The 60,948-nt window shown below is 37.1% G+C and overlaps 7 protein-coding genes across 12 annotated transcripts; 4 read left to right on the plus strand and 3 right to left on the minus strand.

Annotated features, from left to right (window-relative positions):
• Positions 1 to 5,050: 5,050 nt before the first annotated feature.
• Positions 5,051 to 8,183, plus strand: LOC119989065 (cysteine-rich receptor-like protein kinase 10). 2 transcript variants are annotated; one of them, XM_038834367.1, is made up of 8 exons: positions 5,051 to 5,953; positions 6,036 to 6,176; positions 6,478 to 6,599; positions 6,677 to 6,887; positions 6,971 to 7,024; positions 7,169 to 7,208; positions 7,284 to 7,434; positions 7,681 to 8,183. In XM_038834367.1, the coding sequence occupies exons 1-8, from the start codon at positions 5,191 to 5,193 to the stop codon at positions 8,008 to 8,010; spliced, it is 1,812 nt and encodes a 603-aa protein (XP_038690295.1). In that variant the 5' UTR covers positions 5,051 to 5,190; the 3' UTR covers positions 8,011 to 8,183. The 2 variants fall into 2 exon arrangements, with proteins under 2 accessions (XP_038690295.1, XP_038690294.1); XM_038834366.1 differs by having other exon boundaries at positions 5,052 to 5,953; positions 6,971 to 7,208.
• Positions 8,184 to 16,194: 8,011 nt separating this feature from the next.
• On the plus strand, positions 16,195 to 19,699 carry LOC119989066 (cysteine-rich receptor-like protein kinase 10). Its single transcript, XM_038834368.1, has 7 exons — positions 16,195 to 17,047; positions 17,659 to 17,802; positions 17,875 to 17,996; positions 18,105 to 18,315; positions 18,451 to 18,688; positions 18,987 to 19,137; positions 19,222 to 19,699. Exons 1-7 carry the CDS (start codon positions 16,258 to 16,260, stop codon positions 19,495 to 19,497), a joined length of 1,932 nt encoding a protein of 643 aa, XP_038690296.1. The 5' UTR covers positions 16,195 to 16,257; the 3' UTR covers positions 19,498 to 19,699.
• Positions 19,700 to 20,192: 493 nt separating this feature from the next.
• Positions 20,193 to 23,763, plus strand: LOC119989062 (putative receptor-like protein kinase At4g00960). The gene is made up of 7 exons (XM_038834363.1): positions 20,193 to 21,055; positions 21,432 to 21,602; positions 21,683 to 21,798; positions 21,925 to 22,135; positions 22,214 to 22,451; positions 22,699 to 22,849; positions 22,951 to 23,763. Exons 1-7 carry the CDS (start codon positions 20,281 to 20,283, stop codon positions 23,260 to 23,262), a joined length of 1,974 nt encoding a protein of 657 aa, XP_038690291.1. The 5' UTR covers positions 20,193 to 20,280; the 3' UTR covers positions 23,263 to 23,763.
• Positions 23,764 to 39,263: 15,500 nt separating this feature from the next.
• Positions 39,264 to 46,673, plus strand: LOC119989056 (cysteine-rich receptor-like protein kinase 10). Of its 5 annotated transcripts, XR_005465724.1 has the most exons (9): positions 39,265 to 40,161; positions 40,435 to 40,575; positions 40,678 to 40,799; positions 40,926 to 41,136; positions 41,217 to 41,454; positions 41,703 to 41,853; positions 41,955 to 42,720; positions 44,690 to 44,728; positions 46,110 to 46,673. XR_005465724.1 is itself a non-coding variant. In XM_038834356.1 (7 exons), exons 1-7 carry the CDS (start codon positions 39,309 to 39,311, stop codon positions 42,276 to 42,278), a joined length of 2,034 nt encoding a protein of 677 aa, XP_038690284.1. In that variant the 5' UTR covers positions 39,264 to 39,308; the 3' UTR covers positions 42,279 to 42,866. The 5 variants fall into 5 exon arrangements, 2 of the variants coding, with proteins under 2 accessions (XP_038690284.1, XP_038690283.1); XR_005465723.1 differs by lacking the exon at positions 46,110 to 46,673 and having other exon boundaries at positions 44,690 to 44,820; XR_005465722.1 differs by lacking the exons at positions 44,690 to 44,728; positions 46,110 to 46,673 and adding an exon at positions 43,169 to 43,735.
• LOC119987808 (putative cysteine-rich receptor-like protein kinase 35) lies at positions 43,867 to 51,779 on the minus strand. The gene is made up of 13 exons (XM_038832720.1): positions 49,943 to 51,779; positions 49,557 to 49,783; positions 49,262 to 49,472; positions 48,877 to 49,114; positions 48,653 to 48,803; positions 48,233 to 48,564; positions 46,307 to 46,468; positions 45,766 to 46,255; positions 45,394 to 45,705; positions 45,083 to 45,293; positions 44,568 to 44,805; positions 44,328 to 44,478; positions 43,867 to 44,223 (listed from the first exon to the last, which is right to left on the minus strand). Exons 1-13 carry the CDS (start codon positions 50,748 to 50,750, stop codon positions 43,882 to 43,884), a joined length of 3,873 nt encoding a protein of 1,290 aa, XP_038688648.1. The 5' UTR covers positions 50,751 to 51,779; the 3' UTR covers positions 43,867 to 43,881.
• On the minus strand, positions 45,669 to 46,087 carry LOC119989080 (putative cysteine-rich receptor-like protein kinase 30). The gene has a single exon (XM_038834387.1). The coding sequence runs from the start codon at positions 46,042 to 46,044 to the stop codon at positions 45,706 to 45,708; it is 339 nt and encodes a 112-aa protein (XP_038690315.1). The 5' UTR covers positions 46,045 to 46,087; the 3' UTR covers positions 45,669 to 45,705.
• Positions 51,780 to 53,240: 1,461 nt separating the features above from the next.
• Positions 53,241 to 56,855, minus strand: LOC119989057 (putative receptor-like protein kinase At4g00960). The gene is made up of 7 exons (XM_038834357.1): positions 55,946 to 56,855; positions 55,132 to 55,263; positions 54,934 to 55,055; positions 54,631 to 54,841; positions 54,109 to 54,346; positions 53,845 to 53,995; positions 53,241 to 53,760 (listed from the first exon to the last, which is right to left on the minus strand). Exons 1-7 carry the CDS (start codon positions 56,763 to 56,765, stop codon positions 53,431 to 53,433), a joined length of 2,004 nt encoding a protein of 667 aa, XP_038690285.1. The 5' UTR covers positions 56,766 to 56,855; the 3' UTR covers positions 53,241 to 53,430.
• Between the last annotated feature and the right edge of the window lie 4,093 nt (positions 56,856 to 60,948).

The following is a 60,948-nucleotide window of genomic DNA, read 5'->3' on the forward strand; positions in this document are numbered from 1 at the left end:
TGAATGTCAATGTAGACATGATTGGTTGAAATGGAAAGATGCAATCACAGCAAAATTAAATTTTCTAGTGAAAAGAAAAGTTTTTGGACCAATAGTCCGGACACCAAAAGATGTTCAACCCATTGGATATAAATGGATATTTGTGCGCAAAGGAAATGAAAAGAATGAAATCACAAGATATAAAGCAAGACTTGTGGCACAAGGTTTCTCGCAGAAGCCAGACATTGACTACGAAAAAACATATTCTCCTGTTATGGATGGAATCACCGTTTCAATTTCTAATTGGTTTAGCTATTACTAAACGATTAGATATACGACTAATGGACGTAGTCACAGCATATTTATATGGCTCGTTAGATGCTGAAATATATATGAAAATCCCTGATGGTTTTAAATTGCCAGAAACAAAATCAAAAGAGTTATATTCCATTAAACTTCAACGATCGCTATATGGATTAAAACAATCCGGACGTATGTGGTATAACAGACTCACAGAATATCTTGTTAAACAAGGATATGTACATGATTTAGTTTGTCCTTGTGTTTTTATCAAAAAGACAGAGTCTGGCTTTGCAATAATTGCTGTATACGTTGATGATCTTAATTTAATTGAGACTCCTGAAGAGCTCACTCACGCCGCTGATTACTTAAAAGCAGAATTTGAAATGAAAGATCTTGGAAAGACTAGATACTCTCTTGGTCTACAGATTGAGCATCTGTCTAATGGTGTTTTTATCCATCAATCAAATTATACCCAGAAGGTATTACGACAATTTTATATGGATAAAACTCACTCCTTGAGTTCTCCTATGGTGGTATGTTCACTTGATATTAACAAAGATCCATTCCGACCTGCAGATAAGGAGGAGCCATTACTTGGTCCAGAAGTACCCTATTTAAGTGCTATTGGTTCTTTGATGTATCTTGCTAACAATACACGTCCTGATATTTCATTCTTAGTTAATTTATTGGCAAGATATAGTTCTGCTCCTACTCGAAGACATTGAAATGGAATCAAGCATATTCTACGATATTTACAGGGAACTGTGGATTTAGGCTTATATTATTCCTTTGATTCTAAGCTTGAATTAATAGGATATGCTGATGCCGGATATCTATCTGATCCTCATAATGCGAAATCCCAAAATGGTTATATTTTCCTCTATGGAAACACAACTATTTCTTGGAAATCTATGAAACAGACGCTTACAACTACTTCTTCAAATCATGCTGAGATCATAGCTCTTTATGAAGCTGGTAGAGAAGCTATGTCACTACGACGAATGACTTGGTATATTCAGAAAAATTGTGGATTTCCATTGATCACAGATACTCCGACAGTAATATACGAAGATAATGCTGCTTGTATAGTACAACTCCAAGGTGGCTATATTAAAGGTAACAATATTAAGCACATTTCTCCAAAGTTTTTCTGTACCGATGATCTCCAGAAGAAAACAAGACAAGTAAATGTCCAACAGATCCGTTCTTGTAATAACCTAGCAGATTTATTCACTAAAGCCCTGCCATCAACAACATTCAAGAAGTTGACACATAATATTGGTATGCGCCAACTCAAAGAACTTTCCTGAAGAAAGTTACATATAAATCAGGGGGAGTAATCACAACATTATGGATAATACTCTTTTTCCTTTGCTCAACGTTTTTATCCCACAGAGTTTTTCGTTGACAAGGTTTTAATGAGGCTATTCTAGCCCACATGGATCCAAGTCAGACATAAGAAGGATGTACTCTTTTCCTTCACTAAGGTTTTTATCCCACTGGGTTTTTCCTTAGTAAGGTTTTTAACAAGGCATATTTACCTTGTGTTAATGATCATCCAAGGGGGAGTGTTGTGATATATATATCATAAAGTGGATGATAATTATCTATATACTATTCACTTTTGCACTTCATTGCCAAATATCAATATGATATACATGTGTAAGTAATTTATGAAGGTAAAAGATGTATATATATGGTAAAAAGCTATTTTGCATGGGATATGAATATATATATATATAAGAGAAAAACATATGCGTTGGTGAACACTTTTGATTGTATCTATATTTCATAATAGTTTTCACGATTTTGCTGTTCATTTTTTTTCAAAAGACTAAACTGCACTCTAGTTTTGTATATTTACAATTATGCCACAATCTATTTACAGCTTTACCCTTCTATTCAATTTACTATTCTTTTATGATCTATATTCATAACACTATATGACTCAATGGATGGTACTACTAAGGACACTTGTCCGTTTTAACGGACCCAAAAATACGAGTATTACAAAAATAGCTCAAGTCAATGGTGATTGAGAAACATGCCAAATTTTCATAGTTTAACAAGTCTAAATCCTAAATAAAGACAAGAAATATAAATCTAATAGACGTAAACTCCACTGCACTGTCACGCCTCCGACAATCGATCCTGAATATCCTCTTGACTTGAGTGGGATAGAAGGAAAAGAAAAGAAAGGGATGAGCGGAAGGCCCAGTAGGGAAATAAAATTAGAGCAATCAACAACGAGAAATAGAATTATAATACCAGAAGGAACCGTACTAGATTCAGGTCTCTATAAAGATTCACAGCACTCAAAGTGCCATAGAAAATAAACGTGACACATAAAAGTAAGAGTATGGATAAACAATTGCAAGGTACAATGACCAATATGCATCATGATATGAATGCAATTTACAATATATATACATTTAAATATTGTATATATTTAAAACAACAAGTTGAACAATTGAGGCACACCGAATGCCGAAGCACTCGTTGACCAAGTGTATACAAGTACACATAAGGTCACAATCACACACAATGGAGGATCCATTTAAGGAAAATGTACCCCAAACAAGAAGGATATCCGAACACCTAAACCGGTAGTGGGTTATACATCCCACACCAAACAATGTGATACAACAACACAACCAACAATTGCTCACAAAACTTGGCTCAATATATGTCATATTTACAATACAATTCAAAACATTTACATAAATTAATGACTTTGAATGAAATCACAAATTCCTCTTTAATGCATCAAAAGAAATTAATACAACTAAAATCCTTTATGCAATATTTTCATTACAAAAAATCATTGTAAAATATGATGAGTGCAAGATGGTCTAGAGGCACAATAACAGACTATGCCATAAGAACACATCCATGGAGGAAGACAAAGAATCATATATGCCAACAATTATCCATGGACAACAATCAAACAATTGTAGGAACAATGAAGTTTAAGAATTTTGGAGGGTCCTACAATGATTCAAACAAGGCATAAAAAGAAATTATCAAGAGGATAAAAGTTTTTCCTACAATTATTAAATAAAAGAAAAATAAAGAATTATCCGAGAAGGTGGTAGTTTCCCTACCTCTTATAGACACAAACTTCACAAGATTAAGCAATAATCTCCAAGTACTATCCAATGAACCAACCTAATGAAAAATAATATATCATAACTTAATTTATCAAACCTAGTATCAATTTGACAAAAGCCCCAAATTACTTCAAATACCCTAAAATTATAATCTAACAAATTTCTAATTAAACTTGTATCTAATGAGATCATAGTTCTTACCAACTTGTAGAGACCTTCAAAGATAGTTCCTAATAGAGAAAAAAAAAAAAGAAGAAAAGAGATTCAAGTGTTAAATTCTTCTTTGTTGTAAGACCCAAAAAGTTAAAGTCTCTTGGTTTAGAACCCATTGAAATAAATAAAAGTTGTGGTGGTTTCTTACCAAAATAAGGTGGTCAGCCGGTGATCGGAGGTGGCTGCAAGTGAAGTTGAGATGATGGTGGAGGAAGAGGGTACACGGTAGAGTGAGGAGAATAGGAGAAAAAAAATGTGTGATAGGGTTTAGTGTAGTATGTTCGTACACTTTAATATAGAATATATATATATATATATATATATATATATATATATATATTTTAATCTATATAGCTCTCTCACTATAACCCTGACTTCTCTGTCCGGCAAATATTTTTTTTTTTATCTGATTATCAAAAGGACAATCATGTCCTCAAGTTATAACAAAATTACAAACTGTCCCTTTCTCATATTTACTACTTTACCAATATTCCTATGATCAGAAATTCTCCTATGTGGATCAAAAGTGTGGACCAAGTTTGTGGACTTGTTTTTCAACCATAGATGTGATGGGTCCCATAATAAATGTGTAGCCCCCACTTATGTTGTGATTGATTACAACCATTGGATTTTGGTCCACAAACTTGGTCCACATTTTTTGGTCCACATAGGAGAATTGCTATTCCTATGATTTACTTCCATCAAATTTTAATATTTCTAAATTTATAATTATTATAACCTCTATAATACTATGTGACTCAATGGATATGACTACAAGGACATTTGTCGGTTTTAACAAACCTACAAAATACGAGATATTACACTGACCTTGCACAGTCATGGATAAACATCAGTTTTGCACGTCAACAATAATTCCTGCAGTAGTTAAGAATGACTGGCCTAGAATAAATATCAAGAATGATAAGTCAATACCTGAGAAAACAAAACAACAGCAATGATATTATATTCTGTCAAAATTATCTTTTAACTAGTTGCATATGAACCCAGCCAAATTCTGTCACCGTCAATGTCATTGATCATCTCATAGTTAGGGCAAATACAATGGTTTGTTATTTATTGACCCAACAAAAATATTGATCCGGTCCCATCTCTATTACACAAAAAATCAAGTTAAACACGTATTTCAATACAATCACATCAACAACCATATCAACAAAATACAAATTTCTATACAATTTCTCTTTCCACCCAACATGGAGGCTAACAACATTCCATTCCTTCATATTATCCACAACAAAACTATATCAAAACATCAAATATTAATACATCCACATTAAGAAAACACTAATCCCAATACAGCCACATAAACAAAACATATTTTACAATACAACCACATCAACAAAATACAACATCTTTGTTAGGCCAATAACACTTTACCATTGCATTTGTCCTAACCCAATGGGAATTTGGCTCATCTTCTATGTTGCTTTTCCGACCCGGAACCCAATTTGAGTTCTCTGTTTCACCAACATGCTTTCCATCTTCAATCTTCATCATTCGTTACCTTAAAAGAAACAAACTTTCCCTATAAACCATTCCCAACTCAAAAGATCCCGACTGTCCCATGACACTCGTGCTTCTCTCTCTGTTTGTTCTGCTTCATAGCCGTGCAACCGAAGCAGCACCGATTTACAGTGCTCACGATTGCGAAAACAATACTTTATTCACACCCAATAGCGCATACCAGACCAATCTCAATTCTGTTCTCGCTTCTCTTTCCAATAATGCAAGTACCAGTAATGGATTCTACAATACAACTGCTGGTCAATCCCCTCCTGATAGGGTATTTGGACTCTTCCTCTGCCGTGGAGATGTTAACGCAAGTACTTGTCAAGAATGTGTCACTACTGCATCCAGAGAGATACTTCAACGTTGCCCATCACAGAAAGAATCCTACATATGGTTCGACGAGTGCTTGCTTCGTTACTCTAACCGGTCCTTCTTTTCTATAGCGAGTCTTCTGCCGCAGTTTAATATATCTGATTCTGAGGATGTGGAGGACCCAGATCTCTTTAATCAGTTGTTGGCAACAGTCATGAATGACTTGGCTGCTGAAGTTGCAAGTGATAGTTCCGGGAAAAAGTTTGCGACTAATGAAAAGGAATTTACCAGTTCACAGACACTGTACAGCCTGGTTCAGTGCACGCCGGATATATCTGAGGCTGGTTGCAAAACATGTATGGAAATTGCAACTGGTTCTCTTCCATATTGTTGTACAGGAAAACAAGGTGGAAGGTTTTTGCTGCCGAGCTGCTATGCTAGATTTGGATTGTACCCATTTTACCAAGTTAATGCCACAGATCGGCCACCATCACCCAATTCGAAAGGTGAAGATTTTTATTTAATATCGGTTTGAAAAGTTTTAATCTTTTTCAATTCATGATATGTGGGTGCCAATACTTGTGTTAGGGAAAAGGAAGATCTCTTCACAGGTGATTATTGCCATTGTTGTTCCAATATTGGTCTCCATGGTGTTGGTCGTCGTGGGCATCGGTTTCATAAGAAGAAGAAAAGCAAGGAAGAACTACAATATTGCAGAAGAACGAAATGGTAATGACTAATGAATATGTCCATTTAATCCTTGTTTTAAGCTACTTTGATGTAGGACTAGTGGCAAAGCAATTACAAAGAAGCCGACTAGGTAGGATTGGAAAATGTTTTGTTGTTGTTGTCAGGACTTGTGCTACGCCATTAATCTCACCCTATTTTTTGCAAATTCCATTGTTTAGGTCAATTTTTTGGAATATTGATCGTAATTTTACTTTCCGCCTGTGTCATACTTGCATGATTTATCACTTTGGTTTTCTGGTGAACATCATTTCTGGGTCACTTTTACTCATTGGATCTACAGTTGGGGATGAAATGACACATATAGGGTCTCTGCAATTCGATTTCGACACAATTGAAGCTGCCACTAACTACTTCTCTGATGATAACAAGATAGGAAGGGGCGGATTTGGTGAGGTCTACAAGGTGAGAAATTACTGTCTCTCGCACAATTTACTGCAGAGAATATATGTATCAGTAGTATTGAATATGGTTTGTTACAGGGAAGGCTATTAAATGGACAAGAAATTGCAGTGAAAAGGCTATCTAAAAACTCGGGCCAAGGTGCAGAAGAATTTAAGAATGAAGTTGTATTGGTAGCCAAGCTTCAACACAGAAATCTAGTGAGGCTATTGGGTTTCTGCATGCGAGGAGAAGAGAAGATACTCATATATGAATATTTGCCCAACAAAAGTCTCGACAACTTTCTCTTCGGTATGTCTCCAGGATAAGGACTAGAAAGAAGAACAAAATTCTCATTTATGTTCTTTACACTAATATTGATGAATAATTTCCAGATCCTGAAAGGCAAGGGCGATTGGATTGGTCGAGACGTTACAAAATCATAGAAGGTATAGCAAGAGGAATTCTTTATCTTCATGAAGATTCTCGGCTACGAATCATACATCGTGATCTTAAAACGAGCAATATTTTGTTGGATGAAAATTTGGATGCGAAAATATCTGATTTTGGCATGGCAAGGATTTTTGGTGCAGAACAAACTCAAGGAACTACAAGAAGAATTGCAGGGACATTGTAAGCTTTGAATCCTTTTCTCAACATTACTGTCTGATCGAATGACCTTATTGCACTGATGGTTCTGGTATGTAGTGGTTATATGTCTCCAGAGTATGCAATGCACGGGCGATTCTCAGTGAAGTCGGATGTGTTCAGTTTTGGGGTTCTGATTCTAGAAATCATCAGCGGCAAGAAAAACAGTCGGTTCTTTCAATCTGACAGTGGTGATGACCTATTGAGCTATGTAAGTTTCAAGCCATTATTATTGATATCATTCTCGAACGTTGATAAGATCCTTCCATTTAGCAGCACCTTAGGATGGCATAGCCTTAAGTTAAGGGCGCCATGGATAAACATATAAATTTTTCTTTCTAATTGTAACTAAATCTTCGATGTTTTTTTCGAGAATGATTGAAGCATTCTTGCCAAGAACATTAATATGTCCCAATGAAAGAAACTTTTTACAGAGATTGGGTACTTAATGTGGCAGGCTTGGAAGCACTGGAGAAAGGGAACAACTTCAGAAATTCTGGATCCAACTTTAGAAGATTCATATTTGAAACCCAAATTCATTCGATGCATTCGGATTGCCTTATCATGTGTTCAAGAGGATCCAGCTGACAGACCCACGATGGTATCAGTAGTTCTCATGCTTAGCAGTTCTTCAATCACCATACCATTGCCTCATAAACCTGCATATTTTCCTGGTAACAGAAAAGAGATCAAAGACGCGACAACAGAGTCGTCTTATCAATCGACAAACAAGTCAATCCCATCCTCGACTAATGAAATATCATTGACTGAACCGCATCCACGATAGAGTCATAATTTTTTTGTTTTGCAGTTTATTTATCTCTTTAAGCATGCTTCAGTTCAGTTCGTACATGGTATTTAAGAATGCATTTGAACATTCTTTCATACTTAACCTATGTGGATTCTAATCACTTGAAGCACAATTCCTTGCAAATATGGTAGGTTGAAATACTGTTTGAATGTCATGCCTCTTTAGTTCTGTGGTAATGCATTTGAGTGAGTGACACAACCATGAAGATTGCAGATTTCTTATATAGGGAAACATGTGACAAACCAGATACAATCTCAATCTGTAAACCAGCTACAATCCTCATCGTCTCAGTCGTCGACGACGACCTCTATGGTGTAGGAGCAAATTTCTACAATCGTTGAAAGGTCAACTTCAATTTCTGTGGGGTCCATTTGTAACTTTGAATCCTGCAAATATCACAACAAGAAAGACCGTGAAAGGTCCTTAACCGGTTTGGGTGGTACCGGTCGTGGAGGCTCCGACGATCAAATTACTATTTGTCAGAGATGGAAGACCAGCTATGGTTTAAGTGTTTTGTCTGAGTGTGTTTTTTAGGTTCCGAAAATGCTCGATCCCCTGCATATGGAAAGAAGGGGGTATTTATAGAAGAATAAGGATCAACCTCGGGAATTGTGTGTACATTCCAGTTGTCTTATTGGACCAACTTGTGTAAAAGAGGTGTATGGAAAGTCTATTATTACGGTTGTGTCAGGGTTAACAGATAGATAAAAGGATAAAGTAGCAACATGAAATTATCAAAACAAGTGTCGATGAAAGTATGGGTAGAATTGTAGGCAGTATTTAATAAATAGATATTTATATGAAAGAACATCATACCTTGGGATGTGAGCTTGTCATATCCACAAATGTCGGCCGTAAACTAGATTAACAGACACTGCTTTATAGGTGGGATAGCCCATGAAGTGGCGCTCGTACGAGCTATCGCCATTACTACGTTGGCGTCTACACACGATCGCCAATTCATATAGTTGTCTTGAAACCTGGTTTCACTTTGCTTAAGGCCAAGTTACTGTAAATATAGTAAAGTAAACAGGCTATAAAACTCCTGCCAATAGTTGTCAGAACACGTGACAGTCCTAGTGTCAGACAACTGTTATATTGCTTAGTAATGATGTAAAGATTATATATGGGCCTCGAGATGGGCTTGTAGATTGGGCTTAACCGTGATGGTTTGGTTCGTGGATCCGGATAGTCCAACTAGTTTTGTCGTTATATGACCGTGTGGGGCCATACCATTTTTGGCACCTACATATGGGTCGTCGTTGAGGTTCAGAAATTCATTCGTGCAGTTCTGTTTTGGTTAGGGCTGTTATTGGTACGGTTACCGTTACCAAACACGGAATACCGTTACTATACCAATTCTTTCGGTAACTCAAAAAATGTTACCGTTACCGTTGCCGGAAGAGTCGGTATACCGATGGTCGATATAACGATCGATCGGTAATGGTAACTCGGTAATTGGTAAATTTACCAATTCTTAAAACCTATTTAAAAAAGAGAAGAAAAAAATGCATCAAGTAGCATTGTGCTTAATAGTCATTGTATGAGACTATAACACTTTCATCTTGCCTACAATACCAATAATAAAAATGCTAGATTAATGAGAAGGATCATAGTGCTACATGTGAATAAGAGAAAATATCTATCAATCGGAGAAAAAAAGAAAGGAGAATTCACATAACATTATTCCAACAATCTATAACAGAAAATCTTTCATTTCATTAATTTCCAATATTTTTAGCATCTGAAGTGTTTTAAACTCCATAGCAGGAAAGCTAAGAAACAAGATAAATAAAGATAAAACACCATAATGGAAAGGGAGAAGAAAAGCATGTAATCAATACCAACAAAGCATTTTGTTATGTAACAAACACTGCTTTAAAGTTAATGAAATTGCTACTAGTGATATATAAATGATAACCCTAAAAATAATCAATGGTCTAGATTAAATTAGATCAATCTAATGGTAATAATTAAATAAAACTAAAACTAAAAATAATATTAATATATATTTAATATATATGTCGGTAATCGGGAAATTTACCAATTTTGAACTTTGCTTACCGTTACCATTACCGAAATCATCGGTAAATTTACCGTACCGAACAATTGGTAATGGTATACCAATCTTTTGCTATTTTCGGTAACCAATTCGTCGGTAATGATATACCAATGGATAATTTATCATATCAGTAACAGCCCTAGTTTTGGTTCTCGTCTTGCTCTAGATGAGCCGCGACTGTGTATCGCAGATTTTGTTACCAATCTAAACTACAACTAAGGACTGACCATGGTTATGTTAGTCAAAGTTGATATTTGCAGTCAGCGTTCTAGAAGCTACACAAAGCGCAACGTTTCATTTTAATCATCCATATATTTTATACATTTTTACTGAGGTTATTCAATATAACCGTTGTCTCTAAGAGTAGATTGACCCTTGTCTCTAATGGTAAAACGATAGATTTCTGATACAAAAATAATATGTATCTCAACAAATTTTATCCCAGCAAACGTATCAGTCTATGTGACAAAGCTGATTAAATAGTCAACATAGCATTAATTAAAAACAAAATTCTTTTCATTATTTTCCTCTCATTCTCTCTTCTTTATCTCCTCCCTTCTCGCCGCACGCTTCACATCACGGCCAACTATGGCCTCTTTGCCGTCTAGCCATGGTTCGCGTCACCGCTAGTCTCAAACGAAACGACAAGCCAAAAGAAAGCTACCCCAGCCCTACACCTATAGCAATAACCAAGGATTTCGTCGTAAAAAACCTGCAAAGTCAGCCCTCCACTACTTCAAACAGCCAATTCAGTCACCTCCGATATTTCCTCTGCATGTTGTCACTAGCTTTGGACTCCTCGAGGTGAGGAGCAACCTAGCCCTAGCCCTCTGCCGATCGTAATAGCTACTAGAAGTAGACGACCCTTTTTTTTTTTTGGATATTATTGGTGGAAGAGTAAAAAAATAAAGAAAAAACATAAATTTAACTCGGTTGTAGTGGATCGAGGCAAGGTTGTCTCACTCTCCTCAAGGAGATTTGAGCCCTCTATAGTTCTTTTTTTTTTTTTTTTTTTTTCAGAATTAGTGCACCAGAATACTCTTGGCTTGACTCCTCTGGCATATAACAGCTCGAGTAGGTCGTATAGCTAACCAGGATCTACACTCAGTTGGTTAGCTCGAAATCCCACAAAGAACACCCTTTTTCTCTACCTAAAGAATTAGAGAGAGACTATTTTTGGAGGGCAAAAACATATTTTTCGTTCCTCAATTATGGGACGAGTTTCATCTTTGTCCCTAAACTTTTTTTTCCCCCATTTTCATCCCTCAACTATTAGAAAGTATCATTTTCGTCATTCAAGTGAGATTGAGGCCAGAAAATACTTGCGTGACACCTATGAGGCATGTTGGAGAAATATGATCTGGTGAACAATAGGATGTCACGTCTATTATGAGGACAAACGGGGTACTTTTCCATAGTTTGTGGACGAAAAAATGGAGGAAAAAAAAGCTAAGGGACGAAAATGAAACCCGACCAATAATTGAGGGATGAAAAATATCATTTTGCCATTTTTAGAGAGGAGAGCTTGTGAGAAGTGTGTGTTGAGTTCTTCTTTTCTTCAAAACCCAAGCACTAGAATACATTTCTCAGAACTTTTATCCTTGCTTTCTATATTTAAGTATTATGTACAAGGGTAAAATAGGTTTTTAGCTTATAAATAACTTAATTAGTCATACATTCCCTTCAAATGACTCTATTATGGGGAGGAAGAGTTTTGACATAAATTTAATGAAATCTTCCTCTCAAATCCTCTCAAAAGCATCCCCTAAATTTTTTTATAAACTATCCAAACAAGAGAATTGGAAAGAAGCTCCATTTATCTTGTCTTCCCTTCCATTCCCTTCAAATCCCTCAATCCAAACATACTCTAAGAGTATATTGACCGTTGTCTATAACAATAGAACAGTAGATTATTGTGCATTTGTTGGGATGAAAAGTTCTGAGATATGTATCACTATCGTTTTTGATATTTATTACACTTTTCTTGTACATTTGAATCACAATGAATTGAAAATCACTTGTTGGTCATCTGTTTTATCTATTCTTCCTCTTCCTTATCCTCACTTCATCTTCACCTTTATATTTGTTTTTCACTTGCAGCTACAATTCTCCTCTAAAACTATCTTAAATTATGAATTAAAATGTGTTTTTGAGTATTTTGGTGTTCATAATGTTGAAATATTGTAGATTTTGAAAAAAAAACCTAAATCTTAAACAGAAAAACTAAATTCTAAACTCTAAAGTTTTTTTGAAGTAAAAGGTGTTGGTATGATCGCACACCCTAAACACTAATTCTTTAACTTCTAAAGTCTAATATGTCATTTTTAAACAAAAAAATTATGATTTAATATGAATTTGGGGGAGAATTGTAGCAAAAAATGGAGCCCCTCCCTGCTCATATTCAATTTATCTTAAATTGATGAGGAAGATAACATAAAATTACTGCATCAAAATTTCTAATCTAAATCTTTACAGCATTAAAATATTAGGTTCTTCTTATTTTATTAATACCCAAGTAAAATTTAGAATGTTTAAGAAAAATATTCTAGTTATATATTAATTTTAGAAAATAATTAATATAAATTATAAGTAAAAATATATTAGTGAAAAAAAATTAATAATAAACTAAAGTATTTAGTAATTTATAATAAATTAAAAATAAATATTCTCAATAGCTATATTTTAAAAGCAAATATTCCCGACGACTATATTTGATTGTTGAAGATGAAGGACATTTACACGTCCAACGTGACATTGCAGACATATGATTAGATTGAAGATGGTTTTCCTACGTCAATATTGGGGCACTTACGAACTCGTGAATTTCGAGACTTTATTGACCAATACATCTGCATCCAGGACAGAAATACATGCTCAACTTCAAACTAACCTTGTGGAGCATTTGTGGAATATTCATAACAATGCTTTGTAACATATGTCAAGGGTTCCATATGCATCATGGTCTGTACAAGATCAGCCATTGCTCAAGCAGTGGGAATTGCGACTAGTTTCATGAGTAACCCTGGAAAGTAGCGTTGGAGAGCAGCAAAACGGATTTTGAGATACCTTAGAGGTACTCAATATATATAGCTTTGTGTCATGAAGGCTCAGACATTTGTTTACAGGGTTTTGTAGATTCTGACGTGGCTGGTGATGTGGATGGAAGAAAAAGCACCATTTGTTATGTATTCTCAATGGGTAGTGCTGTAGTCAGTTGGGTTTCACGATTGCAAAAGATTGTTGCTCTCTCTACTATAGAAGCGGAGTATGTCGTTGTTATTGAAGCATGCAAGGAGATGAAGTTTCATGAGGGAGTTGTGTATGGAGCTAGGGAATTGCAAGCTCTATAGTGTCAGTCAGAGTGCAATTCCATCTTGCAAATAAAAATAAATCGACATTCCATGCAACATTGACATTAGGTACCACTTCATTCTATCACTCTTAGATGAAGGGTTGATAACTTCGGAGAAATTCACACAAGTAAGAGTTCGATGGATATGTAAACCAAGGTGGTCACAATGGAGCAGCTGAAGGGCTATTCGTCTTCTATTGGTCTTCTACCTTGAAGACAAAAGGGAAAATTCACACCAATTTCCGCATTGTTTGGAGTTGTAGTTGAGCTGTAACTTTCTCCGTTTGTTTTTTTTTTTTTTTTTTTTTTTTTTTTTTTTTTTTTTTTTTTCTTTCTTTCTTTCAATCTCTAACCATATATAAATAGAATTGGATTTTGTATGGTGTTGTTCTTAATTACCAAGAAAAAAAGTTTTTTTTTTCTCATAATATTTGACTTTTCAATTGTTATATTCAATTTATCTTAAATTGATGACAAAGAAAATCTAAGAGCATCTACATTCTACATCAGATTATTTAAATATGAATTTTTTTCTCAATTTTAGAGAACAACTATTAAGAACTAGTAAAAAAAAAATACATTTACATCATATTACCTAAATGTTACCTATTTTAGGGCAATGATACAGGGTGGCGGAGACCTGTTGTATGTTTATTACAGCAGGTCCCGCTGTAATATATTTTTAAGTTAACAAAAATTTTTATTTTTATTTTTAAAAATAATAAATGTGTAGTATTCTTCCTAACGAATCCAACGGTATATTTTTTGTTCGAAACAAAAATCATATTAAACATGAAAAATACATGACAATTTTAGACCGTCGGATATAAACACAAAACATTCGATGTCTCGATCGCGATGACTTTGATTTTTTTTTCGAACAAAAAATATGTCGTTGGGTTCGTTAGACCGAATACTACACATTTACGATTTTTAAAAATTAAAAAAAAAAATTCTTTATGCTCCAAATGAGCTACAGTGGGGTCTTCTGTAATTTTTATTACAGCAGACCCCCCGCACCCAATGATACAATGATCCCTTGTGACCACTATTCAATTATTTAATTCTATTTATCTCATCTTCTCTTATACTCTCTTTCCTCTCTCATCATTTTTGTATTAATAAAATATAAAGGGCGAGAGATCGAATCATTATTTTAATAAAATAGAGAATATGATTAGTAATTTTGATTGGATAAGTAATTTTTAAAATAAAAAATATTGATATTTTATTTTAGAGAATCTATTAAGATAAATTGATGCAACGTTACTTTGCCCTAATGCAATAGTCAACTAACCAAATGCTACTCTTTCATCATTGCGATAGTCAACTAACCAATAGTTGTTGAAATTTCTAAAATCTTTTTAAAATCCCATCCATTCATTTAATCATTAGGCATGCCACGTGTGTTACCCCATCTCTCCTCTTATGGAAATTTTCTGACAAAATATTATATTTGATCCCTCAATTATATTTCTAGTTTCACTTCGGCCTTAAACTTTTTTTACTCTTAATTTCGTCCTTCAACTATTGAAAAGTATCTATTTCATCTTTCAAGTGAGAAAGTAACTGAAAAAGTCCAACGTGACATCTATTTAATATATCAAAATAATCCTAATTGAAAAACGTGAACAATTTATCCATAAACTATTAATGTTTACACTTTTAGTGTTTAAACTTTACAATAAAATAGTTCGGAGATTTTGAATAGTTGAGAAACGATTTTAAGAGTAAAAAAAGTTTAAGGTCAAAAATGAAATCAAGGGTATAGATGAGGGACAAAATGTATATTTTTGCCAAAATTTCTTGTATCTAGTTTTTGTTTTTGTTTTTTTTTTTGTGTTTTTAATTATAGGGGAAGGGGATAGGGAGGCTCGAACTTGATACCTCTATGAGAAACCACACACATGAGTGTCATCTAAACTACTCGTGGTTCTCCTCTCATATCCAGATCCAAATTGATATATGTCCATAATTTTTTCATCTATAAACTTATATAATCTAGGTGACAAGCTAGATATGCATGTCACATAGACTAAAAAAAACAAACTTTATTAAAGAAGCTACATAGGTATGTCACATGTTTATGTAAGTTTATGGATGTTTATTTTATGGAAGGGTAGTGCTTCCATATCTAGATTCATACATCCTCTAAAAAAAGTAATTTTACTATGTTGAGGTGTCCATAGCAAGATCATAGGATTGAATGAATGGTTGTGATTTAAAAAATTCTAGGAATTTCAACAATACCAAAGGCTTTTGACTTGGTATTCGTAGACTGCCCCAATCATCGCCTTTATGAATTGACTTTATATTATTCTCTTTTACCTCCAAAATTGAAGAACCGAAGTTGCTTGATCAGCCTTTGCTGGCTTTTGAGGCGCAACTGTGAGTGCCGAAAACCATTTCTATCAAACAAAGAACAGAGGGAGATTCATGAAGTGTGTCAATGAACTTTGAACTTCTCTGTCTGACTGTCTGCTTGGCTTCCTGCTTAGCCTCACCAGCGAAGCACCACCCACTTACCACAAATTTGACTGAGATATGGTTGCTCTGCTTTGTAGTCCTCTGAGACTGTCTGGTCGCTTGACTTTCCTTTTTGTTGACTTACGTCTGCATCTCCCTTTTATTGACAGGGCAACTCTTTCTTGCATCCTCGGCGTTCAATACATGTCCACTCTATCCCATCTATCTGTTCGCTGTTGCTCAATTTAAAAAACTCGATAAACTGGGTCAGAGAAATCTTTAAAAAAAGGCGAGATCTTTGTGCTGGTCGGAAGCTGAGAAGATCAGGAACTGGACTGTCGAAATGTCCTTTTTTAGAATGTCTATGGCAGTTGTGTTTCTGTTCTTGCTTGGTCTTGCTGTTACCAGTCAAGCTGATCCAAATTACGTCTACCATAGATGTTCAAATACCACCACTTTCACACCGAACAGCACTTACCAATCCAATCTCAATCTCCTCCTCTCCTCTCTCGCCTCCAACTCCACTAGCAACAATGGTTTCCACAACACCACCACCGGCCAAACCCCTGACACAATCTACGGCCTCTTCCTCTGCCGTGGCGATGTCTCCACCGATGTTTGCCAAGACTGTGTCACTTTCGCTACCCAAGACGTAGTTCAAAGGTGTCCTGTAGAGAAAGTGGCTGTAATCTGGTACGACGAGTGTCTTCTTCGTTACTCCAACCGGACTTTCTTCAATACGAATGAAGGTGGTTTTGTGATTTTGTACAACACGAAGAACTCCACGAACCAAACCAGCGCTGGTGATCTACTGCGAACCACCATGAATGGTCTAGCGACTCAGGCTTCTAGTAGTGCTAGAAAATTTGCGACAGGAGCGATGAATATCTCGTCGATTAGTGCTCTGTACACCCTTGCGCAGTGCACTCAGGATCTATCTAGTACTAACTGCCAGAGTTGTCTCCAGGAATCCATTGGAAAACTTGTAGCTGGGAGCATAGGATCGCAAGTTCTCGGGCTTAGCTGCAACGTCAGGTTTGAGATGTACCTGTTCTATAATCAGTCTGCTGTTCCGGTACCGGCACCACCAGCACCATCATCTTTGACTCTTCCTCCTCCGCCTAGTCGTACGGGTAAATTTTTAACCCACTTTTTCTGAAGTTTCTTTCTGAAGAATTTCTGTCCGTTGAACTTCTTTCGCCCAAATCGATATGAGTGTACCATGTCTAATCAATCAGGACTCTCTTGGCTGAAAAAGTGTATGCTTTGCTTTTGTCCTTCTTGTGCTGTTTGTTCTATTAGTTTGGAATTAGAAAAGCAAAAACTTAATCAGACCCCACCACCGTCACAACCACCGTCACCATCACCATCACAACCACCATCACCTTTGTCTCTTCCTTCTCCGGCTTTACCCACTTTTTATAAAGTTTGTTTCTGAAGAATTTCTTTCTGTTGAATGTTAAACTTCTTTGGCCCAAATCTATGTGGGTGTGCCATGTCCAATCAATCAGGACTCTCTAGGCTGAAAAAGTGTGCGCTTTGCTTTTCTAGTTCTTGTGCTGTTTGTTCTTCTTTTAGTTTGGACCATGGAATTGGAATTAGAAAGGCAAAACTTAGTTGCTTCAAGTTCAGGGCAACATAGGGGTTACATTAATCAGACCCCACCATAACTGTAGGAGCCTGGGTGAGGTTGCCATTAAATTGGAAGAGAAGCTCCCATTAATTCCAATCTTTCGTTATGCAGGAAAGGGTGGACTCTCAGCAGTAGCAATAGTAGCAATTGTTGCTCCCATTGTTGCGTCTATGGTGCTTTTCGTTATAGGCTACTGTATCTTAAGCAGGAGAGCGAAAAAGAAATGCAGCACCACACAAGAACAAGATGATGTTGGTAAGGAGCAATTTTATCTCGCCTTGGAATTCCATAATATAATATTCACCATTTGTATCATCAATCATGCAGTTGGGGATGACATAACAACTGTGGAGTCCTTGCAATTTGATTTTGCGAGCATTGAAGTTGCCACGAGGAAGTTTTCTGATGATAACAAGCTAGGCGAGGGAGGATTCGGCGAGGTTTATAAGGTAAAAAAAAAATAGATGTCTTGAATTTTGTTTCAACCTTGATGTTGTTAGTAACTATAGAACTGGAGAAAGAGAGCCTATTCTGATGGTTGTTGGAAAAAATATCAGGGGACACTTCCGAATGGACAAGATATTGCTGTGAAAAGGCTATCAAGAAGTTCTGGACAAGGAGCACAAGAATTCAAGAATGAGGTTGTATTGGTAGCCAAGCTTCAACACAGAAATTTAGTGAAGCTGTTGGGATTTTGCTTGGAAGGAGAAGAAAAAATACTTGTCTATGAATTTGTCCCTAACAAGAGCCTGGACTCTTTTCTGTATGGTATGATACATGCAAGAACATTACTGACCTCTCGTCATTACAAAATCATTACAGATTGATAGATTCATGTATTGTATCTATTTGATTCTTGTTCTCTGCAGCATGACAATGATATTGTTATGGATGAATTCGCAGACCCTGAAAAACAAAGTCAGTTGGATTGGTCAAGGCGCTACAGGATCATTGGAGGAATTGCTCGAGGAATTCTTTATCTTCATGAGGACTCCCGATTAAGAATTATTCATAGAGATCTCAAAGCAAGCAATATATTGTTAGATGGAGACATGAACCCAAAAATTTCAGATTTCGGAATGGCAAGGATTTTCGGGGTTGATCAAACTCAAGGAAACACAAGTAAAATTGTTGGGACCTAGTGAGTCTCTAATTCTTATCCTTTAATATTGCAAACTGTCAATTGCTAACATCAATCGTCTTCTGAATTGTTCATAAAGATCAGTAGGAAATTTTCAGTTTTAACTTTGATGCTTCACCATGCCCTGTGATGTACATTTTGGACTATCGGCTTCCTTATGGCATATACTATAACTGGTGCATCCATGTATGTTCCATGCAATTTTCATCAGTGGGCACCAGATAGCTTAGGATATAAATTAATGTTTTCTTTCATTTGGTTTGATATCTGGAATTGCTCTATTAATTTCGTTTTTCAGCGGATACATGTCCCCAGAATATGCCATGCATGGACAATTTTCAGTGAAGTCCGATGTGTATAGCTTCGGAGTTATAGTTCTAGAGATTATAACTGGGAAGAAGAACAGTTCTTTCTATCAGTCAGATGTCGGTGACGACCTTGCGAGCTATGTGAGTATGATATTCAGACTTCAGTTCTTGTTCTTTGCAGAGGAAACCGAAATTCTTATTTTGTGAATTGCTTTACCATGGCAGGTGTGGAGGCATTGGAGAGATGGGACACCGCTGGAATTGTTGGATCCTACTTTAACCGACTCTTATTCGAGAACTGAAGTGATGAGATGCATCCATATCGGGTTATTATGCGTGCAGGAAGATCCTGCTGACAGACCCACAATGGCAACAATTGTTCTCATGCTCAATAGTTACTCTGTCTCTCTACCTTTACCTCAACAACCAGCAAGCAAGTCAGAGTCCCAGCCACCTTTCTCGGTTAATGAAATGTCAATTACAGAATTGCATCCTAGATAAACTGAATATTAAGCATCTTCTCTAAATAAATGAACTCGTAACCGTTTCATTGAAGAGCTTATAAAAAGATAGAAAAGAAAACCGTTTCATTGAAGATTTTTTGTGGGCTGTGATATGCTGGATGTATTTGAAATTGTAGTGGGTGATCCCTGTACTTATGTACCAGACCTCGTGTTGAAATCCTTTAGGCTTTGCTTATATTGAAAAATAAAGTGTAGAGTAGAATTATTAATGGAGAGAGAGTTATGAGATGGGAGTACATTGATTCACCCTTACTTGAATAGAATGTAGATATAGGAACACGGGTTGTGCCATCTTGGTTCGCTGTCTCTAAACTAGCTTTGGATGGCCATGGAAAGTTGATTATCAGAGTAAAGATTAACTACAGAAATAATGCTTTTTTCACAACTAAACCAAATTCTAAACATGCCTGGGACTTCTTGGCTGGATCTTCTTCATCTAAACCAATTTTTTCTATTCTTGCACAAATTCAATAGTCAAATAACCAAAGGCTGCTCTTGCACAGATGCAATAGTAAACTAAACAAAGCCGTTTTGACTAAGGTACTCATGTATTGCAATTTGCAACCCAATCCTCTGTACGTAGTAGGCTGTTCTTTCCCAATCAAAGCCTTTATGACTTGACTTCATATTCTTCTCTTTTATCTTTCAAAGCCAAAGTTGCTTGATCAGCCTTTGCTGACTTTTGAGCCGCAACTGTAGTGCGGAAAAACCATTCTATGAGACAAAGATCAGGAGAGATCCATGAATTTTGTTGACTGTCATGAACTTTGTGGTTCTCTGCCTGCTAAGCTTTCTTCTTAGCCTCACCTGCGAAGCGGCACCCACTTTCTATACCGACTTCTGCGAAAAGTCATCAAATTTCACACCCAATGGTACTTACCAAACCAATCTCAATTCTCTCCTTGCTTCTCTGGTCTCTAACGCAACTAACGTCAATGGATCCTACGACAGTACTAGTGGTCAACCCTCTTCTGATGTGGTGCTTTACGGCCTCTTTCTCTGTCCCGGATATGCCAATACAAGTAGTTGCCAGGAATGTGTCGCCGCCGCTGCCGAAGACATAGTTCAACCATGCCCTTTAAAGAAAGAGGCCTACATTTGGTATGATGCGTGCTTGCTGCGTTACTCCAACCGTTTCTTATTTACTAGAGAGGACATAGAACCTGGGGTTGTTGGACCTGATCCAATGAATGTTACAGAGCTAGACCGGTTCAATCAGTTGTTGGCTGCAACGCTTGACGAGTTAGCGAGTAAAGCTGTGAGTGATTATTCGGATAAAAAGTTGGCTACGGAAGAGAAAGAGTGTACTAGTAATCAGACGCTCTACACTCTGGTGCAGTGCACACCGGATTTATCTGAGACTGGTCGCTTTCCATGTCTTCAAAGCACGATTGCTTCCTTTTCACAGTGTTGTTCTGGCGTACAGGGCGCAACAATATTTGCTCCGAGTTGTGTTGTTAGATTTGAAATGCACCCATTTTACAGGAAAAACACCACAGATCGAGAGCGTTCACCTCTAGTAACCAATTCTAAAGGTAAAATCTTCTCTATTCCTAGGCTATTAGTTCTAAGACGCCTTTTATCGAGCAGTTGGCCTGCATACCTGTCCATACAATCACCACGGTCCACACACGACCTCACAGATAATCTATCAAACATCTACAATCGCACACTTCCAGACCCCACTTTGCCACAATAGACAACAGGGTCTGAACTTTTAGAACGTAGGAAGCAAACAAGCCAAAGTAAAACAGATAAAGATGAATCTAAGAAAGTCAAATTAGCTTCTTCCAATATTTTGTTGTTTGAAAAAAGTTTCCAACTTTTTCATTCATAAAAGTGGGATTGGAAGGAAAGGAAATGAAAACTCTGGTTGTTTTCTGACCTTGTGCATGTTCTTACTTCTATCAGGGAAAAGGAAGGTCTCATCACAGTTGATTATTGCCATTACTACTCCAGCTGTTGTTTCTTTGCTGTTATTGGTCTTCCGAATACATGCCCTAAGAATACGAAAAGCGAAGAAGAAAATTAACGCTGTAGAAGAAGAAAATGGTAAAAAAAGAGCTGCAGAAGAAGAAAATGGTAAAAAGGTTACCTTCATGTTCAATCAATTCAATCTTCTGATGACAGTCATTTAAAATTCATCGGCCTTCTGGTTGCAGAAACAATCACAGATATACAGTCTTTGCAATTTGATTTCAGCACAATTGAAGCTGCTACAAACAACTTTTCTGCTGATAACAAAATAGGAAGAGGTGGATTCGGGGATGTTTACAAGGTAGCATATCAATTTTTCCGGCTCAATTAAAATAGATGACATCTGCTGGTCTGCAAATTTTCAGTCTTGATGTTCTGTTATTAGAACGGAATAAATATGGCATTGTTGGTTATGGTATATTCACAGGGTAAGCTGTGTAATGGACAAGAAATTGCAGTGAAGAGGCTATCTAAAAGCTCAGGGCAAGGTGCAGAAGAATTTAAGAATGAAGTTGTATTGGTTGCCAAACTTCAACACAGAAATCTTGTAAGGATGTTGGGATTCTGCATGCAAGGAGAAGAGAAGATACTGATATACGAATATTTGCCCTACAAAAGTCTTGACAACATTCTATTTGGTATGTTACAAAGAATCCGTGGTCCCTTTTTTCCTTGTTTATTTTGTCTTATTAACTAATGTCATGAATAACATACAGATCCTGAAAAACAAGGTCACTTGGATTGGTCGAGACGTTTCAAAATCATAGTAGGAATCGGAAGAGGAATCCTTTATCTTCATGAGGATTGTCGGCTACGAATTATACATCGTGATCTCAAAACAAGCAATATATTGTTAGACGAAGATATGAATGCAAAAATCTCTGACTTTGGATTGGCAAGGATTTTTGGTGCGGATAAAACTCAGGATATTACACGAAGGATTGCGGGGACATTGTAAGCTTTGAATCCTTTGCATAACCAATTACTCTGGTATGAGGATATATTCTGATTAAAACTGGACATTGTCAAAATGATTTGAAACTGAAGGTAGAAGGGCCTACCAATCCATTATCCATAGCAGAATTGAGAATTTTATCCAATTTCAGATAGTAGTATTGAATAAGCAGAATGAAACAAATTCGAATGAGGATTTCTTGCTCTTTTCTAATTTAATTATTTTCCTGATGGTTCTATCATATAGAGGATATATGCCTCCTGAATATGCGCTTCATGGGCGATTCTCTGTGAAATCGGATGTGTTCAGTTTTGGGGTCTTGGTTCTGGAAATCATTAGTGGGAAGAAAAACAGTAAATTCTATCAATTACACAGTGGTGAAAGCCTCATGAATTATGTAAGTATGGAAAAGTTTTTGTCAAGCTATGATTCATCGATGATGTGAACGTTGAGTGGAACTGAAAGATGCTTATTACAATTTCTTAACTACTGTGGCAGGCTTGGAGACACTGGAGCGATGGAACACCCTTAGAAATTTTGGATCCAACATTGGGAACGTCCTATTCGAAACCCGAAGTCATTAGATGCATCTGTATTGCCTTATCATGTGTTCAGGACGATCCGGCTGACAGACCAACAATGGCATTAGTAGTTCTCATGCTTAGCAGTTTGTCAATCACCACACCGTCACCCGGGAGACCTGCATATTTTCTTGGTAGCGACACAGACCTAAGGAGGGAGCAGTGTTATCAACCTGCAACAAATTCAATTAATGAAGTATCAGTTACTGAATTATTACATCCGCGCTAGAGCTGGCGCAGCTCATTTGATGTGGATCAAAAATCATTTAAAAGTCTAGTTTTTTTCAATTAGTTTTAGGTCTTGTTTACTTTTTATTTAAGTTAGTATTATTCTTAGGATAATATTATAGGAGGATAATATTATAGGGTTTTATTTAACTTTTAGAAGTGATGGCATTATCGTAATTGTCAGGGTAGTGAAAAAAACGAAATTAGTTATTTATTAGTATTGTATTATAATATTTTAGGATGTCTATTGTTGGTTAAACTTTTAGGGCTCAATTTGGAGTAGTTTTTATTTCTTTATTAGTATTATATTATGATATTTTAGGATGTCTATTGCTGGTTAAACAAGTAGTATTTTTTAGGGGTCAATTTGGAGTAGTTTTTATTTCTATTTAGTATTGGTTTTCAATTAGGAGTGGTTTGGGGTTTTCCTATTTAAAGATTGTAATTTGAGAGAAAACTTTGAATTTTATTCAATAATAATATAGAATTTTTTGTTGGGTTTTGATGATGTCTCAAATAGATCTACCTTATCAGACAAATCATTCAAGTTAGACCGAGCTGGAATAACTGAACTTCTTCCTTCCTGGTAAGTATTTGCTCCATTTCTTCTTGCACATGAAGCAAACGTAAACTACAATAGGGCCCCAAGGGTGTGCTCGGGGGACCTCTTCGACGCTCAAGCTAGTACAGTACTAAAGTAACTAAACTTGGGAGGATGACTCGGTGTTTGGACTCTACCTCTTGCTTAGTAAGTAATTTAGAGTGTAGGAGTTAGAATCTTTATCTAAGGGTGGAGATTCTCATTTTATATGAGTTGTTCTACCTGAGTTTATATGAATTGCAAGTTTGCACGTTAGATCCTCATTTTCATTTTTTTTTTAAAAAAATAAATTTTTACTGTTACTTGAGAGGAAGCTCAAACCTGAGGCCTTCTGTTGATTCAAGTCCTAAGGAGTAGAGTAGACATACATTACTGTAGTACCCGATTTTCGTCCGGCTAAAATACAAAAAAATACAAAAATGAGAAAAAACACAAAAATGCAAAAAAACACATTTGTTGTACCTATAAGCCCATAAATATTCTCTTTCTTGGATTCTTAAGCCCACAAATACTCATATCTTAGCCCAATTCATACCAACCTATGTTCAACATTTGTTGGCCCATTTCATGAAGAGCTAATTTGCTTGTGTCCACTACCATCTTGACCAATGTCTTGATTATCATTTGAAAGCCCACCACATGATTTGTCAAACCCATTACTATTTCCACCTATACATAAATACACATATATGTATATCTCTCTTGACATCATTCCATGCATCACCATCATTTTAGTGCAAATTGATGTGCAACTCCACTTAAATTCAATGGTGGTGACTCCATTTACATTCAATGGTGGTGAATCCACTTACTTAGTGCAAATTGGTTATTCAATGGTGGTGACTCCACTTAGGTTGCCATGGTTGGTCATTCAATGGATGGGTAGCTCCTAATTTCCTATAAATAGAGAGCTAAGGGAGAGAGCTAAAGGAGGAGAGCAAGATAGAGAGCTAGGGGAGAGAGCTAAGGGAAGAGAGCAAAAATAGAGAGCTAGGGGGGGAAGAAAAAGAAAAAGAGAGAAAGAAAAGGGGAGAAACTTCTTGCTATCAAGTTCATCAATCATCAAGCTTTCCTGTTATTTTTTTTGCTACAACAATCTTCTCCAATTCGAGCCTCTACAATCAAGGACTTCAAACTGCAGGATTTTCAAGACCCTAATCTGTCCGAGATTAGCAGACTGCTTTAAACTTTGAATTTTGCTCTGAAATTTTGATATAGTGTTTATTGAGGTGTTGTGACATTGTATATAAAATTTCGTTGCATTTCGACCTCATTTGATAGGTGAAATCAGAGTTGAAAAATCTGTGCGCAGTGTGTGGTTTGAAAATCTGTTTTGTGCAAATCTTGATTCTTTGATATGTTGTCATTTCAATTAAGGAAATCATAAGTTGATTTCATTTATCTGGATTATGGACCATATTTGATTTCATTTATGAATTTGCCATAAGTTGGCAATAATGGATTAAATTGGCAAATGACATTTTTTCCAAAAAATCATTTATACCATAAGTTGGTGTTCAAAATTAAACCTACCAAAAGTTGGTAGGGCATTTTATCATTTACATCATAAGTTGGTGTTCAAAATTAAACCTACCAAAAGTTGGTAGGGTATTTTATCATTAACACCATAAGTTGGTGTTTAAAACTAAATCTATCAAAAGTTGGTAGTGTGTCTCCAAATAAAAACTATCATAAGTTTTTAGCAAAATTACAATTTTTTTTAATGCTATCATAAGTTGATAGTATTCTTACAAATCTTTTCCCAAAACTATCATAAGTTGATAGTGTTATTTCAAACCTATTTCCAAATAAAAACCATCATAAATTGATAGTAATATTCCAAGCTTTTTTTCAAACACTATCATAAGTTGATAAGTGTGTTGAAAGTAATAATTCAAACTTTAACAATTACACCTTGTAAAGAGCAAGTTTCCATAAGATCATTTATACCATAAGTTGGTATTGAAAATTAAACCTACCAAAAGTTGGTAGTACATATAATCATTTATACCATAAGTTGGTATTTAAAATCAAACTTACCAAAAGTTGGTAGGGCATTTTATCATTTATACCATAAATTGATGTTTAAAATTAAATCTACCAAAAGTTGGCAGTGTATTCCCAAATAAAAACTATCATAAGTTGATAGTAATATTCCAAACCTTTTTTCAAACACTATCATAAGTTGATAAGTGTTATTTCAAACCCTTTTTCCAAAGCTATCATGAGTTGATAGTATTTTTCATACCAACCTTTTTCTCAAAATAATTATATCTTGCAAAGAGCAAGTTTCCATAAGATAGCCATTAGATTAATCCGGGTAACCGTTTTCAAACGGGAGTTGTGGGGTGCCTAACACCTTCCCCACACTCAATCGATCCCTGTACCCTTTTCTCTGGTTCGCAGGTTTTTTTACGGTGTCCAATTGCACCATAAATCAATTGGTGGCGACTCTAAACATTTTTCATCCTTTCAAACGTCGGACTGCGTCGTGACCCCGGTTGCGACAACTGGCGACTCTGCTGGGGAGAACCAGGTTTTTTAAACCTAAGAGGGTCAAGCCCATATGATTAAACTGATTGGCTACGGTTACTTCTTTTTGTATGATTAATTGTTTGTTTCCTTTATATGGCTGAGATGTTGATTTATTTTGTTGTGGTAAAGTATTTGTCATCTCATACATTTACACTCACTGTAGCCTACCAGCTAGGCTCTACCTTTAGTATTAGAGAGGGTTGACCACTATTCTCGTGAGATTCCGTCTCCGCATGGGTAGTGGAAGATATCCTCACCGGATCGACTTCCCTTAAAAGTTAAGGGAGGAGCTTTTGTCCCAATAGTTGGGATTTTAAAAGCAACATGATCTGGGACCTCGCGGAATAGTTAGAAAAACTTACCCAAGCACTTTATAAAGCCCTAGATCCATGTCCGAAACCTCCAGAAATTTAGGTTACCCCGTGTAATGGCATATTCTATTTTTGTGTGATTTATTCATTTGTCGTTGATGTTTTGTTTTACACATTTTTAATTGTAATTTCCATTATTGGTTTCTTCTCTCATGCATTCACGTAGGCACAGTCATTGTCAAACTAAATAAGTTCATAGTCATGCGTGAGAAACAAAAAAGAAAGAAAAAAGAAAAATACCAATTCACTCATGTCATTGCCATCCTTATAGTACAAGATTACAGTTGTGAATTGATAAAACAATGAAAAATGAACAGCAAAAAATACTGGGGCAGTTTTGAGAAAATTGACTCTTAATTTTCTTGTTGATCGAGTTGGAATGGATCATTCTTTGTCTGATTCTGAGGAGGTTCATGTTTTGGCTATCGATGACAACCTTGTTGATAGAACGGTCATTGAAAGGTTGCTCAAGATTACTTCCTGTAAAGTGATGGCGGTGGATAGTGGAATAAGAGTACTTCAGTTTCTGGGATTAGACGAGGAGAATAATTGTTCTGTTGGGTTTGATAGTTTGAAGGTGGATCTGATTATCACCGACTACTGTATACGAGTTGCTGAAGAAAATCAAGGGATCGTCTGCCTTGAGAGAGATTCCAGTGGTAATCATGTCATCTGAGAACGTAGTGACTCGATCAACAGATGCTTGAGAGAAGGAGCAAAGGATTTTATTGTAAAGCCAGTAAAGTTGTCAGATGTGAAGCGCTTGAAAGGTTACATGACCAGAGATGGAAACCAAGAGAGATGCATCAACAAACAAAAGAAAGCTTCCGGGGACTTGTGATCTATGTTCATCATCATCATCACCGTCACCGTCATCCTCCACTCTTAGCTCTCCGCCCCCATCGCTGTCAGTTTCTCCTTCATTACCACCATCACCATTAGAGTCATGTTCTCCACCTCCGTTGGAATCTCTTATCAGACAGCTTAGAAGGTCCTGCTGGGATTAAATCCTGATCGTCTGTTATGTACCCTGCCTCACTGTGCAAATATTCGTAATTTCTTGGAGAGTGTGAAAGTTTTTTTTTATTATTATTATTCTGTTTTATTTTTATTTAAGTTGAAAAAAAAGAGAAAAGAAAAAAGTTTGTCCTCAAACGGGAAATGAACAGTTGAGTGTGACAGTTTTGTTTTTTATTATTATCTAGTTGAAAAAAAAGAAGGAAGAAAAGAGTTGTCCTCAAGCGGGAAAATAACAGTGGATGGTGACAGTCAAGTAAGTACTGATGTGACAGGCACCGCAAATGTCTTCGTATATGTAGAGCCATTTCCGTCTTCATCTCCATCTCAATTGCAAAAGTGTGTTTTCTCTCTGAGCTATCTTCATCTCCATCTCCATCTCCATCTTCATCTCAATCATTCCTGACAAAAGTGTGTTCTCTCACAAAGATCAAGAGCTATGCCGAGACGCTCGCGCACCATCGCCTCAAGATTACAGTCCAGGCTTGCGTTGTTCAACAAAGCTGAAATTATTCCTGAGTGTAGAATCGACGAAACGGTACAGCGAGAAGCACTCAACAAATGGGCGATGCGCTACTTGAGGGAGCATTCCTTGCTGTTTCTAGTAGACCCAGATCCAGAAAATGACTTACTGGTGTATCCTCAGATCGTTCGCTCCTTCTATCACACTCTCATCGAGCTACCACGAAGTGAGCGGACTAGGAATCAACTGGTTTATCAGGTCATTCTAGATGGTATAAAAGTTCAATTCACGACAGCAGATCTGTGTTGCTGCTTGGGATATCCACCAGTAGATGATAAGCCCACTGGATCTCGACAACCGATCTGTGCGTCAAAGCAGAAAATTGTTGATGATATGTGTGGAGGAAAAAAGAATAGGCACAGCAACGCTACACGCCGTGCTTACTTGCCTTCAAAGATGTGGTTGCTGGATGATGCTGTCAGGAAAAATCTGTGCCCTATTAGCCATGAGCAAGAACGACGAGGAAAATTCTTGTCAGTCTTATACTCAATGTATAAAGGGCAGTGGTTTGATATTGGGAAGATCTATCTGGCCATTATCTTTAAAGCCAAGGATTTTGTCGAGACGAAGCCAACAAAGGCGGGGAAGTTATTTTTCCCACGGCTTATCACAAGGTTGCTTTTGTTCAAAAGCATTCGACCTCCTCGGCCTCAAGCATCTTTGGGATATCAGGTCACCATGCTAGAAAGAAGGACATGGCGTCAGAGCATCAACCATTTGAAAACAACTTCTGCTGGAAAGAAGCAGACCCAAGAAGGTCCCTCAGCATCACCACCTGGTGATTCCTCATCAGTAATTGCAGCATCTCCACAATCAGATCGCATGCGTGCAGCGATAGCCCGACTAGAGATGGGGCTACAAACACTAGAAGATGGACAACACAGGCTAGAGCACATGTTGGTAGCAGTCATGGATATGATACGGAAGTGAAAACATAGCAATCCAACAGTCAGAAATTTTGGGGAGTTATGTGAGCAGTTTGAGGAATTCCATGTTGCTATTATGGGGAATGATCAAAACTTTGCTGTTAAGCCTTGCCATGTCCTTCAGGTTTTAAGCTCAACAACTGGACCAGTTTTGAATTGCCAGTCTCTATCAACAGCCTTCAAGAGTAATATCCATGTGCACTATGATCTGTGACCCAGCTCATGGCCACTGATTGGGTTTTTGTAATGAGCATGTCTTTACTTTATCTTTTGATGAATTCGCATAGTAAGGCCTTTGCATGTTCTCATGTTTCTGATGATTCTGATATGCTTATCATACACAAAAATCGTTGCTCATAATTCTCACATCTATTCATTTCATTTCATCCATCACCTCCAAAATTCCAAATCTCACATATTCCATTTTAACAGGATTGAAATTGAGGATAATGAAAAAGATGAATCGAATGAACCAGATTTTGGGGCACCCATTAACAATGTTGAATCTGACCCTGACATTAAGGACGAATTTGAGACATCGCCAGAAATGTTGAGACAAGTTAACCAAGAAGAGAGGATAATTCAGCCACACAAAGAAATAATTGAGGTTGTTAACTTGGAACTGAAGATCAGAAAAAGGAAGTTAGGATTGGTGCAGCTTTTGAAGGAGAAGATAGAAAAAATTGATAGGTCTCCTACATGAATACCAAGACTTCCTTTGCTCTATATGGATATCGGACTTCTGTGCGTACATTCACTAGTGAATGAGTGGGTTCGAACTCGTTATGAACATCTAAATTTTATTGAGGAGAGAAGATTAGGGGCACTTTGTAGAGGACAACTGTATCAAAGACGAATGATAAGAGCACATCACAAGAGGGTGCGACCTCGTTGTTTCAGAGAAGGGGATTTAGTACTAAAGATGATTCACCCACCTCAAAAAGATCATCGTGGAAAATGGACTCTTACCTACGAGGGACCATATGTGGAGAAGAAAGCATTCTCTGGTGGAGCAGTAATTTTGACAAGGATGGATGGAGATGATTTGCCTCACCCAGTAAATATCGATGTTCTTAGGCAGTATTATGCTTAAAAAAATAAAAATAAAAAAAACCGCTAGAGTGAAAACCCGCAAGGGCGCTCTAGGCAAAAATTAGGGACAAAATAAGAAAAATCTCGCTAGAGTGAAAACCTGAAAGGGCGCTCTAGGCAAAAATAGGGGGAAAAAAAAAAAGAAGAATTCCGCTAAAGTGAAAAAAAAAACCCTTATGGGCATTTTAGTTTGGGCTGCAAGATGGTTGGATCACGAATCTGTTGAATTGATGAGTATTGCCTGAGTTGGCTGTTAACTTGTCTCACATTGACATAGGTGGGAGTGCAAAATTAATTTCGTAATTGAAGGGTTGGAGATCAGTTAATTGGACATGCACCCAAAACTGGGGTAGATTTTGGGGTGCTCTTGATACCATCAGATATTTTACCTTGCTAAGGTGTTAGTCTGTTACATAGAAGAAGAAGTTTGTTGGCAGAAATGGAAGGTTCAGAGATAGCCTCATACAAGTCAGTTTTGATTATTGTTAATTGGGTGCACACCAAAATTGGGGCAATTTTGGTACAATCTTTGAATTATCACATATTTCATCCTGAATAAGTTCGGTTTGTCCTTCTTGCCTTTGACCTCCCTAATTTCTTGTACATATTTCATTCTAAAATATTTTATTACCACCCATCCTTTTCAATAAAAATTGTGAGGAAATTCATTTCTTCAATTTTGTGGTTTGTAGTCTCCTTTTACATATCTCAATTCAATTCTCATTTGATACTCCAAGAAACAAATTGTGAGGAAATTCATTTCTTCAATTTTGTTGCTTGTTGTCTCCTTTTCCACATCCCAATTCAATTCTCATTTCATACTCCAAAAATTTATCATTTGCTTTCAATAATTGACAAGCATGGCTGTACTTTTGAATTTATCACTGACAAAGTTTTGACAGGAAATATAATGAGTGCATCAGGACAATACTTTTGATAGGAAGTTGATGGATTTTGGCATCCTAAGCTGGAAAGGATCTGAGTGAAAAGCCTGAAGCTGAAGCAGGTGTTAGCAGGAAAGAGAAGCTCACATTCCTAAGCCGTGCAAAAAAAAAAAATTAAATTGAATAAAGAAATTCAGATAAATGGGTAGCTTTGAACTCAGATGCGTACGAACATGCAAATTTCAGGGAAAATCAATTGATTATGGGAATGCACATTGGAGAAGGAAAAGAGATAGCCCAAGAGCTAGAATCCAGAATGGAAAAAGGCCTTCACTAATCAGATTAGAGAAGATACATTGAAAGCTCAGTGAGTCAGAAGGTCAACCCTAACAGAGAAACAAATTTGGTTTAGCAATTCGTAATTGTGCGCTTGTTGGAGGATGGCAAAGTCTTGAGAAAACATGCATTCATTCATTCATGAGACATTCATAATTGAGCAAAATAGGTCAGTGCATGCATCATCGCTGCATAAATAAAAATTTTCCAGGCAAGCCGGGAATGACTATAATGATCCCAAGCATCTTTTTCTCAAAAAAAAAAAATCAAAAAATCAAAAAAATCAAAAAAATCTTTTCCAGCCAATTCGGGAATGGCTACAATGATCCCGAGCACCTTTTTCTCAAAAAATCAAAAAAATCTTTTCCAGCCAAGTCGGGAATGGCTACAATGATCCCGAGCACCTTTTTCACAATAAAAAAAAAATCAAAAATAAAAAATTTTCAGCCAAGCCGGGAATGGCTACAGTGATCCCGAGCATCTTTTCACCAAAAAAAAAAAAAAAAAAAGTCAAAGATTAAAAAAAAAACATTGGCCAAGCCGGGAATGGCCTTGTGATCCCGTGCCCCTTTATTCTCTTGCACAAATATTTGGCCAAGCCGGGAATGGCCTTGTGATCCCGTGCCCCTTTATTTTCCTGCACCAATATTTGGCCAAGCCGGGAATGGCCTTGTGATCCCGTGCCCCCTTATTTTCCTGCACCAATATTTGGCCAAGCCGGGAATGGCCTTGTGATCCCGTGCCCCTTTATTTTCCTGCACCAATATTTGGCCAAGCCGGGAATGGCCTTGTGATCCCGTGCCCCTTTATTTTCCTGCACCAATATTTGGCCAAGCCGGGAATGGCCTTGTGATCCCGTGCCCCTTTATTTTCCTGCACAAATATTTGGCCAAGCCGGGAATGGCCTTGTGATCCCGTGCCCCTTTATTTTCTTGCACAAATATTTGGCCAAGCCGGGAATGGCCATAGTGATCCCGTGCATTTCAATTCTCGTACGAAACTCGGTTGACTATACCTTTGTTTGCCTTTTATTTCATAAAAGACATACAAAGGGGGGCAGCTGTAGTACCCGATTTTCGTCCGGCTAAAATACAAAAAAATACAAAAATGAGAAAAAACACAAAAATGCAAAAAAACACATTTGTTGTACCTATAAGCCCATAAATATTCTCTTTCTTGGATTCTTAAGCCCACAAATACTCATATCTTAGCCCAATTCATACCAACCTATGTTCAACATTTGTTGGCCCATTTCATGAAGAGCTAATTTGCTTGTGTCCACTACCATCTTGACCAATGTCTTGATTATCATTTGAAAGCCCACCACATGATTTGTCAAACCCATTACTATTTCCACCTATACATAAATACACATATATGTATATCTCTCTTGACATCATTCCATGCATCACCATCATTTTAGTGCAAATTGATGTGCAACTCCACTTAAATTCAATGGTGGTGACTCCATTTACATTCAATGGTGGTGAATCCATCATTTTAGTGCAAATTCAATGGTGGTGACTCCATTTACATTCAATGGTGGTGAATCCACTTACTTAGTGCAAATTGGTTATTCAATGGTGGTGACTCCACTTAGGTTGCCATGGTTGGTCATTCAATGGATGGGTAGCTCCTAATTTCCTATAAATAGAGAGCTAAGGGAGAGAGCTAAAGGAGGAGAGCAAGATAGAGAGCTAGGGGAGAGAGCTAAGGGAAGAGAGCAAAAATAGAGAGCTAGGGGGGGAAGAAAAAGAAAAAGAGAGAAAGAAAAGGGGAGAAACTTCTTGCTATCAAGTTCATCAATCATCAAGCTTTCCTGTTATTTTTTTTGCTACAACAATCTTCTCCAATGCGAGCCTCTACAATCAAGGACTTCAAACTGCAGGATTTTCAAGACCCTAATCTGTCCGAGATTAGCAGACTGCTTTAAACTTTGAATTTTGCTCTGAAATTTTGATATAGTGTTTATTGAGGTGTTGTGACATTGTATATAAAATTTCGTTGCATTTCGACCTCATTTGATAGGTGAAATCAGAGTTGAAAAATCTGTGCGCAGTGTGTGGTTTGAAAATCTGTTTTGTGCAAATCTTGATTCTTTGATATGTTGTCATTTCAATTAAGGAAATCATAAGTTGATTTCATTTATCTGGATTATGGACCATATTTGATTTCATTTATGAATTTGCCATAAGTTGGCAATAATGGATTAAATTGGCAAATGACATTTTTTCCAAAAAATCATTTATACCATAAGTTGGTGTTCAAAATTAAACCTACCAAAAGTTGGTAGGGCATTTTATCATTTACATCATAAGTTGGTGTTCAAAATTAAACCTACCAAAAGTTGGTAGGGTATTTTATCATTAACACCATAAGTTGGTGTTTAAAACTAAATCTATCAAAAGTTGGTAGTGTGTCTCCAAATAAAAACTATCATAAGTTTTTAGTAAAATTACAATTTTTTTTTAATGCTATCATAAGTTGATAGTATTCTTACAAATCTTTTCCCAAAACTATCATAAGTTGATAGTGTTATTTCAAACCTATTTCCAAATAAAAACCATCATAAATTGATAGTAATATTCCAAGCTTTTTTTCAAACACTATCATAAGTTGATAAGTGTGTTGAAAGTAATAATTCAAACTTTAACAATTACACCTTGTAAAGAGCAAGTTTCCATAAGATCATTTATACCATAAGTTGGTATTGAAAATTAAACCTATCAAAAGTTGGTAGTACATATAATCATTTATACCATAAGTTGGTATTTAAAATCAAACTTACCAAAAGTTGGTAGGGCATTTTATCATTTATACCATAAATTGATGTTTAAAATTAAATCTACCAAAAGTTGGCAGTGTATTCCCAAATAAAAACTATCATAAGTTGATAGTAATATTCCAAACCTTTTTTCAAACACTATCATAAGTTGATAAGTGTTATTTCAAACCCTTTTTCCAAAGCTATCATGAGTTGATAGTATTTTTCATACCAACCTTTTTCTCAAAATAATTATATCTTGCAAAGAGCAAGTTTCCATAAGATAGCCATTAGATTAATCCGGGTAACCGTTTTCAAACGGGAGTTGTGGGGTGCCTAACACCTTCCCCACACTCAATCGATCCCTGTACCCTTTTCTCTGGTTCGCAGGTGTTTTTACGGTGTCCAATTGCACCATAAATCAATTGGTGGCGACTCTAAACATTTTTCATCCTTTCAAACGTCGGACTGCGTCGTGACCCCGGTTGCGACAATTACCTTTTGTTTCAATGTATCTGGCTTTACCAAAGTGCATAATAAATGGAGCTTTGGAAAAATGGAGCAGTTCAATCTTGTATTCTTGGGTATAATTAGCACTGAAATTCTGCGTAAACCAGACAAAACCTAAGTGACACTACCTCAAGGTTTCATAGCACTAATATTGTCCAACAACAGAAAAGATTTTCATGGCATTCCATTGTTCCTTGTGGTAATGTTTGAAATTTATTTTATGCCATTTCGCAGGTTATGACTGAACTTTGTGAATCTAAAGGTTCGGCATGGGGTGTTAAAATGTGATGGAAGACCAAAATTACATGATGGATGTTAAATACCACTATTGCAAAAAAGAATACTGGAAGGAAAGAAAAGCCGCACAGTACATGATTGCTCAAAGTTGTGTTCATCAATTGCAAGTATGTATCTGATCATGTCATTTTTCTCCCTAAGCATTTCCCTTTTTCTTGTCTCGAATTCCCAAATGAAGTTTATCCAAAAATAATTTTGCACTAGCTGATTTTCCTCTAGAACACAAGCTAAATGGCATTACTGCTTTGCTAGCTGCGCATTGGAAATTGACTATACAGAAAGACGATATAGATAAAAGCCAACCCAAGTTTGTCTGGACCCATGGTGAATGATATGCTTCCTTTCTAAATTTGACGCTGTTTTGGCATTTCTTTTGGTGAATGATATGCTTTGAATAAATAATTAGGCTTACCTTCCCTGTTGAAAATATCATGTGCATTTATGTAGCATTATATGCCATTTAAACTGCTCTCTTATTCGATGATAAAACTGTAATTCCATCTTTAGTAATAGTATTCATTCATTTGAATTTGATAACCAGTGTAGTTGATTAAATACAATGTGATTAGCATGCGGATAGTAGAAGGGAATGTTGTATATCATCCTACACAGATTTCACCCATAATATATCAATTTGGGCTTCTTTTGAGTCAGTTTTTTGAGCATGGTGTCTCTTAAGAGCACATGCAATGGTTTCGCATTGTTTGGGACAACAAAACACCTTGGGACATGTGTATATGTGATGTGGCAAGGAATGGAAATGTTTTCTCTACAATGGTTTAGGTCTAATGGCTTCACTTGTGCCCATTTCTTGAAGCATTCAATGCATGTGGGCCAGGTTTGCTCTAAAAGCAAGCTAGCATGGGAGCAATCCAAACACCATTCTCCCATGCTTGGCCCATTAAATTTGAGCCAAGAAAAATATATTGTTGTAGTGCAAATTGAGTCCATGGCCCAACAAATTGCTAATCTCTAGGATCCATGGGCCAATAAAACATGCCCATTGCATGTGCTCTAACAGTCAATATCTTATCCTGCAACGTGACAAATATAGAACCTATAAAATGTGTTCTTTAATCTATATGAATGAATCTCATTTTTCTTTAAGCTTTTTAATGATGTTCCTCAATGTAGATCCTCGATGGCTATATGGTCTTTAAATGTCTGAGATTTTGATTGATCATGTAAATATAATTCATTAATTTATTAATCTTTATTAATGAACCTCATTTTACTTTTTGTTTTCTAATGATGTCCCTCAATGTAGGTCCTTGGTGTATGGACTTTCAAAGTCTGAGGTTTTGATTGATTATGTAAATATAAATTTTAAACTCTTTGTCAATCGATCTTCATTAATGATTTGCGAAATTTATATAAACAATGTAAATAAATTGATTTCTAAATAAAATTAATTGTAGTTTATTTTCCACCACTTCAAATGCGATAAACATTGGAAGTTCAATTTGACACATTGGATCAATTTATGTACAAACAAATGAAATGAAACTTCTAATCAACAACTACTTCAAAGTTTATACATGTAGGTATGAAGATATAGGAATGCAGTTAAAGATAAATATCAAAGTAGCTTCACCTATATGCATATGATATGGAGAGATAAATATAGCACGCGCAATGCACGGGTTCACCACTAGTATTCAAGAAAAGTGTGGACTACATTTAGTTAAGAGTGTTCCAATAGTCTTGTGTGAATATAATGCTGCATGTATAACACAACTTCGAGGGAATATATAAAAGGTGACAGGACTAAGCACATCTCTCCAAAAATTTTCTATACACATGAATTCTAGAAGAGTGGTGATATAGATGTTCGACAGATGCACTCTTGTGAGAATCTGGTAGATCTTTTTTGCAAAAGCTTTGCCACCTACAACATTCAAGAAGTTGGTCTATAACATTGGTATGCGACAACTCAAAGATCTTCTTGAATCAGGGGGAGTAAAGACGTCAAGACAGTGGTATGGATTGTACTCTTTTTTCTTCGACCAATGTTTTTTTTTCCCATAGGGTTGTTCTTGACGAGGTTTTAATGATGCAATCTTCTCACTGATTTCTCAATGTTGCTATACAAGAATGTTGTACTCCTTTTTCTTCACAAAGGTTTTTATCCCACTGAGTTTTCCTTAGTAAGGTTTTAACGAGACATTCTTTGTATAAAGGTCATCCAAGGGGAGTCTTAAAAGCATAGCATTATTGTGGATAGCCTCATTTTACCTATATTACATATTTTCATCAAAAATATTGTAGATCTAAAAACATATTAAACCATAATTTAACATGGTGGTTGATTACTTGAGATTTAGGTAATGTTTATAGTTAAATAGAAGTGTAGTAGAATGAAGAAAAAACACAAAAAAGAGAAGAAAATCATTCTCTCTTCTTATTTCTTCCTTGTTCTTGTTTATTGCAATTGCTTTTATATTAGTTGAATTGTAACATATTTTACATATTGCTAAATCCTAATAATAATTTACTTTTACAATTACACCCATTTAGTCATTTACAGATCTAGGTCACTACTATTGTAACCCGACGGCGCCAACAATGAAGAATTATCTTGAAATCTAAACACTATCAAGTGCTTCCTCATGAATCCCAAGCCCTTCTATATCTTCTTCTTTCTCATCCGACCACCACCCTCGCTTATTTTCCCTGCTTCTAGAATATTTATCATAATCATCTTCTTTGTCATCGCTTCGGTCTCAAAAATTGAAGTAGAATCTTCGAGATTGAGGGGATTCGGCGTTCGAGTCCCAACGGCGATATTTGAAAGCGACAAGTGAATAGCGAAGTAGAAGATTAGAGGCTGTGGGATGCCATAACTGAAATATGAAACTGAGGAATGGAGGAGGAGCTTAAGCATATACTAGGTTTTGTGGTCATGGGCTGGGCCCAATTAATCGTATCGGGTCACCCGAAACCCGATAACCCTGTTGGTGACTCTCACCCTAGAAAATATCGAGTCGGACCAGACCCGATCTGATAATCAGTGACCCAGTCCGATGTACACCCCTAATGGCCATACACAGTGTTTTGGCCCAATTTATTTTGTTATCTGGTGAGAAAATTTTGTGCGTGCGGGTTTGATAGCTCGAGTTTAGGCCGTATCGGATGTCTAAAGGATCTTTCATGGTGTCGTTCTTGATTAAAATTTTATTTTCTCCTAATATTTTACTTTTCAATTGTTATAACCTAAATTTTAAAGTGTTTGTGTTTCCTCTTTAAGGGTCACCAAATGATCTGCGGGCCTGGGCAGCCCAAAAGGACTTATGGGCGGGCTTGGGCCTCATTATTTGGGCTGGGCCGGGTCCACAGCCCTACCCCATGGGCTAAATTCAGGCGAAGCTCGACCAACGGCCCGAACAGATTCGTTGCCCAACATATATTGATTTTGAGGGGTGATAGACATAAGCCTCAGCATCGGAAAACTGTACATCTAGGCGCGACTGTGAAGGAATAACCCAAGAAGAAGGGTGTGAAGAACAACATACAGATTTACTTGTACATCTTGACGCGAACAGGTTCGTTGCCCAACAGTAATTTGTGAGCGATCTGGATGTGGAACAAGTAGAGAATCACGTAGATAAAAAAGAGGTAGAGGAAGGAGTGTTTCCAGCTCCAATTTTCTGGTAGAGTCCCCTTCTCCCTTTATTCTCTCACACAAATGAACTCCCTCTCTAGTATCTAAAGATCAAATCACTCCTCTGGCCTAGCCACAAGTTTAGCTGTCTCAATACGCATCACTGAACTGTCACTGGCTTTCTAACTCCACCATTCTTCAATGGTCAGCCCGGCTCAAGGCCCAAGCTTGGTCCATTTATCCAAAGTCTGGCCCAAGGCACGACTCATCTGGACCATGGCCAGGCCTGGACTGCTATTTTCGTGTCAAGCCCAACCCAGACCCAGCCGAAGGCCGACCGCTACTCCTCTTGCACTAACACTGATGCAAATGGTCATCTAACCATTAATCAAAGCCTTTTGACTAGGTACACACACACGTATAAGTATGCAACCAAATCCTCTCTACTCTCTGGCAGTCTGTCCCAATCAAAGTGATTATGGTTGACTTTATATTCTTTTTTTTTTAATCTCGAAAATTGAAAAACGAAGTTGGTTGATCAGCCTTTGCTGACTTTTGAGCCGCAAGTGTGAGTGCCGAAAACCATTTCGATGAAACAGAGAACAGAAAGAGATTCATCAAGTGTGTCAATGAACTTTGAACTTCTCTGTCTGCTTGGCTTCCTTCTTACCCTCACCAGCGAAGCAGCACCCACTTTCTATAACCACTACTGCGGAAGCGGAAGCGGAAGCGGAAGCGGAAGATCACCAAATTTCACGTCCAATCCCACTTACCAATCCAATAGCACTTACCAAACCAATCTCAATTCTCTCCTCGCTTCTCTGATCTCCAACGCCACTAACATCAATGGATTCTACAACACAACTACTGGTCAATCCCCTCCTGATGTGGTGTATGGCCTCTTTCTCTGTCGCGGAGATGTCAACACAAGTACTTGCCAGGAATGTGTCGCTGCCGCTGCCGAAGACATAGTTCACCGATGCCCTTTAGAGAAAGAGGCCTACATTTGGTACGATATGTGCTTGCTGCGTTACTCGAACCGTTCCTTCTTTTCTAGAGTGGAAATAGTACCTGGGACCGGTATACCTGATCGAATGAATGTTACAGAGCCAGGCCGGTTCAATCAGTTGTTGGCTGCAACGCTTAATGAGTTAGCGAGTAGAGCTGCGAGTGATTATTCGGGTAAAAAGTTCGCTACGGAAGAGAAAGAGTTTACAAGTAATCAGACGCTCTACACGCTGGTGCAGTGCACACCGGATTTATCTGAGGCTGGTTGTAGCGTATGTCTTCAAAGCGCGATTGGTTCCCTTCCACAGTGCTGTTCTGGCGTACAGGGTGGAACAGTATTTGTTCCGACTTGTTTTCTTAGGTTTGAAATGTACCCATTTTACGGGATCAACACCACAGATCGAGAGCGTTCACCTCCAGCAACAAATTCTAAAGGTAAAAGCTTTTTAGGCTCTTCATGATCTATTAGTTCTAAGACGCCTTTTATCGAGCAGTTAGTCTGCACACCCGTCCATACAATTACCACGGTCCACACACACAATCTCACAGATAATCTATAGAAAGAAGGAAGCAAACAAGCCGGGGTAAAACAGATCAAGGTGAATCTAAGAAAGTCAAATTAGCTTCTTTCAATATTTTGTTGCTTAAGGAAAGGAAATGAGAAATCTGGTTGTTTTCTGACGTTGTGCATGTTATTACTTCTATCAGGGAAAAGGAAGGTCTCATCACAATTGATTATTGCCATTACTACTCCAGCTGTTGTTTCTTTGCTGTTATTGGTCTTCGGAATACATTTCCTAAGAAGACGAAAAGCGAAGGAAAAAAAAAGTGCTGCAGAAGAAGAAAACGGTAAAAAAGGGCTTTTTCTTATATTGGAATCTGTTCTGTACCTTAATGTTTGATCAATTCAATCTTCTGGTGATCATCATTAACAATTCATTGGCCATCTAGTTGCAGAAATGATCACAGACATACAGTCTTTGCAATTTGATTTCAGCATAATTGAAGCTGCTACAAACAACTTTTCTGCTGATAACAAGATAGGAAGAGGTGGATTCGGGGATGTTTACAAGGTAGCGTATCAATTTTTCCGGCTCAATTAAAAGAAATGACACCTGTTAGTCTGAAAATTTTCAGTCTTGATGTTCGGATTTTAGAACTGAATAAATATTGCACTGTTGATTATGGTATATTCACAGGGTAAGCTATATAATGGACTAGAAATAGCTGTGAAGAGGCTATCTAGAAGCTCAGGGCAAGGTGCAGAAGAATTTAAGAATGAAGTTGTATTGATTGCCAAGCTTCAACACAGAAATCTTGTAAGGATGTTGGGATTCTGCGTGCAAGGAGAAGAAAAGATACTGATATACGAATATTTGCCCAACAAAAGTCTTGACAACATTCTATTTGGTATGTGACAACTGACAAGGAATCCGTGGTCCCTTTTTTCTTATTAAGTGATATTAACTAATGTCATGAATAACATACAGATCCTGAAGAACAAGGGCAGTTGTATTGGTCGAGACGTTTCAAAATCATACTTGGAATTGGAAGAGGAATTCTTTATCTTCATGAGGATTCTCGGCTACGAATTATACATCGTGATCTCAAAACAAGCAATATATTGTTAGACAAAGATATGAATGCAAAAATATCTGATTTTGGATTGGCAAGGATTTTTGGTGCGGATAAAACTCACGAAATTACAAGAAGGATTGCGGGGACATTGTAAGCTTTGAATCCCTGCATAACCAATTACTCTAGTATTAGGATATTCTGATTTAAACTGGATATTGTCAAAATGCATTGAAACTGAAGGTAGAGGAACCTATCAATCCATTATCTAATGCAGAATTTAGCATTTTATCCAATTTTAGATAGTAGAATACAATACATAGAATGAAAAAAAAAACTTCAAGGGAGGATTTCTTGATCATTTCTAATTTGATTATTTTCCTGATGGTTCTGTCATGTAGAGGGTATATGTCTCCGGAGTATGCACTTCGTGGGCGGTTCTCTGTGAAGTCGGATGTGTTCAGTTTTGGGGTCTTGATTCTGGAAATCATTAGTGGCAAGAAAAACAGTAGTTTCTATGAATTGCACAGTGGTGAAAGCCTCATGAGTTATGTAAGTGTGGATAAGTTTTTGTGAACATGTGATTTATCGGTGATGTGAATGTTGAGTGGAACTGAAAGATGCTTATTACAATTTTTTAACTGTCGTGGTAGGCTTGGAGACACTGGAGCGAGGGGACACCCTTAGAAATTTTGGATCCAACATTGGGAAATTCCTATTCGAAACCTGAAGTCACTAGATGCATATGTATTGCCTTATCATGTGTTCAGGACGATCCAGCTGACAGACCAACAATGGCATTAGTAGTTCTCACGCTTAGCAGTTTACAAATCACCATACCGTCACCCCGGAGACCTTCATATTTCCTTGGTAGCAGCACAGACCTAAGGAGGGAGGTGTCTGATCAATCTGCAAGAAATTCAATGCCATCTTCAGTTAATGAAGTATCAGTTACCGAATCATTGCATCCACGCTAGGGCTAGTGCAGCTCATTCTTCAAGGGATAACATCTATAAATTAGAAAGAAAAAAATTTCCATAGCCCCAATTCTTTACCTTTCTGGTGTGACATACATCGGTAAGATGGAGAAACAAGGGGGCATGCTTTGGAAATTATCAAGTGAAGGAACGGGGATGAAAACATATCTAAATTAAGTTTCTTGCCGTGGATGATGTTTGATGAGCTTGCAGTCCAATAAGGATTTGCTAGACACCCAAGTTCTTGAAATTGAATAGCTGCCACTCGTACTGATCCACAACACTGTTTAGCTGTCACACTAGAGAAGACGAGTAGATGATCTCGAAGGCCTCAAAAGCAACTCCATCCTACTGGAGGAAATGTCTGATATGTTGTCTTTTTGGTCAGCAAAGACTTATTGATTCTACGAGTAGTGCCAAAAGGCTGTCACTGGATTACAAGGTACACAGTCATCGGATTGCAACGTTTTTTTTTTTGATCTTGCAATATACTGCATTTTTTTATTTTATCTTCTTTCATAACATTGTTTCTCTTTTGATTTGCTTATTGTCATTAAGAACAAAGAATGCCAGAGATGATAGCGCAAAGTAATGTCCTTGTAAATAGTCTTGAAAAAACCCATGTTCAGACAATATGGTATTATTGAAATAGTCTTGAAAATAAATGAACTGCAAAACCCATACGGAATCTTAAGACAATATGGCCTGAAAAACCTGTACAAAGACTGCTTTTAGAATAATTACTTTGCCATATATCTTTTTTGAAACATCATTGAGGATGGAGCTCAGTAATTAAGCCTCATTTACAGTAAACAGTGGAGCTTCAATATTAGACTGACTTGCTATTCTAACAATATATCTTCGTGATGGTGATATCTCTGGCACCACAGTGGTGTCCGCATAATAGGCAGCTCTTGAGGGTTCTGCGAGAGAGAGACAGTAGTACAAGTAAGCATTTGAAGAACTGAAGTCATGGTTGGTCTATTAGCCACAGTTTCTTGGATTCATGGTGATCCTATATGGATACTTCTCATTATTTCACTCCTTGAAGCATCACTGACAAGTGGATCATTTAGATTCAAAAGTTGTTCTATCATTCCACCAGTCCCATGCCTGCAGAAAAGAATAATTAGGAGATGTACAATATCTTATAATGATAGTCAAGAGAGTCCATTGGTGTTTCCTAATAATAGTATAGCAGCCGCAGAGCGATGTTGTTTAGCTTAAATGTGGATTGTACTTGTGTGACTCATGGTTTCACGTGGTGGGTTTGAAACACCCCCTCCCCAAGTGAGAGGGAGATTTGTTGAGAAAAGTCTCACATTGCTAAAATAAAAATATAATGGACATGTTATAAGTGGATTGTATCTTACAATGATAGTCAAGTTTGGACAAGGAAGTCCATTGATATTTCCTAACAGTGACTTCACCATTTTTGTACAAAAATGATCTCATAAAATGGAGAGAATTATTCAAGGATTCATACATATATACATATATTTATGTGTGTATGAGTGTATGTTACTGTGTACATTGAATTGTCTTGCAGAAACAATGTTGAATTCTGTTAACTTGTAATGAGTCTCCCTCCATTGTAAAGCAGTCAACGAGGTTCTATTGATTCTATTGAAGCCTCCATTTCCGTGGAGTGGGGGGATCCGCCTGTGGATTGTCCCGAGTTGCTATGTTTATTCCTTTGTGATGGTGTTAACACAGGCCGCACAGTAGTGTCCATATAATAGGCTGGTTTCGAAGGCACAGTGAGAGAGACTGCGCGTTCACTGAGCATCAGAGAAACTGATGCCATAGTTGGTCTGTTAGCTACAGTTTCTTGAACACATAGTAATGCGATATGGATGCACCTCATGATTTCATCTCTCGGGCCATTACTAATAAGGGGATCAATTAGATCCAAAGCCGTGCCGTTGTTCCAACAATTCCATGCCTGCGAAAAATTCATGTATGTACTGTCTGAATATGCTGTAACCAACGAAAATGATCTGTATGATCATTACCATAAGAAGTAACAGAATTGTAGATGAGACTTACATAGGTTAGTAAGTGCTCTGCCTCATTTCCAATGCTGAAACAAGTGTTCGTTTGGCCGCTGATAATTTCCAAAACTAGCACACCATAGCTAAAAATGTCTGATTTAACTGAAACATGTCCATTCCTCGCATACTCTGGAGCCATATAGCCACTGAAACAAAGTATTCATTAGATTTAAGTTGTTTCAATGCCATATATGCTAAATCTTGGAGTAACTAGTAAGATTATTGTTATACTCACAAGGTACCAACAATCCTGCTTGTTCTGTCTCGTGTTTGATCAACGTCAAACAATCTTGCCAACCCAAAATCTGATATTTTTGGATTCATCCGTTCGTCTAACAAGATATTGCTGGCTTTCAGGTCTCGGTGAATTACTCGAAGTCGTGAATCTTGATGAAGGTAAAGAATTCCTCTTGCTGTGCCCACTATGATGTTGCAACGTATTTCCCAACTCAAAACTAAACGCCTTACTGAATCTACATATACACGAGAAGTTGGTAATAGCTTTAATTAGAACATCCTCATAAGCAAGAGTAGGAGTCTTACGGATCATAGTATTTTTTATTCCAGCAATCCAAATTGTGAGATGGATGCGCACGATTCATATGATTCATGTAGGGCATATAATTTTACATGGATCATGTGTGTCTATCTCAATATTTTGTTGGGACAAAAAACACTAGGAGTCTTAAAATTTTCGTAGCAAGAGTAGGACTAAGAGTATAATCAAATTGAGGAGATAGAAAATTTTACCAAATAAGAAGTGATCGAGGCTCGAGTTAGGCATTAACTCGTAGATGAGAATTCTTTCCTTTCCATGTAAGCAAAAACCAAGAACTTGGACAAGATTTTTGTGTTGAAGCCGAGCTGCTAACATAACCTCATTCTTAAATTCTACATCTCCTTGTCCTGAATATGCTGAAAGTCTCTTCACTGCCACATCTTGTCCATACCGAAGCCTGCCCTGATAACACATTAAGAATGGAAACAGAGCAATTTGGTCAGGAACAATATAGAACATCCTCTAGGAATCTGATACTTGGAATTTCGTACCAAGGGATTACCTTGTAAACAGCACCAAATCCGCCTTGTCCGAGCATGTTGTCATTGGAGAAATTATTGGTTACAAATTTGATGGATTCAAACTCAAACTGCAAGGAGTCACTATCAAAAAATTCACCATCTTTCCAAGCTTTTGGTCTTTCTGCCTTGTTCTTCAATCTCCTGTTGCGGACAATTATGCATAAAATACCAAAAATTGTGAAGAAGATTGCTGTAGAAACAACAGTGCCAGTAACAACGATACGAGATAAGTTGCGCCGACGGCCTGCATTAGCAAAAAAATAAATCAAGATTATGTTCTTGATTAGAATATGCTAACTGTGCAATAATTCAAGACGTATACCTCCAGTAGTTGAATTAGTTGGTGACAGAACAGGTGGTGAAGAACCATCTGCAACAACTTTATAAAAGGGATACAAATCCCACCTAAACATACAGCTCGGAGTAAGAATGTAAAATCCTTGTTTCCCATGGCAGCAACTAAGGAAATAACTAACAGTGTCTCTCAGACAATAAGCGCAATCGCTATGTGACATATCTGGTGTACACTGCATCCATGCATATATTGTTTCATTGTTTGAGACATTTCTTTCCCCTGTCGCGTACTTAAGCGTGTCAGATCCCATAGAAGCTCTTGTAGTGATGTCGTCCATCAAACCATTCCATACCTGGTCAAATTCATCTTGATCCGATGTGATATCTAATGTATTCTGTGCAGAACGAAAGGGTGATAACTCTGGTTTTCCAAAGATGGATCTGTTTGAGAAGCGAACAATACATGAAGGATAATCTGGTCCCCAGGAAATTCCCCCTGTATAACTAGCACACTCTGCCATGATTGACTGAGTAGAGTTTTCAACACATCTGTAACATGAGTCTGGTGTGGAGTCTGCTAAGCAGAGTGCAAGAGACTACACTCTGTCGGAGTCTTCACCAATTGTTTGAGTAGAGTAGAAGCCGGGATTTGTCGATGCATTGGAAGCTAGAAAGGAGAGCATAAGGTTGAGATTTCTGCCGTAGGTGCTGGTGTTTGCGATGACTCGTGCATTGTCACAGTAAGTCCGTGCTCTGGTGAGACTGATTTTTATCAAGATAAGAAAAACAAGACAAACCAAATCTGTAAAGCCCATTGAACCGGTGATGATTAATTCGGCTTTGGCATTGGAAACTGTCTTGTGTCATTTATGGTCATAGTTGATGTAGTTGGACGAGCTATCGAGTGACGATGGAAGTAAGTCTCTTGTTCCACATCAATCGAGCAAAATGTAAAGTACATAAGTTAAAACTTCCAAACCAGTAATCAATGCTTTTCCTGAACTTGAGAAGACAAAATTAGTGTAGATGGACGAACTGTTACAGTTGAACATAGCTAAACCCAGAAGTTATACTATTGTTTCTTTCTGGAAGGACTCCATCACATAATAAAGAGGAGGAAAAAACTATGTCCTTTTCAATTTCTTAAACTACTCTGTCTCTTGCTGTAGATACGATTCTCTGGCGTAGAATCTTTTCTAAGACTTTCTTACTAGCAGTTTGTGGACTGCAAGGTTTGAATTGATCCAACTTGTCTGACTGTATTACACATGTCCGAATTAGAACAAAAAAACAGAGTGAAAATGAGCAAAAGGAACCAGACAAAAATGGCAAGTGTTTGTCCGGCCATGTTGATCACAGTCAAAGATTACGTGATGCCTGCCTTATAGTAAGAAAAAAAGGTTCCATTGGTGATGGAAGTCAAATATAAAAGAGGCCAATCAAAAATGATTCATCTAAATGCATTCATTTTTTTTCTTTATATACCCCTCTTATTTTTTTTTCTATACACCCTCATCCTAACAACCCTATCTCTTTTATATTTTTATAACTTTTAATTTATTTAGTTCAAAAAATAATATTATTTAAAAACAATATTATTAAAAAATAATGATAGAATTTTTATTTTAATATTTTGTACTAATATTTTGTTATATGTTTCTAACTATATCAATTATAAATTTCATGATGTGATTTTTTTATATTTTTGTAATTATTTTAGTTTGAATTTTTATGATGTGAGTTTTTTTGCATGTTTGTAGTCTTTTCAGTTTGAATTAGAATTTTTATGATGTGAATTTTTTTGTATGTTTGTAATTATTTTAGTTTGAATTTTTATGATGTGTATTTATTATATGTTATTTATTATTATACTTATGTTAAATTACTGTAATATCATTTTCAAGTATTATAAATACATGTCTTTAGTATCATTTTCTTTTCTATTTTTTTTTTGGTATGTTCTACTCTACATTTTTTTGTAGATTAAGTTATTCATTCACTACAATTTAAGTAACTTATCTATAATATTTTTTTAACGTTATGGATAGTTATATAAGATTATGGGTCCAAGATTTAAGATTATCCAGTGGAGGATCAAGTGAAGTATTTTCATACATTAATTTTTGTATAACTTTTAAAAAAAGTTTTACACACACATTCTCCATACTGGACTTTCACGGCCCATTACTCTACTTCATGGACCAGCCCGTTGTCGGTTCTGTGTGGACTTTGTGGGTCGTCCAGTTTGCCCAAACTTTCATTATCGCCACAATTTCTCAATTTCCGATCAAGCTAGGGCTTTTGAATGGCAGTACTCGCGTTCCAGGAAGATCGGAGAGACTAAGTTCGTGAGCTTCCGCGTACTGCAAATTCTGCAGCAAGTGACTCCTCTACCATTTAAAGGAAATGACGGTTGACATGAATTTCCTTCCAAGGTATGCTTGCATGACATAATTGGACTAGATTGTCTACAAAGTGCATGATTTTTCGCTTTCTAAATGTAAAATCATTGTCTTTTAGTAATTCTATCGAAGAAGGACCTCTGTAACAGACGCTTCGTTTACAGATGGAGTTGATTTGGCTGTAGATTGATTATCTAACACCACCTCTAACATTTGCAGATTTGATCCTGTCCTACTGCCGACATAAAATGCTGGTTGTTGTGGCAATGGTAGCCGAACAGAGGAACTGATGAGCATAGAAACTACTTTTCCCATTGTTGGTCTGGCTGCTGGATCTTCTTGAACACACAGTAAGGCAATTTGAATACATCTTATGATTTCACTTTCTGAATAAGAGTCTCCTAGAGTGGAATCCATCAATTCTATCGATGTCCCGTCCCTCCAGTGTCTCCATGCCTGTGACAATTACTATATTTAGTTCAAGAATACTTGTGCAGTTAAAATTTGTCGATGAGATAATAAATTAGTGTGTATATGCACTTACAAAACTTAGAAGATTATTGCCGAAGTCTGATTGGTAGAAGCTACTGTTCTTTTTCCCGCTTATAATTTCTAGTACTACTACACCAAAGCTATACACATCAGACTTCACTGAGAACTTTCCGCGAATTGCATACTCTGGAGGCATGTAACCACTGAAATAAAACAATATTAGTATACTAGATACTGAGAGATACCAGAACATGACCAATTACATCTAGAGCTTACTATGTGCCTACGATTCTGTTTGTACGTTCTTGATTTTGTTCGAACCCTATCATCCTTGCCATGCCAAAGTCTGCAATTTTAGGCTCCATGGCCTCATCTAACAAAATATTGCTGGTTTTAAGATCACGATGTATGATTTTTAATGGTGAATCTTGATGGAGATATAGTAGTCCTCGCGCAGTTCCTTCTATAATCTTGTAACGTCTTGACCAATCCAACTTTCCTTGTTTTTCAGGATCTACAATCACAATGGATTTCAATGTCAAAGCATATAAATAGATGCATAGGTAACTTGCCTATTGGTTATTGTAATTTTTTTTGCGTATGTTGCATGTTCAAACATGATTCATCCATTTGAAGAAGAATTCAAAGCCAGAATCCATACCAAATAGAAGGCAGTCCAAGCTTTTATTGGGCACAAATTCGTATATGAGTATCTTCTCATCTCTTTCCAGGCAGAATCCCAAAAGCCTTACAAGATTTCGATGTTGAAGCTTTGCTACCAATTCAACCTCGTTCTTAAATTCTTGTACCCCTTGCCCAGAACTTCTTGATAGCCTCTTCACAGCTATTTTTTGTCCATTAGGAAGAGTACCCTGAGAATTTAATTTCACCAGTTGTTAGTTTTTGAATATATTGCATTACGGGGATAACATCTACTTATTACTAGAGATTCTCACCTTGTACACATTGCCAAACCCTCCAACTCCAATCTTGTCGTCATCTGAGAATTTGTTTGTTGCAGCTTCAATTGTACCCAATTCAAACTGTAGAGATTCCTCAGTTGCAATTTCTTTGTTTGCTGTTTTGTTTTTCTTGTTTCTTTTATGGCTTACTAGGCAGCAGCAGAAAGTGCAGGAGATCATTCCGAAGCCTACGGTAGGGAGAATAATTCTAAGGATCATCCCTGCAAGAAAAATATACTCCTTTGTCACCTTGATATTAGTCCCTTAACATCATATTTTTGGTTCTTTCATGCACTGACATCATTGACCATTTATTGCCTCAGCTGGGTTTTGTGAAGTCTGGGGCTTACTACAATCAAGTAATAAGAAAGTTGTGGTACCTTTTGTTGTGGAACCGCTCGAAGGTGGAGGGGATAGATGTGTGGCTGGTGCTGGTGGTGTATCAGATGCTGTTTCATAGAACTGGATCATGTCATACCTAGCATAACATGATGGGAAATATATTCTTCCTGCCGTGTTCCCTATAAAATTGGGGTAATAAGTGACCGCACTCTCTAAGCAGTTATAGCAATCATAGTACGCTAGATCAGGAGTGCATTGTGTGAGTGCATATATTGTTCTGGAGTTCCCAAAATCAGCTTTTCCAGTTGCAAACTTGCGAAGAGAACTACCCAATGGAGCTTTATCTCGTATGCTAAACAGCAAACTCCGAACTGCTTCACTGAATTGCTCCACATCAGGGACTTTGCTTGAGTTATACTCTGAAAAATAAGGTTCACTACTAAAGGTATCGCGAAATATTGAGCGGTTTGAATACCGTAATGTGCAATTGTCATAAACAATAGTTGCTTCATTCTGACTGGGGCAGAGCTCTGTGAGTTGGTCAGTAGACATTCTAATGCAACTGCGGCAACTTGTTGGATTAATATCCCCTCTACAAAGTCCAACTGCATATACTTTGTCAGATCCTTGGCCGAGTGAGAAGTTATAAAAACCATAGTCTATATCAGTATTGGAGATCAGAGAAGAGAGGAGGTTTTTAAGGTTTGAATTGTATGTACTACTGGGTGTGTGATTACCCTGCAATTTTGAACATTGGTGGTACAGTGGTGCCAACTGGGAATTGGTGAAGGAAATGAAGAGTAAGAAAGAAAGGAAAACCAGGAAAGCCACTCTTGAGAAAACCATTACTTTAAACTTATCCGGTATCGTATTGTTTTCAGTACATTGAAGAGGCAATGATATTGGAGCTCCTCTGTATTACTATGGCTACTCTGTTTCCTTCTGTGCTACAAAACAGGGACTAAAGCAGAGACCAGTGATTAGCAGCAACCAGGAAGAAAGTAATAAAACTATTCTTGAGAAAACTTGGTTTTTTTCTTCAGTATATGACATATCCCGTCTGTTTCAGTATATTTCAGATGCAATCATGTTGGATCTCCTCTGTAATCTTGTATGGCTACTCTGTTTCTTTCTCGTGCTATGAAACAGGAGACTATAGCAGAGACAAGGGTGTACAGTCTTAAAGGAGGCAAGAAAACCTCTATTGAGAAAACCCTTACCTTAGTCTTCCTGTATTACAGATCGTTTTGTCATTCACAATGTCACAGAAGCAATCTTATTGGAGCTCCTCTGTATCGCCGCAAGGCTACTCTGTTCCTCTCATGCATACTAAACCATGTCCTAAAGCAGAGACACCCTGAAGAAGCAATTTCGACCAAGTCTGATGCTCAAGGTTTCTCTTTCATTCCCTGTTTTATTTTCTGAGGACTTGTTAGACAATGAAAATTGGGTTAAGGCAAACGGAAGACCAGAGGCACCTAGTGAGGATGGAATTTGTCAAACAACCTCATCCTGCCCTACACAAGTAAAGGTTTTTATTATACAAGTGATCATAATCAGGTGTCCAGGGCCTTCCACCATAGCACCTTTGACTCTCCATACAATACTAATTCAAGAAATATTTTATGGCATACGCTGACTCCATGCTTTGCTGCTTTGGGTGAGCATAGAAGATTATATTCATTATGCCACTTTATTTTTTTCCCTCAAATGTTGACACTTCCTCCTCTAACTGCTTCATCTTCAATTGCATGGAACCAATTGTCAAACTTGGTTGGCTGTATTGCATGTAATGCGAGATGAATTAGTTTACGTGTCGTATACTCTTGACATTCCATAAAGCTGCTAGGTTTTGGGTCGTGGTGGTAGCCCCGTTGAATGTAATACCTTGCATTGATGGAAAAGGAATTGAAAAGATTTTCACCGAGTTTAGAATACAAAATATACTAATACGTCTTTCCTTGACAATGAAGTCTAAACGCAATTACAAATCTTGACTAAGGAGGAGGAAAAAAAGGCCACACATTAATCTGTCTTGATGACTCTAATCAGGTCCTGGAGAAGGTTGTCAAAAAGTTGGTTGGCAAATGCTTACAATCGACCATGGCATATTCAAACCGGCTTTCCTTTCTTTCAGCCATTTTCATGCACATTAGCCACACAGCTTTTCAGAGACCGTCCTACCGTGTCCATGCTTATAGAAATACAATTGCTTATACTTCAAACACTCCTTCCCAAAGGAACCTAAAAGTCACCCTCACTTGTTTATATGCAAGCGATCAATGTTAAGACTTTATCGTACATCAGATTAATTTAATCCAACCGAGTAGTATATAAGTAAAGGTTTACTACCTTTTACATAATCAATGCGTTTTCTGGATCTAAGAACCAATTGCGGCGGCCCAAGAATAACAAAGCTGTGTGAGCTTTTGGCCCAAAGCGGAAAATATTGATAAATATTGGTTTGTAGTGTTTGGGCTAGATTTTTAAAATGGTATCGGAGCTATACTAGGTCCATTTGGACATGACCTCAAGTCTGGCATTACCTAGCCCAATTGCAAGATAGTGTTGAGACTTTTTCCACATGAGATTGGCATAAGTGCATAATCCGACTAAGTGACTATAAGCAAAGGTCTAGTCCCCCTCAAACAACCAACCATTTTCTAAGCCTAAAAACCAATGGCAACAGCTCCAAAACGGACAATATTGATTTTTAGTGTTTGGCCTGAATTTTCCAACAATCAAGGTCGTAATACAACAAGTGCTATCTTTTTATGCTGCTCCGATATTAAACTGATGTAAGCCCAACCCACTAGCATAATATTGTTTGTTTTTAATTTTCACTCTATACGACTTTAAAACACGTCATGCTAATTAAAGACGAGTTTACCAAAATAAATCACTTCATGAGAACGATGTGGGACGGAGGAATGAACACATCATTTAGCTAACTTTTTTCAGTGTAAAATACAGTTGGTTTTTCTTTTACCTCCGAGTTGCCACTTCCGCCAGGCTATTAGATTTTCTAAACCCTTTTAGAACCAAAATTCACGACGATGACCATGACCAGCTTCCCCATAATGTCTAGGTCTATGCTCTATACTAGTATTACTGTGACTACTGCTATAAGTATACAAGTAATGCTATATTGTACTGGTGTTAAACAGAGAAGTTTAAGGAGGACAACTCTCTTGTGCAATCAGAACTAAGCAAAACTAACAAAGATCTAACCAGACCAGACAAAATAAAATTCTAACCAACTGCTAGTGATTAGAATAAAAACGGCTTCACGGTATAGCAGCAGATCTAATTCAGACAATCTTTTTGCTAAGTGGCAACTAGTAAGCATTGTTCTCAATGAAAAGCCTGCTTAGGAAATAATGGTAGCACACACACTTATAGCTAGAACTAAATGTACATTTGATGACCAGAGAACTATTAAAGAACCTGCATTCACAACTGACTTGTACCATTTAAGAAGACAAACTTCCTTCCTGCTTCATGACACTGCCTCCATCCTTGCGCATTATCGAGGTTGTAGCTCAGTGATTGAAACCTCATTGATGGTGAATTTAACAGATTCACTTTTGGATTGATCTGCTCTTGTTGTTGATGCTGATGCCTCAGAACCCACAAACGTGCTATCGAAAAATGCAGGTTTCAAGGGTGCTGAGAAGGAAACGGAGGAGCTACTAAGCATTAGAACAACTGAAGCCATGGTTGGTCTACTGGCTACATTTTCTTGAACACAGAGTAGTCCAATGTGGATACACCTCATCATTTCACTTCTCGAACCAACGCTCAGCATTGGATCTACCAAATTTGATGCTGTCCCTCCATTCCAGTTTTTCCATGCCTGCAATAATTTAACCAGCTCTCACTTCAAGTTCAAGAAAAAAATTCCTCACCATTTTTGGTCAAATTCATGTATAATACTTACATAAGTTAGGAGGTTCTCAGACTCTTCCCCAAAACAAAAATTATTGATCTTTTGACCGCTGATGATCTCCAAAACCAATACGCCAAAGCTATAAACATCAGATTTAACAGAGAATTGTCCGTGCATCGCATACTCGGGAGCCATATATCCACTGAACATAATGATTGAAAATTAATTAATCATCTTATATAATGATCGTAAGAGATATTGTTCTAATGTCTGATATGATTTAATTGGCTGCAGTGTGATGAATATTTTACTTACTAGGTGCCCACGACTCTGCTTGTATCGGCTTGAGTTTGATCCATTTCAAACAATCTTGCCATTCCAAAATCCGAAATCTTAGGATTCATTTCTTCGTCCAACATTATGTTGCCTGCTTTGAGATCACGATGAATAATTCGTAGTCGAGAATCTTCATGAAGGTAAAGAAGTCCTCGAGCAATGCCCCTGATAATTTTGTAGCGCGTTTCCCAATCCAGTAAAGCACGCTTTGTTGGATCTACAAGTTAACATTTTGGAATTTGTAGTTATGAATCACTCATCATGAAAATAATTAAAAGAAATACAAGTTTCATGTTACACTTGTTGTCTAGCTCTCAATATGCATTTCAGTGAAGAACAAACAAATCGATCGGGAGACTTGTTTCAACGTGGTTGACAAGACTAGTGATGCATTTCAGTGAAGAACAAACATTGTGCTTATGTAAACAAGCATTCCCAAAGTCCCAAAATCCAACATTGGAAACAGAATCCAGAACTGAAGCAGTAATTCAGAATGCATACCATATATGAAGTGATTGAGGCTTGAGTTAGGCAACAACTCATATATAAGAAGCCTTTCACTTCCTTCCAAGCAGAAACCAAGAAGCCTGACCAGATTCCTGTGTTGAAGCCCAGTCATTAACACCACTTCATTCTTGAATTCTACTTCGCCTTGACTCGAATGTCTAGACAGCCTCTTCACCGCTACATATTGTCCATCTGGAAGTGTACCCTGCAAGCATGAATCCCAGGAAACTTTAAAGACCACATCCATCGACAAGGAGCTAGGCATTTTGGATCTTAGGGAATTGACATAACATGTACCTTGTAAACAGCACCAAATCCTCCACGTCCAAGCATATTTGCAGCAGCAAAGTTATCAGTTGCATTTCTTATAGTCTCGAAGTCATATTGGAAGGATTTCATTCTCTCAACTTCATCCGCATCTTCACAAATGAAAACAGAAAAAAAAAAAAATTTAATTTTGCTTTTTAAAGCAAAAACAACAATTTTTGAACTTACTTTCAAACTCCTGAGAGCGCTTCCTTCTCCTTCGGATCAAAAGGATGCAAGTGAGGGCCACAAGAGCGATAAACGTAATTGTAGGAATAACAATAGCTGTGATCGTTGGAGGTCCAATGCCGTCATCATCATCTGTAAAGCCCAAATATGTGTTGGGAGTTTAACCTCCTCCCGATTCAATTCAGTAGGAATAACAAAGATGATAACTAATCCACGATGCCAAAAGAATAATCCAAACCACAAGCAATCAAAGCACGAAACAAAGATAAAGGGACACATAGATATATATTGGTTTACTTGATCGATTCAATCTAATAGGTTACGTTCACTTTGTTGTTAGGTTTTCACTATATCAAGAATCACATCAAGCGTAAAAACACCAAGAACTCTCACCCAACAAGGGCTGGCCGCACTCTCTCGCATTATTTTGGAGGAATAAAACAATATCATAATGAAACAACCCTAAAATTGACTTATATCTCAACAGCAACTGAGCCTGTTCGGACAGCAACTTATCATGTCCTTTTGAACCATCTATGTCCGGACACAAAAGTCTCCTGTCCGGACAACACTAACTCCTCCTCGAGCGGTTGCTCCAGGAAGGACACTCTACCAAGCTCCACACTTCACAGCTCCTGAGTTATCCGGACAGCACTCCCTTGTGTCCGAACAACAACTCTATAAACAGCAGTAACACACGTGGAATTTGCCTTCACACTCAACAATATGAGCTCATTTTATAAAAGCTACAAGATGATTTAGCAATTAATTCCACAACCTATTCATACAAAAACTGGGGCTTTAAGAGACATACCCTTTACTTTTATTGATTTGGACGTTGCTGGATGAGAATTACTGGACGGAGATGGAGGAAGCACTGATGGAGCTGGAGGAGAGGCAGAAGCATTGAAAAAAGGAAACAAATCCCACCGTAACAAACAGTTGGGTCCCCGAACATAACCTCCTTGCTTCCCATAGCACTGATTCTGAAATGTTGCTACATTTTCTCTCAGACAATTCCTGCAATCACTCTTAGACAGATCTGGAGTACACTGCATCATTGCATATATGTTCTGAAACACAGTCACTGGGACTTGATCGGTTGCATACTTAATCCTGGAAGAGCCACTTGAAGCTGTTTCAGTCAACCTTTCCATCAAATCTTCCCATATCTTATCAAACTCCGTTATATTTGAAGATATCTCACGATTCAAGCAGCCAATATCATTAGGAGCGAGCTCCAGTTGCCCGAAAAAGGAGCGGTCCGCGTAGCGTACAAGACATATAGGATGACCTCCCCAATAAAGTGCTTCTTTCTGGTTTGGACATTCTGTCATGAGTTCTTGACTGGTGGCGTTGACACAGTTGAAACAGGACTCTGGTTTATCGTCACCTCTGCAAAGCCCGAGAGCATAAATTTTGTTGGGTTCTTGGCCAATGCTGGTGGTGAAGAAACCACCATTTGCAGAGACATTGGGAGCCAGAGAAGAGAGGATTTGGTACCGGTTATTGGCATAGGTACTATTAGCGGTAAAGTTTCCTGTGTCGTAACAAGTAATGGGAATGGCAGTGGCAAGATTGATGCTTATGAAGAGAATGTGAGAAAGAAAAATGAATTTCATGTGATTTCGCATGATTCTCTGCTGATAGAGATAAACTTCACATGTAGTTTGGTCGGGATAACAGACATTGTCTTTTACATGTTTTGTTGAAGAATACTCTACTAATGGAATATCTCACAACCTTTGTTTAGTAGGGGCTCGACTTCAAAAGTCAAGTCTCTTAATCCGACAATACGGTGAATGACTATGATATTATTATTATTATTATTTACATAAACGCGGGGGAGACTCGAATTTTTTTGGGAGTTGTGTTTGGTGATATGGCAAGGATTGATGTCTTTGGCACAAAATGATGTTTTTTTTTTTTTAAAAATTGTTTTTGGTTTGTATTTGTTCTTTTACTCAAAAGTGAGACTCAAATTATAAGAAAGCAAGTCAATATGGGAGTCAACTAAAGTCCAACAAAATGTGATTGTTGTTCCCAGAACTTCCCACGTCTTCATCCATGGTCCAATAAATTTTCCAACAATCACATGGGCCAACAAAAGTTTTGGGGAGTTATCCCTAGGATCTTTCATTCATAGCTATTAACAAAACCAAAGAGAAATTAAATTTGAGATAACACAATCTTTATGTGGAAAATTTCAAATCGAAGAAAAAAAAATCACTGAGTGTTGTCAGAGATAACCAGAAAGACTTTCACTATATAAAATTATTACAATCATATTCTCAGTGACCTCTCTCTACCCAAGAAAATCCAAAAACTCTAGAGATTTTCCATAAACCCCAATCTAGGAATCTACATCTTGAACTTCTAATAGTCTCACACCATTGAACTCATATTCGAACCTCCAAGAGATACACCGAGAGATAAACCACAAGGATTTACCCCACATTGCTCACACACTCTCTCTCAACCGCCTCTCTTAACCCAAAGAAACAAACAATAAGAATTAACTACGATTACAACTCTAGAAAATAAAAATACTATTTATAAACTTATACAAACCTAATCCTAATTAAATTTAAATTACTAATTCTAATCTAATTAGAGCCCAATTTTATTGATGAATTCTAACAAAAAGGTCACCACTGCAATTACTTTTATAACTATAGATTTTTGCTCTTGTGAGAATCATACTAGTCAATGAAGAATGACAATGAATGTGGCTGTCAACTTATGATAAAGTAGTCCAACCGCGTGACAAACACTTCTGTCACCACATGGTTTCCACTTTTCATTGTTGTTCCCACATCTTCGTTTTGCACTTCGTTTTGCACATCAAAAGATAGTCAGTATTTCAATTTACATATCATTATTTAAATGTTTCAATTTGATCATTCAATGATAAAATTGTTTCTCGGGCAGATTTTTTCACTTTGGGGCAGCCAAACTACACATATGACAATCAATATTTGGACAATTAACGTGTCACATGTGCAGTTTGACTATCCCAAAGTGAAAAAATCTATCCGAGAGACCAGGTTGAAACAATTTTATCATTGAGTGACCAAATTGAAACATTTTAAACAATAATGTATAAATTGAAACACTGACTATCTTTCGGTGTGTAAAAATAGTATTAACCCTCTTCATCTATGATCCAATAAATTTTCAAAAAACCACATGGGTCAATAAAAGTAAAAGGCCACCATTGTAATTGTCTTTGTCACTATAGATTTTTTTTTTTGGATCATTAGGAAACCACCACACGAGTCGATCCTTTGGACTGAGCCCTATAGGGTTTTTTTATCACTATAGATTTTTGTTCTTGTGAGAATCATGCTAGGCATTGAAAGAATGACATGTGGATGATAAACCATCAGACCACGTGACAGATACTTCTGACTGAGTTCTGTCACCACATGGTTTCCACTTTTCAATTTTAAGTTTAACAAATAAAAGTAAAATTTTAAAAAAATCTTAAAACATGTATTTTAGGTTGGGAGAGCAAATTAAAAGTAATTACACCGCTAATTTTAAAGTTTAAAACAAAATTAAATACTTGAATTATAATACTCAAATCTTCTAAATTAGACAAAAATAATATGTAAAATCTTCACAAATATCTTGTATATTAGTGCACATTAGGAAGATGTTAATATTGATTGATATCGTTATTCGTTTAATATATTTTTGTTATTTATTTATTTATATAATAATATTTATATAAGTCGTATCCAGTCGCACTCGTATCTTAGTTTTTGGAAGAAATGAGATGACGAATCCCCATATCTCGTATCTCGAATCCTTACAATTGTATCAATGCTTCTCACGGTGGAATAAACTAATATTGTATGGTGTATAATTATTAGCATAGTTAGTGAATCTCTCTGGAGCCAAATTGTATGGACTTAGGAGTTCCTTAGTTCGATTTTCACTGGAAACAATATCTTTGTAGTTATGCGTTTTGACCCAACTTACCTTATCGTCAGGTGTTTAGGTCTATATCGAATATCCAAAAGTCAAACTTGTATTAACAGTCTTCAAAATATTTTTTGAAAATTTTTTGTAAGTTTGGTTAACTGAACCGATAGAAAAAAAAATAAAAAAAATAATATATATATATATATATATATATAATATCTCAATGATAATTAAATATTTGCATGTATTCACATCACTTGGCCCAACTTCAATATCACTGTACATTTTATAGCACACGCTAAAACGTTGCGTTGAGAGAACTTTGAGTGTTCATGATGGATTGAGCCCAACTGGAGAAATACTGGCCCAACTTCAATATAACCAGCCCATGTATATTTGGCCCAACTCAAATAAACCAGCTCACTTGGAACTTGGAAGAAGCTTTCGACCAAAAGAAAGGAAGACCAAGGCCTAACCGCGTGAACCAGTAGCAATAGATAGAGATGAACATGCTAAGTCTATCAGTATTGTCTTAGGTTTGATCAGTTGCAAACACCTTGCCATTCCAAAATCTGGAAATTTTGGATTCATTTACGAATCAACATAATGTTGCTTGGAATAATTCGAAGTCGAGAATCTTCATGAAGGTAAAGAAGTCATCAAACATTTCCCAATCCAGTATATAGTATGCTTTGTTTGATCTATAAGTTTACAAGATTGTTACAGTTTGTGGATATCAATCATCGATGAGGGAGGGATTACAAGACCAACATGTTGCATGTTTTGCATATTATATAGGTTTTAGTTGCTATTTTGGTATGGAAGAAAATTTGTGGCTTACCAAAACATGCATCCCCTTTCCCAAAATCTGACCATGAATAGGAAAAACAGAACTCAAAATCAAATCACATACATGTAAGAGTATGTATCAAATATAAAGGGATGAGGCTTGAGTTCAGCACAAACTCATTCACAGATTGTTAGAACCTTATGGTTATCTCACATCGACTAGGGTGGTAAACTAATCCAACATAAATAGAGCACCCTCTCTCCCCTTTAATGGGCCTTTTAGGGGGATGCATAAGCTCTTGACATGGTATCAGAGCGGCCTCTAATGATGTTGGTACGTTCAAGTGCCCTATGGCGGGTCAACCCACACTTAAGTGGAGGTGTTAGAACCTTATGGTTATCCCACATCGAGTAAGGTGGGCAAACTAAACCAACATAAATGGAGCATCCTTTCTCTCCACTAATAGACCTTTTGGGGGGGATGCATGGCATCTTGATGTAGATAAAGTGTCTTTCATTTCCTCTCAAGTAGAAGCCAAGAAGTCTGACCAGCTTCCTGTGTTGAAGCTTAGGGCTTCACTACTATTTGTTGTCCATCTAGAAGTGTGCCCTGCAAAATTCATGAAACTTAAAACATGACCTTCCTCCTCCTCCGAGGAAAAACGACGCAAGCAACGACCACGAGTGCCATGATGATAATTGTAGGAACTATGCCCCCGCAATTGGTATGTTTTTGCAGATGCATTTTTGCATCCAAACCTATTGTTTGCTATATGGTATCTCTACGGGTATTTCAACCTCCCCTCATGGTATTTTTCACCTCCCACACTCGAACTAATAACCTCTTTAAGATAGAAAAGTGAGTATCCAAATAACCAATTAGTACAAAATATTTTGGGTGTGTGAATCCAACTCTTAGAATTTGTTTGGATTGAGGGATTTGGGAGGAAGGGAAGAGAAGGGAAAGAGAGTTTCCTTCCAATTCCCTTGTTTGGATAGTTTATAAAAAAAATTAAGGGAGGGATTTGAGAGGAAGATTTCATCAAATTTTTGTCAAAATTCTTCCTCTCAAAAATGGATTCATTAGGAAGGAAGGAT

Source organism: Tripterygium wilfordii, chromosome 21, assembly GCF_013401445.1.
Source record: "Tripterygium wilfordii isolate XIE 37 chromosome 21, ASM1340144v1, whole genome shotgun sequence".
NCBI lineage: Eukaryota > Viridiplantae > Streptophyta > Magnoliopsida > Celastrales > Celastraceae > Tripterygium > Tripterygium wilfordii.

Excerpts from the sequence above, each read along its gene's own strand:
- LOC119989065 (XM_038834366.1), top strand. The coding sequence starts at position 5,191 with ATGACACTCGTGCTTCTCTCTCTGTTTGTTCTGCTTCATAGCCGTGCA. Across the intron at positions 5,954-6,035 it reads ACCATCACCCAATTCGAAAG|GGAAAAGGAAGATCTCTTCA; the intron begins GTGAAGATTTTT and ends TACTTGTGTTAG. Across the intron at positions 7,209-7,283 it reads AGAAGAATTGCAGGGACATT|TGGTTATATGTCTCCAGAGT; the intron begins GTAAGCTTTGAA and ends TCTGGTATGTAG.
- LOC119989062 (XM_038834363.1), top strand. The coding sequence starts at position 20,281 with ATGAACTTTGTGGTTCTCTGCCTGCTAAGCTTTCTTCTTAGCCTCACC. Across the intron at positions 22,452-22,698 it reads CGAAGGATTGCGGGGACATT|AGGATATATGCCTCCTGAAT; the intron begins GTAAGCTTTGAA and ends TCTATCATATAG. Across the intron at positions 22,850-22,950 it reads GTGAAAGCCTCATGAATTAT|GCTTGGAGACACTGGAGCGA; the intron begins GTAAGTATGGAA and ends CTACTGTGGCAG.
- LOC119989056 (XM_038834355.1), top strand. The coding sequence starts at position 39,309 with ATGAAACAGAGAACAGAAAGAGATTCATCAAGTGTGTCAATGAACTTT. Across the intron at positions 40,162-40,434 it reads TCCAGCAACAAATTCTAAAG|GGAAAAGGAAGGTCTCATCA; the intron begins GTAAAAGCTTTT and ends TACTTCTATCAG. Across the intron at positions 41,137-41,216 it reads TCTTGACAACATTCTATTTG|ATCCTGAAGAACAAGGGCAG; the intron begins GTATGTGACAAC and ends AATAACATACAG.
- LOC119987808 (XM_038832720.1), bottom strand. The coding sequence starts at position 50,750 with ATGGTTTTCTCAAGAGTGGCTTTCCTGGTTTTCCTTTCTTTCTTACTC. Across the intron at positions 44,806-45,082 it reads CCTCGATCACTTCTTATTTG|ATTCAGTAAGGCGTTTAGTT; the intron begins GTAAAATTTTCT and ends GTGTATATGTAG. Across the intron at positions 44,479-44,567 it reads AGCAGGATTGTTGGTACCTT|TGGCTATATGGCTCCAGAGT; the intron begins GTGAGTATAACA and ends ACTTTGTTTCAG.
- LOC119989057 (XM_038834357.1), bottom strand. The coding sequence starts at position 56,765 with ATGCGAAATCACATGAAATTCATTTTTCTTTCTCACATTCTCTTCATA. Across the intron at positions 55,264-55,945 it reads CAAATCAATAAAAGTAAAGG|ATGATGATGACGGCATTGGA; the intron begins GTATGTCTCTTA and ends TGGGCTTTACAG. Across the intron at positions 55,056-55,131 it reads GCGCTCTCAGGAGTTTGAAA|ATGCGGATGAAGTTGAGAGA; the intron begins GTAAGTTCAAAA and ends TCATTTGTGAAG.
- LOC119989066 (XM_038834368.1), top strand. The coding sequence starts at position 16,258 with ATGTCCTTTTTTAGAATGTCTATGGCAGTTGTGTTTCTGTTCTTGCTT. Across the intron at positions 17,997-18,104 it reads GATTCGGCGAGGTTTATAAG|GGGACACTTCCGAATGGACA; the intron begins GTAAAAAAAAAA and ends AAAAAATATCAG. Across the intron at positions 19,138-19,221 it reads GTGACGACCTTGCGAGCTAT|GTGTGGAGGCATTGGAGAGA; the intron begins GTGAGTATGATA and ends TTACCATGGCAG.
- LOC119989080 (XM_038834387.1), bottom strand. The coding sequence starts at position 46,044 with ATGGACGACATCACTACAAGAGCTTCTATGGGATCTGACACGCTTAAG.